Source organism: Phalangium opilio, unplaced genomic scaffold, assembly GCF_054372755.1.
Source record: "Phalangium opilio isolate 3A_F unplaced genomic scaffold, DU_Popi_V2 ptg000052l_1, whole genome shotgun sequence".
NCBI lineage: Eukaryota > Metazoa > Arthropoda > Arachnida > Opiliones > Phalangiidae > Phalangium > Phalangium opilio.
The window spans coordinates 714,459-775,406 of NW_028324171.1; the positions used below are offsets into that span (position 1 = coordinate 714,459).

General features: G+C 37.6%; 3 protein-coding genes, 3 long non-coding RNA genes and 1 other non-coding gene across 7 annotated transcripts; 3 read left to right on the forward strand and 4 right to left on the reverse strand.

The window, feature by feature from the left end:
* The first annotated feature begins 12,119 nt into the window (after positions 1-12,119).
* On the forward strand, positions 12,120-14,520 carry LOC149673375 (uncharacterized). The gene is made up of 2 exons (XR_016367060.1): positions 12,120-13,201; positions 13,262-14,520. It is a non-coding gene; the product is annotated as an uncharacterized LOC149673375 (long non-coding RNA).
* Positions 14,472-16,273, reverse strand: LOC149673376 (uncharacterized). The gene is made up of 2 exons (XR_016367061.1): positions 15,267-16,273; positions 14,472-15,154 (listed from the first exon to the last, which is right to left on the reverse strand). It is a non-coding gene; the product is annotated as an uncharacterized LOC149673376 (long non-coding RNA).
* Positions 16,274-17,127: 854 nt separating this feature from the next.
* On the reverse strand, positions 17,128-18,911 carry LOC149673377 (uncharacterized). Its single transcript, XM_089840075.1, has 7 exons — positions 18,908-18,911; positions 18,720-18,836; positions 18,450-18,666; positions 18,076-18,387; positions 17,778-18,006; positions 17,566-17,678; positions 17,128-17,524 (listed from the first exon to the last, which is right to left on the reverse strand). The coding sequence occupies exons 1-7, from the start codon at positions 18,909-18,911 to the stop codon at positions 17,128-17,130; spliced, it is 1,389 nt and encodes a 462-aa protein (XP_089696201.1).
* Positions 18,912-38,862: 19,951 nt separating this feature from the next.
* LOC149673378 (uncharacterized) lies at positions 38,863-39,716 on the forward strand. Its single transcript, XR_016367083.1, has 3 exons — positions 38,863-38,961; positions 39,017-39,485; positions 39,539-39,716. It is a non-coding gene; the product is annotated as an uncharacterized LOC149673378 (long non-coding RNA).
* Positions 39,717-48,178: 8,462 nt separating this feature from the next.
* LOC149673379 (uncharacterized) lies at positions 48,179-49,477 on the forward strand. The gene has a single exon (XM_089840076.1). The coding sequence runs from the start codon at positions 48,179-48,181 to the stop codon at positions 49,475-49,477; it is 1,299 nt and encodes a 432-aa protein (XP_089696202.1).
* Positions 49,478-50,713: 1,236 nt separating this feature from the next.
* Positions 50,714-51,271, reverse strand: LOC149673380 (deoxyuridine 5'-triphosphate nucleotidohydrolase-like). Its single transcript, XM_089840077.1, has 3 exons — positions 51,091-51,271; positions 50,840-51,021; positions 50,714-50,767 (listed from the first exon to the last, which is right to left on the reverse strand). Exons 1-3 carry the CDS (start codon positions 51,269-51,271, stop codon positions 50,714-50,716), a joined length of 417 nt encoding a protein of 138 aa, XP_089696203.1.
* Positions 51,272-53,559: 2,288 nt separating this feature from the next.
* On the reverse strand, positions 53,560-53,632 carry TRNAV-CAC (transfer RNA valine (anticodon CAC)). The gene has a single exon. It is a non-coding gene; the product is annotated as a tRNA-Val (tRNA).
* Positions 53,633-60,948: the final 7,316 nt, after the last annotated feature.

Here is a 60,948-nt window from a genome sequence, read left to right on the forward strand (position 1 = left end):
GCTGACATGAGGCCGAGGCCACCATCTTTAGCCGAAGCAAAAAACAAAGCCACGGGTGAGTAGTGCGGGAGGGCCAAGGTACGCCTCACGAAAGACTTCGTCAAACGATCAAACGCCGTCAGTGACCCGACAGTGAAGTGGCTCATGGTCAACAGATGTATAAATCGTGGCAGTAGGTAAAACCGCAACATGTGTAGCTTTTGGCTGGGTTTCAGGCCAGAGCGACCAAGGGCATCCAGACCCCTTTGGTATTGCGAGAAGTCGGCAAATCCCACGCCATGTGGGGTGATGACAAGGCCCAGATAAGTCAGTAAATGGTCGAACGTCACCGTAGGGATCATCGCGTTCGTTATGGAATAAATGGGGTCCATGACCAATATAAGCTTCTTCCGTTTGCCATCCTTGCGCCATATTAGAGATCGGGACTTGGACGCATTGAGATGCAGCGATCGACTGGCAAAAAATGAGGTCGTAATTTTCAGTAACTCCCGCATACCATTCTCTGAGCTTGCTATAAGCGTGGTGTCGTCCGCAAAACCCAGAGCATTGACTAGACTTCGCCCTATAGACGCACCAATACAGTCGGGAAGCATGTCGAAAAGCTCGTCCATGACGGCATTGAAGAGAATTGGAGACAAGGGGTCGTCCTGCTTGACACCCCGGGTGACAGGGATGTCGGCCACCCTTAAAGGACCGCAAGAAATCGTCGTTGAGCACGCCTCGTAGCTAATGAGGATGTATGTTATCATGCGCGTTTCGAGGCCCAGGCGTTGAAGAGCTCGTCTTAGGGAGTTATGGGATACCCCAACGTATGCTTTCGCCACATCTAGGGAGACAAGAGACAGACCCCTATTTTTTTCCGACAGTCCTTCACGACATGGTCGAAAATAGCCGTATTCGCACGAAGACCGTCGACAGGCAGAAAACATTGTTACGCTGGATTTAGAGGTAGAGCGTCCATGAGACGTTTCGAGAGGATTAGATTGAATAGCCTCTGTACTACGCTGGAGACGGTTATCGGGCGCCAATTGGTTGCTAAAGATAGATCGCCTTTCTTCGGAATAAGGGTTGTTCGCGAAACCCTAAAGACGGTCGGAATTACTCCCAAAAACAGCTCAACGTTAAAGAGTAAACATAACAACTCTGGGTCAAAACGACGCAGGTCCGATAGTAGAAGGCCGTCGGGACCTGGGGCGCTGTCTTTAGGGCCACGGGAACAGGACGCCAGCTCAGCGATCGTAATAGGGTAGAAGGTAGGAGTCTTTATAAATTTCTTGGTAAATTTCGACGAGTCAGGCGGTGAGGGCGGTGAGAATAAGCCCCAAAATACATCGCGAATATCCGACTCAGTTGGTGTAGCGGACAGTTCTGGTTGGGCGTCGAAGATTTCAGACGCTAAACGCTTTTTATCGCGACGAAAGAGAGTCTGATGAAGTTTATACTTCGCACGCTTAGCGAAGTGACTTTTCTGACGTTTGCCAGCACGTGCTCTCGGTGAAGGGCGGTTCGTAGCCCTCTTGTTCTTGCGCGGAATGCCTGTTATGATTTGGTCCACAATGTCAAGAGCAGCTCCATCCATCTCCGACGCCAGACCAACTAGAGATTGAATTTGCTGTTCATTTGCAAATTTTTCCGCGACCATTCTAAAATAATACTTGAAGGCCAAATCAGGTTCCGGAACCGCCGGGATGAAGGTTGGCGCCAAGGGATTCAGGTCGTGTGATGCAGCTATGGGCGAGAAGATGGAGGAATCACGGTCAGACACGGCTGTAGTTTCGAGAGACCGCGCCGGTGAAGGGGAGCGCGAATTTGAAGTTGACGTAGACCTACGACCGGGGACGTTGATCGGTGTGAGTCGTTGACTGGCATGTGCGTCGAATAAAGAATTTACTAGTTCTTTATAAACAAGTTGTTTGCGTTTGCTTTTTATAGCTGCGTGGGTAAGATATGGGAACCGTGCATGTAGAACTGTATTAATGCAACGGGAACCGAAAAGTTCGACTTCGGCTCTACCCAACAATAATGTTTGCTCCTCACTCCAACGGTTCGAGGGTCGGACCACATTGTCGCGAAAGTAGATGGTAGGATGGGCACGACAAATGTGCACTTGTAAACCAGCGAATGTTTTGCAGGTCTTCGTTGTCGGGCAATGAGGGCAGACAGCGATTGTGGTGGGCGCAGGAGGTTGTGGCAAGCTAGGCCCTGGTAAGCTCTTGCACCGCGATGAATGGGCGGCGACTGCGTGGATGGACCGGAACACACGCGAGCAAAATTGGCAAAGATATGAAACATCGGCGGAACCATGTGTATTTAGATGAGAACGCCAAGTCAGATGATTATGCTTACATAATATTTTTCCAGTCCATGAAAGGAGAGCTACCTACTAAAAGCAACCACATGAGACAAAAGTTGTTCCTTTTCCTTTGGTAAACGACATTATTTTATTAGTCCGAGAAAAATAAATTACTCTTAATCATATGTTATCGAGTATCAGTCTTCTCGACAAATTGCAACCGTTGAAAAAACTTTTTTTTGGTGCAAACTTGAAAATTTCTCAAGCCACTAATATTTAAACCAATGTCCGTCAAGGTGCTTACAAGTTAAGGAACATCGATACGAAATCCCTTCAAAATAATTAATTTCATGATAAAATGTTTTCGGAAAATGGAATTGTTCTTGAAAAAGCGGAGATATGCAATTTTTTGAATAAATTTAGAGGGAATAGATCGATTAAGAGTAAAATCAGTTGATTGAATTAAATAGTGATTGAGGATTAAACTACTAAAAATTCTTAATGAAAAATTTCAGTAACTGAACTTCAGTCAATTGATAAACCTCACTCATATCGTTGGTTTTTTCGGTCTTTGTCCAAACAAAGACGTTTTTGTATAATATCTGTCACTTCAGTCTTAAGGCGGTAGTCAACTATTAACAGGCTGAAAAGGGTCATTTCCCGTCCCTATTATCTAAGGAACCAAAAATGCTATTAGTTAGCGGTTTTGAATAAAATATAAATCGAAATCATCTTTGGTTTGTGATACATTATTGATAATGATGGCTCCAGATATTAGTGAGTATTAATTAAAATTAATAGCCTTTTCTAAATCGTAAAATTATTAACTATTTAATTTCGTAGAACTGTTTACTTCATAAATAAGTGTGTTGAGAAAGTAGGAAAGTAGTAAAAATAGTAGTATTTTTCCTTGATCAAAAAGCTAGATCAAGGACGTAGAAAATACTATGGACAGCTACATTTTGAATACTCATTAGGCATATTTCAGAAGAAACGTAATCACGTTTTCGTATGATTTTACTGTTTTAACAATATCTGATTATTAAACCTAATGTTCTCAACGATATTGCCAAAAAAATTTATTTTGGACTATTAATTATCTCAAAATAACGAAACATATGTCACCAAAGGGAACTTCCCCACATCTTGGCCTCTCAACCAGGTGTCTATAGTCGCCCTATTGTGAGGCCACTCCTAGTCTCGTCTGTCTCTACACGGAAATCAGTCTGACGCCTAGTTGAGCGGCCAGTGTAATCTGTCCATGGTTCCATTTTGCTTGTTTTTTCTTTAATGGCCTCTCAAAAAGGCCACTACTGACGCCTAATTGAGCAGCCCGTGTAATAGTACATGGTTCCATTTTGCTTGTTTATTCTCTCAAGTAGGCCACTACTGACGCCTAGTTGAGCGGTCCGTGTAATAGTACATGTTTCCATTTTGCTTCTTTATTCTCTACTGGCCTCTCAAGTAGGCCACTACTGACGCCTAGTTGAGCGGCCCGTGTAATAGTGCATGGTTCCATTTTGCTTGTTTATTCTCTACTGGCCTCTCAAGTAGGCCACTACTGACGCCTAGTTGAGCGGCCCGTGTAATAGTGCATGGTTCCATTTTGCTTGTTTATTCTCTACTGGCCTCTCAAGTAGGCCACTACTGACGCCTAGTTGAGCGGCCCGTGTAATAGTGCATGGTTCCATTTTGCTTGTTTATTCTCTACTGGCCTCTCAAGTAGGCCACTACTGACGCCTAGTTGAGCGGTCAGTGTAATAGTCCATGGTTCCATTTTGCTTGTTTATTCTCTACTGGCCTCTCAAGTAGGCCACTACTGACGCCTAGTTGAGCGGCCAGTGTAATAGTCCATGGTTCCATTTTGCTTGTTTGATCTCTACTGGCCTCTATGGTTAGTCAGCAATATTTTGGAAAAAACGGCAATTTATGGTTAGTCAGCAATATTTTGGAAAAAACGGCAATTTATGGTTAGTCAGCAATATTTTGGAAAAGGCGGAAACTTATGGTTAGTCAGCAATATTTTGGAAAAGGCGGTAATTTATGGTTAGTCGGCAATTCATAGTATTTTCTTCATCATAGGTTTCGCTTTTCCTCGTAGGGGGAATACAGTAACTACTATTTTTACTACTATCCTACTAAAACGTTTTCCACTGTGGAAAACGGCCTCTAAAATAGGAATGACCCCATTTTTTTTTAGAAAATTTGTGGCAATAAACAAGATAATTAGCAATAATCAGGGGTAAAAACAAATCCAATTTAGTAAAATTTTGGAAAAGGGGAAATAAAGTCAGTTGATGAAACTTGATAATTCCAAAAACAGATGAACATTTAGCCGCTCATAACAACCTAGCCTCACATAAGCTTAACCCTGTATCTAAACCTAACATGATCTATCACATCATAAATCAAATCAAATGGGTCTTAGGTTGCCTATTTATACCCTTGATGATCTATAAATATTCTTAATTATTATAATAATTTGCCCTAAAATGTTAAACTTACAGTTTTGGAGACTTGGGTACCACAAAAATCCGAAATTGCGTTCTAACATATGAATACTGAGAATAGCCAAAATAAAATTAACATATAATTCAAAAATAATGAAGCCCTGTATACCTCATATGGAAGTGTTGAATTAACTGCGCTTACGTAAACACCACTGTCTTAACTGCCAAAGCGAAAACACATTAAACTTTTTGTCATCTTTCCAGTAGTATTTTAACGTGTAAAACCTAGGGTTAGGAACTTAGGATATGTTTCTAGCATGAAACGAAGCAGACTATATCATAAGTAACATAAGTATGACATTACGTTAAATTTCTTAGTCCGTGTGTGTTTCGGTGTACAGTATATTGTCCGTACGACCCAGCTTGTTTGTTTTCCTAATAGAGACCCTAGTGGCAAAAAGTTCCAAAATCTTGCGCGGCGGTGCGACCGCGTTTTCGGAGTTAGAAAACCGTGAATCGGCTAGCACTCTAGCAGACAGCTTTTAAATCTCTGCCGGTAAAGTTCGGGCCTTTGCTACTCTCTAAGGTGTAGTAAATAATGAATCCCCTGGAACCGGAAGACTTAGAAGTTCGGGATATATATGAAAATCTATCGTCACAGTCAATTATGAAAGTATTTATTAGTCCGAGCATACGCGATTTGCATGATAATATTTACAAAAATACCAAATTAGTCGAAAAACTTATTACCAAGCTTAGAAGCCAATTCTATGAAATTCATAATCAAAACAAACAAAAGAGCCCGAAGGATTCAAGACTTAAAACTGCTGCAGTTCAATACCAGTTTATAAAGTCGTTTAGACAGAGATATGGAGAGTTTCTTAATCTTGTAGGCCAGTTTGAAAACATAAATGACAATGATTTCTTGTTGCTTCTACAAAAGTATGCTGAAGAGGTCTTTAACAGCTTCTGTCGTAAACAACGAAATGAAGTAGAAGCGGCACATACCAATGAAAATACACTTATTAATAGTGAACAGATAAGGGAATCACATTGCTTAAAAGTCAAACATATAAGGACGTTACCATAAGATGACTTATGATATTATTACTATGAATAGCAGGATGAAGAATGTCATGAGCGTTCCATTTTGACCATTGGAGGTGGGTGCATGGGAGAAGTGTGGAGAAAAAGTAAGCGGCATACCGTCTTCCAGAAAGAGATATCCCACTTTTCTAACGACCAAAGGCAAAGGCAAAATCCCTATATGACTCTGTTTTGAAATTGCGCCGGACACCTGAAGAGAAGTTAGAGATCCAATATGCAGGAATAAAACTAAGAGATGAAGGTGGACTTTTCATTCCTAAAGAAACTCTTAATCAATATTTCTTATATTTGAACAAAGTATGCCGTAGTATTTTACAAAAAAATGGAATTAAGAAATTTGGACATAAGATCTTACAAGCAGTCTCAGATGAGATTACAAAGAATTCTGAAAAAAAAAACGTGAAATCTTCTTACAATGTGTCAGTGAAGTTATAACAGACAACCAAGCCTCTACGATACTTAAAGAACTGCAGAGGAAATTCATGCATGCCCTAACTAATGAGTTTGTTAACTTTGTTACTGCTCGCGACGAAAAGGAAAAAGAAGACAAAAACCTTCAGTCTAAAGGTTGTAGTGCGCCCTAAGAGACAAACTTTATGTATTGGCCAAGAAAGGTAAAGATAAGAGCGAAAAAAACGTTCCCAGAACACCCTGCTTGAAAAATGTTCCTAGAAAGAAAAAGCTATCGAAGTCCATCATGGCTTCAGTGATATCAGTTATTGACGATGTTGTTTCTAATTATAAATTAAATGACGATACCTCAGAAATTTACCTACCGCAAATTATTTCTAGTCCATATGTACCAGAAACAGGTGGTTTGGTGGAAACCACACAAATGGGCGAAGAGCAAAAAGGAACGACAAACTGTGATATCAATAATTTTGTTCAGATGAAGAACCTACGACAATCACCCACTAAAGTCTGTAAGCCTGATGTCTCAACCACTCCAATTAAGGAAAGAATAAAAACCAAAGAGACACGTCATTCAAATGAAATTACTCCCACGAGGAATGTGCCAAAGATTAAGAAATTAACCCAAAAAAACTCTGTGATAATTTTGATATTGCCCCGAAACTCCACCAAAGAACGACGAAAGAAAAATATGTGATAGAGATGATTGTGTGCCTTTAAAAAATTTACAAGTGTCAACATCGAAAGAAGCTAATCAGTCTGTTCCACCTATGTCAAATTGTTATAAGAAAGTGAAAATTTGTGATAATTCAGTCATTGAACCCCATTTACAAAATTAATTATGGTAAAATTTGTTTTATTAAAGTGTTATTGGGACTGGAAGCAATAAAATTTGTGATTTTTACTATTTGGTTTTAAGTGGTTTTTTTTCGGTCCAAACTTATTTTGAAATGCTTGCCACAAGCCAGTTAACCCTGTGGTAACTTTTTTGACACCTCTTGCTTAAAACTCTTAAAGTCAAAAGGATCGATAGGCCCCGCTTTCGCGGTCCGTATTCATACTGAAAATCAAGATCAAGCCAGCATTTGCCCTTTTGCTCTACGCGAGGTTCCTGTCCTCGCTGAGCTCGCCTTAGGACACCTGCCTTACCTTTTGACAGATGTACCGCCCCAGTCAAACTCCCCGCCTGACACTGTCCTCTTAGCGGATCGCGCCGAGCCACGAGAGCCCGGCGCTTAGTGCTAGAAAGGTGAACCTTACGGTTCGCTCTCCGCTTCACCGAGTAAGTAAAGAAACGATGAAATTAGTGGTATTTCACCGGCGGCCGGGAGCGACCTCCCACTTATGCTACACCTCTCATGTCTCTTCACAGAGTCAGACTAGGGTCAAGCTCAAAAGGGTCTTCTTTCCCCGCATTTTTTGCCAAGCCCGTTCCCTTGGCTGTGTGGGAATCTCGTTAATCCATGCGCGTCACTAATTAGATGACGAGGCATTTGGCTATTTCAACAATGGCTCACCGTCTTTCGACTCACCTCAATGTTTATTCTCCCTAAGAAGGTAGGGATCACATTAGCCAGATTATTTTAATTTAGATAGACACAAATAGCACTCGTGGAATGGGGCATAAAAAAAGGGAATTTTGAAAAACATTTTCTTGGGACACCAGATCGTATAATTTTGAAGTTTTAATTAGAAGCCGCCACTTTAACCTACTACTACACGGCTTGCCCCGGTTTCCTCGCTAGGCGTTTGAGAAACCGAGGTCATACGATTGAAAAATCGCCAACATCGGAGCGAACCCTGCACCGCACCCACGCTCAAATAGCGGAGTTGGGCCTTCGAGACGCTCAAGTTTGTCCGAGGCTTTACACCACAAGCCCCGGCAGGTAAGCGTGATGGATTCAAAGCGAACTTCGGTCACACCTACCGCCTCCCTCAACAACATTTGTAGCTCATCCTCGCTGGCATACTTGGCCGTTTTAGCGGCGACAGCAGCCTGCATGTTGCCATGGTCCGATATCACCTGAACGTCCAGACAGCGGACTGTTTCTCCATCAGGCGAGCGAATGACGAGGTCCGGGATACACACCTTACCAGATGCCAGTCGGTAGTGAGGTTCTTTGAGAACCGTGTGTCCTTTTCCATCAAGCCACTCAGCTGCCTGATTTACGATCCAATCATGTCTTTTAATCCGGGCTCCATGCGAACGGTGTCAACATTGGAGGATGTGCGGTAAAGTCACTTTCGCTGGGGCTCCGTCCGGAAGGTGGCAACCAGCACGGCAGACCGTGGACTTACTTCGGCCCCTATCAGTGCGAGCCCTCGTGGGGAGACAATTAATACGGAGACGAATAGCCTCAACGTACTCACTGCCGGACAGGTTTCCTTCACCAAAATGAATCCAAGCATTCGAACCCGGTTGATTGGCGCTTTGGCGGAGTCCTCCTCCATCCACCGACGAGTGCAGCCTAGTAGCCCAGCGTATGCGAATCGCTTCCCTCGTCTCATAATAAATTTGGAGAAGTTGGACGTCTTCGTGAGCTCCACCACCATTGCGTCACGAGACTCTTTGAATTTACTTAGCCTAGATAGGGTTAGGCTCGGTACTTTCCATCTAAAGGAGGGCACGCCAAGACCCCCGTCCTTTAGTGAAGCATGGATATACGCGTTCGGCGTATCTGCGGGGAGCCGCAGCTAATCCCGAACGGCTTGACGAACATGCGTGTCACCCCTATTCAGTTGGCCTATGGTCGGTCGACCTAGTACCAACTGGTGCATATACCTGGGTAACAAATGATACACCAGGATATACAACCTTTGATAGGGCTTGAGTGGTGCCCTCCGAAGAAGGCAGAGTCCAGGTCTTAAGTCAAAGTCTCTACAAGATTTTATCCCGGATGCCGGGAACTGGATTCCGAGATAAGCCCAAGCGTCATTAACTTTTATGGTTGGTAATGGAACACCCCCGATGTTAAAGGGGGTGGCGTCACTTACGATCTTAATCTTCTTCTCCCGACCCGAAGGAACGAGAGACAGAGTGTGACTTTTGGAGACGTTCACGGTTAAACCCATCTCGGCAAAAGAAGTAGACATGACGTCCAACAACTTTTGTAGCCCCACCCGAGAGGATGCCAACTGATTCAAGCCATCAGCAAAAGCGGCGGCATTAAGAGGCTCAGCCGTCTTGCTGACACGGTACCCAATGTGCTTGGGGAACCGTTCCAAAACAATATCCATTACATAATTGAAGAGTGAAGGGGATAGAGGGTCCCCTTGCCGAACTCCTCTCGTAAGAGGAAACGGCTCGGAAAATTTTCCCGCAGTCTGAAACATCGTAGTGGAGTACGTGTAAATATGGTCGAGGTAAGCCAGAAAGCGGGGCGGAAGCCCCACGCGCCTAGCCGCCAGGAGAATCGCCCCATGCGAGACAGAATCAAAGGCCTTCGCTAAATCCAACGTTGCTACGTGAAGCTCTTTCGTATGTAAGAACGAGGTTCTGATAACCTCATGCAGCAGGAGTACATTTTCCGCGCAGCCGTCTACTGCAATGAAACCCTTCTGCCTCTCATTGATGCTAATCGAGCTTCGCAGTCGGTTAGCTAACACCCGATGAAACCATCGTGCAAACACGGACGAAACCGTGATGGGACGAAATTTCGAGACGTCCTCGATATCATCCGTCTTTGGGATGAAAATGGTTCTATTTTGCAATAGAACTGGTGGTAACTGGGCCACAAAAAGGAAAAGATTAAACAACTTTTGAACGATGCGAAGCGGTGTACCCAGCATCAAACGAACAGAAACCCATCCGGACCGGCGGCCGACGCAGGCGCGGGCTTGGCACCTGAAAGTTTCTCAACTGAGAACGGATCCCAGAGGTGGAAGACAGGAGGCCGAAAATCCACATATGCCAGACACGGAGGAGACTCACTCGAAAATACTGGGCCCTAATATTTGGAAAACTCCTCAACTGGGGGTTCTTGCGCTGTGACTCCAAAAAATCACCCAATACAAGATTGGCGCATCGTGTGGCATCGCTCTTAAACAATTGCTGAACCCGAGCAAATTGTTGCCGTTTAAATTGTTTCTTAGAAACCTTAGCGGCCTCTCTTTGCTTTTTGCGGCTGTCTCTAGCCGATTTCATTGGCTGTGGTGGTTTGCGGTTGGTGGGAGCAACCGTCTTTGAAGAGGAAACGACTTTGGTATTACAAAACACGGATATATATCAATCCTTTAGATCGGTGATGATATCGTGACCAGCAACGGCACCTTCAATGATGGAATCCAGTCTCGTTTCTTTGTGTGTTAACCCTGATTTCTCTTTAAGAAGGCTTTCCAGGGCCAACTTAAGATAATCGGGTCTAACAACGGCTCACCTGCGGGGCCCGGCATTTCCTCCCTGGAATTCATCGCACCGTCTAGAGCTGGGTTTAATGGGCTGGGTGAGGGTGTCGCAATGTCAATAAAGCCCTGTGAGTCAGCCGGGTTTACCAATGTTAAGGAAGCATCGGGGGTTCCCACGTCCCCAACGACCGAAGCCGTCGTGGTCACCCTTGACATATCAGTGTTATTGTCTAAAGTATGGCTGAGAGGAAAAGTTTCAACATCAGGAGGTAGGAAATTTTGAGACCCCGATTGCGAGAACAGGTGAACGAATTCCGTCACCCTAAATTTGAGGGCAGGGTTTCACCGACGGCCCGCCAAGGATTCTAATGTTCTCTCTGGGAATTTTTCCAATAAAGCCTTATTAATAAACCGAGTGCCCGCCAATTGCAACTCGGCCTCCTGAGAGGCAAGCATGGACAATTCCTCTTCAGACCATCTTTTATGGGGACGCTCGGTATAAATACCCTCATTATATTCTACCAAATGAGCGGAGCGTCTATGCAGGCCAAGGCCACTCTTTGATCTAAAAGCTCTGAGACAGGTGTCACATCGATAGTGGGATTCAGTAATCCTGCTTGGAGTAGGTAAAATCGCAGCAATGGTATGGTCAGGGGACTCAGCTAATCGCACTGAGCCCTCTTTTTTACTTTGATTTGAGTTATACATTTCCCAATTTTACTATCCCGACAAGTTAAAACCCCGCCGGTATAGGGCCGGGTACGGGCTCCCTGGACCTAGTCCGGGTTCGTGCTTGGTCTGCTAAGTCAGGACAACTCTCTTCCCCTAGGGATAACCCGCCCCTTGGGTACGTGCACTTCGCACCCCATGAGAGTTCTAGAGGGACATTCTTTACAGCGCCTCCCACAGTCGGTCCTTCCTGGCCGGAAAAGTATTTTCTGTGCCTCCGGTGTGGTTACACACTTCCGTAATACGTTGGCGTTACCCGGCCCATACCTGTGACCAACTGGATAGGCCACGGAGGTGTATCTACCACTTATTCTAGGAGAGCGGTCGCTCTCTTAGATAAGACTTGATACTGCCTCTAATGGTTTCTTTGATTGGCCGTAACCTTTTTCGTATTGTGTTTGCTGCTTTGAAATTTCGCCAAAGAACTAAAATTCGGGCCCTAATTTTGAGGTTAAAATTTCAAAAAGATCCATCTAATAGTTAATTCTATAAAGAATTGTAAGTGAAGTTTCAATGGAAATTTATGGGAAAATGGCAGATTACGGAAGGTAATGGTCAGTATCAAAGTACTGATGTAAACTGAGCCAGATTTTATCATTGCAATAAAATTCAAATAAAGGTGGAAAGAATTAAAGGTTCGCTTTCATTTTTAAATTTTCTTTATTTTAAACGTGTAACCAAAAATACAGTTGGTAAAATTATTTTAAATCATATTTTTTTTTAATTTTTGTACAATTTAAAAAAAATCTTCTTTTCCCCAACCTACGTAAAAAAATCTCAACATTCTTTTTTAGTTTTGCCGCTCTTTAGAGCTGGAAAACTATTGTTCCGCCCTCTGTTGGCTGGACGGCTGGCTGGATTTGGTGTAACCGCATAATAAGATTCTTCATAAATAAACTTTTTAAATTTCAAATTTCCCGCGAATTTTCGACTCGAAATTCATCCGTAGTTCACCTTACACCTCATAGGTGGCGTAACGTATTTAATTTCAATTGAAATTATTTTTCCCGTCGGTGCCGGGGTTTGAACCTGCCATGTCCTAATCCATACGAGACGTCAGTGAAGACGGCCGAGCGAGCGCGTTACCACGAAGCCACGCTTGCTTAGTACAAAACCCGAGTTAAGTTAGACTGTAGAGTAGAGAGAGGTAGAAGTTTGTGGATCCCCACCCACCCTCCCCTTCCCGACGCGCGGCAACCAGCTGCGGCTGGATTTTGTAAGTGGGAGAGGAGAGAGAGTAGAGAGAATGACTGCCTAGCGCCCGCCAATAACTTTTAGCAATGCGATTTAAATCAATGAAACATACTCATTTAAAGTTAAATAATTATAATTAGCTAATATGATTATTATATTTAAAAAAAATTATATTATTTAAGTAATAAATTTAACGATAGTTGTTGAGAGATTCAATAGAGGGCAACATGAGATGTCATAAATAGACTGCGAAGTTTGCGAACTCCGTCTAGTCTGCCTATTGCAAGGTGGATGATCGATGATTAGTTTAATCAGGTGTTTAAATGTAACTTGATTCCGGCGATACCATTAATGACAAACGCAATCAACATACTCATGGTTTAATTAAAGTTAATTAAATTGAATTGCTCAAAGATAATTATAAAATTAAATCAACAACTCAACTATCTGCTCAACGATAATTTGGCTAGTTTTTGTCAGATTTAAACGTAATTAAACAATGGTTAAATACTGCAGCGTGTATGGGTGTATAAATAATGAGAGGTGTCCGCTTTCACCAATTTCCGCGCGACGTTAAATTGTCGAAACAATGGGATATAGCTTTAAAAATGGGTAAACCACACACCAAGTCCATGGTTGTCTGCTCCCTTCATTCCGAAATATGAACATTCAGGTATGTTTTAAGCGTATAATATTAATTTAAAACCAATTATAATTAGAGTTATTATTGTAGATAAGTTAAGTTACCCTCCCAGACTTGGACCTTTGGCTGTTCCTTCCAAAAAACTCCCGTTAAGGAAACATGATCAACAACAATAGTTCAAGGCTAATGGGAGATTGGAAAGACTGAAAAAAAAAGGAATCAGCTCTCACAATCTCCAACTTTGCATGCAAGTGAAACAGCTGAAATAAATGGACCAGCAGACGCAGAAATTCTAGCTGAAAGATTGGGGATTGATGCTGTTCAACAAACTACCGAGGAAACTACGACCGACAAATGCACCACTCCAAACCCCAATGATAAATCAGGGTTGCCACGGGTCAGGGAATTTGAAAATGGGCCAAAAAGGTCAGGGAAAAGTCAGGGAATTTGAAAAATTTCAGCAAAGTCAGGGAAAAGTCAGGGAATTTTATTTTAGTAGGTAAAATTTCTGGGGATAAGTCTTTATTGAAAGAGTAATGAAAGTTTCTTCTCATCCTCTCTTAACACAGAGTGAACTCTAGAGCAATCCTAAAAAATGTCTAGAATTGTTTTTGTAAAGTTAATGCTCTCTAAAGAAATCTCTCAGACTGTTATTTATATCCTAGATAAAATTTTTCTTAATCATTTAGGTGAAAATGGTTCTTAATCTTTTTGGTGTGAAAAATACATTGGAAAACTTAAATGTAGAGACTTTATTTAATTATAAGCACCACTTAAAACGTGCTGTAAACATTTACACTTTCGGCCGAAAAGGTCAGGGAAAATCTCAGAAAAAGGTCAGGGAAAACCTGGAAAAGTCAGGGAATTTGGTTTTGAATATTCCGTGGCAACCCTGTAAATGCATTATGGTCAACACCTTGGAAAATCATACATGTTATGTTAATGCTTCTAATGGAATATTGAATGCCCCCTCTATAATTTCATTAACAGGATTAAAGAGTACTGGTCTATTTGATGCAATCATTAAAAATATTAACAGTAAATTCATACCCCTTTTCATGGACAAATAAGGTAGAGAGGAAGCATGGGCCAAGAATGGGGGAAACTACGAGTCTCGAGATAGGGTATTTTTGACACTCATGAAACTAAAACTTGGCATTTCATTCACCGCTCTATCAGCTTTGTTTGGAATAAGTAAAGTTCAGACCTCAAATCATTTTAAATTAACTCTTACGCAGTTCCCAAGCTTGCTAAAACCCGTGAAAAAAAATGCAAATGAATAATGCACCCAAGACTCGTGAAATTTTGTAAAACAATTTTATTTAATAAATTTGTAAGATTCTATCACATTTTAAGGAACTTAAAAATATCACTTCAGCCTTATTTGCTCCATTATTTTTCCATTTCAAATAATTTGGAATGTAGTAATTAAAATAAGCAAAAAAACCTTTTGAAATAAGTAATTTGTAATCTTGGTTAATTGATTGTTAATAAATTTTTGGTCTTTAGGCACATATAACAAAACAATCATCTTCCAGTTTGAATAAATTACATAATGACAACTTTGAAGTCCTAAAAGGGCCAAACTAAGTTGCACTTGCCCATAATACATTTGTTTGGGTTTCAAAGAAAATGTTCTGTCCTTCTTGATTACGTAAGGAGTTTTCTTGAGGACTGTTTCTAAGTTTCCTTTTTCACCAATGACTGGACACTTCATTTCGACCAAATTATCGTTGACTAGACCGTCAGGGGAACACCCCAAGAATCGATAAGAAGGGTTGACTTCAAACCAATCTTCGTTACTTTTAAATTAGACTCTTTTTTAAAGCAACAAGAGTTTTTTTCGTTTATAATTCCATACTGTGTGAATTCATTTCCCTTAAAGTTTGACTGAAGAGCTTTTCGAATTTTTTCAGTAGGATCTTTTGGAAAATATGTGTAATACTCGTAGCAATTTTCACAAGAGAGAGAGAGCAACAGGTACTAAACAAAACAAAACAGTATGACCAATTTTATACTCGTGTTATGACCAAGGCTTAAGAGTTTACATAACTAATCTGGTTAATATTAGGGTGATTAGGTTTTCAACACTTACCATTTTTGAAAATATTCTCTTCTGAAAATTGTGGTTCATTCATTGCAAAAAATTTCGAGTACTAATTTTCATTAGGCACTTAATTATAAGTTTAAACGTCACATACACTGCCGTTGATGCTACAGGTCTCAGGCCTGCCATTTTTGTTTCACCTAGATCAAGCTTCGCGTTTTCTCCGGACGATGGCACTAGTGAAACTTTTCGTTCTAGGCGCGGAATCTGAGAAAAATTTCCTCACTAAGTTTTTACTTTCGCGAGTTTTAGAGGTTCGGAAAAGTATTGGTCCGACCCTGCCTGGCAGGCTGGGCGTACCTTCTACCACATTTTTATTTATAAATTATTTCCTTACTAAGTTTTTAGTTTCGCGCGTTTTAGAGGTTCGGAAAAGTATTGGTCCGACCCTGGCTGGCAGGCTGGGCGTCCCGTCAACCCCATTTTTAGTTCTAAAATTGTTTTATACTAAATTAAAATATATAAAATTGTTTTTAAATTAACTTTTTTGGCACAAATATTATGAGATTTTTGTAAGTTTTTTCGGTTCCAGCTTCTCTGATTAATTAACGCTTAGTACATCATAAACAAAAAGGATCTTTATCTCCACCATCCGTTTCCGTGTCCCGTCTAGCGTTGTTCTTTAGGGCTTATGCAAATTACTTCATTTCTATTGCTTCAAGTTTCAAGAGAACATGACTCGGGGCTAATTCTAAGCGCTTGTTGCATATTGCATATTGCATAAGCGTGCAATCAATGAATAATTTTAGTACCCAAACGCATCAATTATCCCACAAATATTAGGTTTGCAACAAAAATATCAAGAAAATTGTTCCATTTCATAGGACAGAAGTTGGTTATTTACTTGTTTCATAATCTATAACCCAAAATCAAGCTAGATTATTTTTGTTCATAATTGGAATGATATTTGATAATTAAAAGAAAAAATAACCGTAAAGTATATAGGCCGGGGTCACCTTACAATAAATTTAGCTAGCCAAGGCAAAACGTTAATATGGCCGGGGCCATCTTGTTCATTCAAAGAGGGGACAAGTTCAAGGGGTTACGTAGTAATTTAAAAACGAACGTGTTTTTACCTGAAATAAAGTTTTAAAGTTAATAACTATCGTATTAAATATAAAAACAACGAAATTGATGTAACCTGATAAACTGGGTCCGTAAATAGCGTAGTTGCTAGGATGACGAAACTTCAGATAGCACGAGTTCATTTTTAACAATGGATGGAATGATGTTCCGTGTCCGATATTTATACATGATTATTACTTTTTCTTTATTAAATCGATTTCGCTAATCCACGAGTTGAAGGATTCGTCATACGAATACCATTTAACGTAATGTTCTTTAGTACCATCGGATTTTTTACGCGTTTTTAAAATTTTTTCAATACGGAAAACGCAATCATTCAAATCTTTCCCCACGATTTGCATTTCCGGTTGAAGGAAAGTGCCCTCGATCAACCGGGAATTCAGATCTTCAATCTTATAGGTCCTTGGTTGTGTATTTAAAACCGCAAGCACTCTAAATAGTTCATCACTCCATCTTGGCTTGAATTTTTTATTAAACACGCCTAAGTTTTCACCTTTCTTGGTCTATTCACTCTCTTTACTGTCTTTCTCAAATGTTTATTCGCATTCCAAAACCTTTCCCCCGTCTAACTACCCTCCTACCTGATAGAAGTTTCCGCGAAACCTTAGACGGGACTATTATAATTCTCTTACGTAACATCATGGATCCAAATTCTGAATGAGTATGGTTTATTCATACACTTGTTATTAATAGGAAAATAACGCAACTAGGAATAATAGACATCTTAGTAATATTTTTTATTATCACACATTACAAAATAGAGTTATTTTTCCGCTATATCCTTATTCCCGTAAGGTAATGAAGTAACACCATCTTCCAAAATATACCGTTTATCATCAAAACACGATAACGCGGCTTTCTGAACTTTCAAGGTATAAAGTTCATGATTCTCAGACTGGAATCGATACATGGTCTCTGACGTACGTTTCCTTTTGAAAAGACAATTTTTATAGTCCTCGTGTCTTATTTTGTTTTTCACAACAGTTTTACAAATCCCTTTCAACGTTTTTTTTTCTTCCGTTTCACTCAACAAAAGACTATAAATTTTACTACGGAACCCTACGTATTCGTGAATGGGCTTCCCTGAAGTTTCATCTTTGAACTTCCCCAACGCCTTTTTATTGACCTCATTGTAGAGAAAATGGTTCTTAGGATAATTGCTAAAGTCAAATTTATCACCGGTCTTTCTAAATCTTTATACACGTTTTCCGTTCGAACTTCAATACAGAATGAATCAGTGTCGGTAAATAACAATTTCACACGATCATTATATACTTGCTTTAAGAAATTGAAGTAAAAATCGAACATGAGATGCTTTGATAATTCAAGAACAGAAAACCCTATGTAAATTGGTCTATTTAAAGTAATTTTTTTGGGGCGCATGGAAACACCCACAAAATCTTTGTTAAATACCGTCACACTTTTAAACGAGGGTTGACTAACTTTCTTTAACAATGTTTTTTTCGTGTGAGCTAAATGAAATACTATTCTTTTCCTTAAATTTTCCATTGATTTACCAAATAACGAATTGACAATTAGCTTGAACAATGATTGTGTAAATTCGTCGGGCGCTAGCTTCCGCTGTTCGGTATTGAATTCAATAAACGGTCTAAGCCAACGCTCTTGTCTGAATTCTAACGCTCTATGTATTTTTGTTAAGACCATACCTTGTTGTAAGTAAAGTTTTAGATTTCTATAATGGAGAACATACTTCGTTTTAGACATTTGGTTGGGAATTAATTTTGGGTTTGATTCTTTAGGAGGTATGTTAAATTCTGCTAACACATCTTGACAATATGGTGAAAGGTGGGAAACCTGAACGCTCAACCTTTCAGGAGCCAAAGGGAAATCCGATGTAAAAGCATGAATTTCCGGGGGGTAAAGTTGGTCGCATTCGATGATGTATCCTAGATTATTATCATCAGGTATTTTGGGGATTTTTGTCATTAAACTATTTATTTCCGATTCGGGGACCCACTTAAAACCGTCAATTGGTAAATAATCGCTTAAACTTGTTCCATATCTGAAATGATAGACTAACATTAACCCCTTGTAATTATTTTTTAAAATCGACAAGTAACTCACAGGTTATTACAATCCAGATAGAGAACGTAACTCGTTGGTTTATCATTAACATATGTTTGAGGAATAAGCGGGTTATTGGCAGCGGCGTATCGGTGTGTTATCATAGAAACTCCTCCACGGATTTCCGATTCTAGGGAGAGATACAGGTCGATGTCTAATAATAACTCTAGTTTCAACCCAGTTTTGAAAAGCATCGCTTGCCAGGCGTAACCTGGTACTGTTGAAAATATTACTTTCTAGTATTTAAGAACTACATTACCAACACCTTACGTGTGAACGAATGTAGAACATCGAGGTTGTAAAATTGAAAACATTTGTCTCTAAACTCGTTAAAAACATCACATAATTGAACACAGTCGGTAAGCACGTATAGATCATGGAGGTCACCTAGATATTTAAATGAATCCTTTAAAAACTTCAGCCTTTAGATTTTCTTGTTAGAAATAAAAAGCTATTACCCATATTTTTCAATTGGAATGTATTCCAAATTAATTTCACGTGTTCATAATCCTCTTCATCAATACTTTTATCCGATAGAGTACTGAAAAACGCTCCTTTATCCGGAAGCGCTGTCTCATCGAAAACCTTCAAGGAAGTTACGTATTCGTATGGATACGGTAATTTTTTAATAGCAATTTCGCTTTGTCCTCTTCAAATAGGTTATTAAGAACCTTAAATTTTTCCGCCCCTTCTTTACCCAAATTCATCACGAGATTGGATAATGAAGTGTTTAGAAATCTAAAAACAATTACTATAATCACTTTTACCGGAGTAAAATAATGAAATATCTTACCTAAATGAGTCAATAAATCGGATATTACTAAACGTAAACGAAATGTAACGTTCCGTGTTTGAGGGGATGCAGGGCAGTTTTTCATTTTTGAAAGATCCAGCCTTTTGAAGAATTAAATGTAAATCATAGCTGAAAAAATAGTGTTATGTTTTTAATCCTATTTTAGAATTTCATATTCAAACTATTACTTGGAGAGATTATGGAAAATACATGGTAGATATTTAGGGGGTTTGATTTTCAAATTACACGACGAATGCGCCGCTCCACGAAACTGACCAGTTAAATGACAATGATCACGTACTGGTCGGTCATCATCATCATCATCATCGGCGAAATTCTTCTTACAAACCCTACAGTGACTTGAAAATTGAAACTCTTTCTCCTGTTTATCCGTCATAATTAGTGGAATATTTATAGAGAGCATGTAACTATTAATTTCAGCCTCTATTAGCATTCGTTTGAGAAAAACACTAACAGCGTCCAATCCTCTGTTTAAAGGGGGCTTCAATTAGAACCGGTTAAAAGTAATTGGAAATTAAAAAATGTACCTGTAAACAAACGGTTTTGATGTTGTACCATCGCTATTCATAACGATGTATGCAAAACCGCAAGTGATATGTTGATTAATTTTATGCGTGTGCGAAACTTTGTTATCTTGTTCGGGGCCTGCAATCGGAGATAGAATAGATTCGAAATCGGCAACAACGTATCTCGGTATTTTTTCCCTCATTTCATAATTCTTAAAAGTAAATTCTTGTTCTTCCGGCATTTCTATTAATGTCGGCGCGTGTTTTTTACAATCGTCAATGTGTTTATCCCTTAATGTTTGTTTGGAAAATCTGTGTAGACATCTCCGACAATAAAATGTCGTGGCTTTCTTTATAGTTAAATTAGAAAGTCTCGATAAACTTTTAATAAGACTGAAGTGTTTCTTTCTTCCTTTAGAAATTAGCAAGAGGTCTATTTTACGCCGTTCTTCACATTCGTATTCACTGATGAACAAAGGGTAGACAAACTTTTCGAATCCGAAAATATTGATACTTAAATTGTTACGCTTTTCGAAGGAAATTAGCTCACTCGGTGACACTTTGAATGGACTTTTAATATTTCCCATGTCTATTTCATTCAAGTATCTCGTGTAGTTACTAACTCTTTCACTGTTGAATTCAACAGGATGTAATTTAGCTAGAATAGAGTATTCGAAACATCTCTCATCCTTATTTCGAATATTTATCAACGCTTCAACGCTTTTTTTGATTTCAAAAACGGTGGTAGCTTGAAATATGACGCTGGTCTTAGCGGATGATATGATACGATATTTACTTGTAAAAACAGAATTTTGTTCAAAACCCAGTTGCTACCACCTTTCTGGAATTGTTCCAAAGAGTTCATAATTTTCTGAACACTTCGCTCTATTTGTTCATAAATCTCATCCTCGCTTAAAGTTGTATTTGTAAAACCGCGAAAGAAGGGAAACTCTAAGACTTCCTGCGTTGAATTAACTAATTGTCGACAAAACTGAACATTAACCACAAGGTACCATTTAATACCTCGTCTTTTAGTCAAATGTTTCTTCAAATACACATATATCGCTTCTCTATGTCTACTAGTAAACGTTAAAATATCAACTTCATTTCCATTCGCCTCTATCAGTGTTGTTACTAGAGAGTTACGTAAAATCGGAACTTCATACGACTCTAAGTCATTAACTCCTGATTGATTTAAATTCCTTTCACTCGATGTGTTAGTACGTGAAGTACTAGGTTGATTCAAATTACCACGTGAAGTACTCGGTTGATTAGTTTTGCTAGATGGGTCCGCATCATCCTTCCCTCGATCGGAGTAATTCTTTCTCAGTTGTTTTAATCGTTTATGAATGGTTAAATGTTTTTCTAATCTGTAACAGCGGGAAAATGTCGCGCCACAAACTTTACAAGTCAATTTGTTTCTTTGATGAACTTCGCGTATATGACTATTTAACGTTTTCTTATAACTAAACTCCCGATTACAATCCTGACAGATGAAATTCATGATGATGACTGAAACTTAAAGTGCGGGTCTTTTCTCGAGTAGGATGGTATTTATACATAATCGTGAGGTAAATTTTCTTATGTCTTATATTCGCAGAGGGGTTTTTTCTTTTTAAATCACATCCCCTCTTCCTCTAATACTTTAAAAAATAATCCACATTTTAGTTTTTATAGGTCAGGAAATCGAACTGTCCAGACACAATATATTCACACCACCCCCTGATCTTTACGTCGTTAAAAACATTATTTTTAAATCACATCCCCTCCTCCTCTAATACTTAAATAACCCACATTTTAGTTTTTATAGGTCAGGAAATCAAACGTGCCCGGAGGGGTTTTTTCTTTTAGGTCAGGAAATCAAACGTGTCCTTTTTACCCCCCCCCCCCCGATCTTTACGTCATAAAAAAAACGGGGACGCCATAGAAAATACATAGTATGGGTTCCATATGGGAAATAACATGGTGGTACTCTGGAAAACTCCATAGGTTTAACATGGTGGTTCTTGAGTTAGAACCCCCCTTTTCTCACTACTTGTTTCAAACTTGAAAATATACACTACTTGTAGTATTTATGTCGAAATAATCTTTATCTTCGTTATATTAGTTATGTAAAGGGGCGGGGGTTGAAAGAAAACTTTACAATTGACTGGCAATTATATGTTCATTTAAATATAAGGTTTTGAGGGTCTATTTTTAAAATTTTGTCACGCAACTCTTAACTTTAAGTTTGGAAACAGTGCTGCTAGAACATGGCAATTATTGTTTTGCGCTTGGGTTACCAAAGGGACAATGAAAAGGTTATTAATTTTTGGAAAAAAAGAATATTCCAGAAGGCTTTGCAAATTGTACCACTGTTGGATTTACGCAATGCAACCTGCCACGCAGACTACCCCAGCTGGTGAGAAACACAAAGAAATATTGCAAAACTTACTGGAATATAAATTGGAAAAATAGTTTAGTTGTTTTAATTACAAGGGTAATGTCTATATATATTGGTAAAACAATTTGGGAAATAATTTTCACACTTTATAAAAACAAATTATACAACAATGGTAAGATATTAGTTATAGGATAAATTAATAAGTTCATATGGCTTTTTTTAAGCCTAACTAATAAATAGTTTAAAAATCAATTTTTGTAAGTGGCATCGGATTGGGACGGGTAAACATTATTGATAAGTTATAGAAAGAAAAGGTTATATTAATAGATAATATTTAAACAAAATCTTTGCTAATCTTTAATATTGTAACAGGATAATATTAGATTAGAATAATTTAATTTAATGGCTTTAAATTGTTAATATAACAAAGTTATGGGCGTCTTAATTTAAAAAAAAATAGCGCGCTTAAAAGAGAAAAAAATGGAAGATGCGAAACTGATATTTAGAAAACTCTTTGAATATATTAATTTTAATAAGTATTTATTTAAAATTTGGATAAGAGTGTCTTAATCTCAGTTCAAAAATTCTGTTCAATGTTAACTAATAGGATGAGTTTGTCTCAATAGTTTCACCAGCTTATTAAAGAATTATATTTAATCACATAACATTACCAACAGGGGTTACGTTTTTAGCGTGTTTTTTACACAAACCACCATTGGGGCAAGACTAATACAGAGCACTAAAAACCCTTCACTAGAAAATTCTAAAATTAATGCAAGAATCATCGCCTTTTTTCGTAACAATAGCAAGGCCCTACAATCCTCCCTCCTCTCCCTTTCACGGTGATTATAGTAGGCAACATCAAAATTACTCCAGAACCATCGTTAACCTTAAACTTGCTCTAGGACTAACAATCTTACCCAGTCATAAATTACTTTAAAGGGAATATGAAAGTATTAGTATATCTTTGACAGATATGATGCTCCTTTCTGGTACGAATATTGAAATTTTGGACTTTACTCGGTGTAAATTTGATATGGATTCTTCAAGCACGTTAGATTCCCTTTAATGTGTCTGGACTCTTTCCAAGAGCAGAACAGTGACGTCAGTCAAGTTACTGACGAATCTTTCCCTTTTTCTGATCATTGTATCACTGACCTCGTACCAGCCGTTGTCTTTTCTCACAAAGTTCATATAATGTCCCTCGGCCAAAGATTCACCTTTATGAATAATCACCCCTTTAGTTTTAAAAAGCATCTTACTCATAGTGACATTTTGATTTTCAAAACTTGATATTTTGGTAGAAATCTTAATTGGTCGACCATCTTTGTAATCGCCACGGAGATGACACAAAAATACGTACTTCCCGCTGGATATCAATACATCACGCTCTTGTATTTTTGGGTTGTTACAAAATACGCATGGCACCTCTGTTAATCTCATCCTTTTTTCTAGAGATTTCCAATCAATTTTATCTCGGTTTTCTAGTGGAAGATTGAAAATGTTGCTTTCAACAATATTCTCCGAATTTTGTTCAACTTGACATTTGGGGCATTTGGTAACGTTTCGCGACTTTGACCAAAAAAGATCTTTCAGAGCCTTAGAGTAATCGGCTTCCATTTCTTGGCTTAGTGTCGTCAAAAGGACCATCAAAAATTCACTGGCGTCTTATTGATCGTTTTGCGTAAAATGATTTCCGACAGCCATTCTCAGTCCCAACCCTTTACGACTGAAACTTCCTTGAGAACTCTCGATGTCGTTTATCGTGTTATGGAGGCAACGTAAAACTGATTTTTCAACGAATGATCCATTGTAAGATTTAACCAATTCTCTTAATTCTGGCACTAATAAGAGTAGTTGCAAAACGCTATTAGAATAGCATGTTACTTGGTCATCGTTAGCTAAACCCTTCAAGGGCAAACTATCCAAACTCTGTTGAGCTTTCCTTTTCTTCTTCGGTGTTTCTGCACATCTCTCTTCCTCGCCTTCTAAAAGGCTTTTAGATAGTGTAGGCGCACTTCTTTTGCCACCTCGACTTTCTTTCGACTCCGTTATTTCCAAAAGAGGCAGATCTGGCCTATATTTTTTGCGAAGCCTGTTATACTCCATAATGGCTCGTCCATCCGCCTTAATTTAATTCGGATCAAATTGTAATAGATGGAGTCCGGCCAAGGACGTCACTCTCGATAAAGCCACATACGCCATGCCCGTTACGAATAAATTCGGACCCAAATCAATAATGGCGCATTTTAAACTCATGTCTTGGCTTTTGTGTATCGTAATAGCGTACGCCAGGATGACGGGAAACTGTGAGCGTTTAACGTAAATGTTTGCCATGAGCAAAAATTTGACGCAAATTTCCTCAACTAAAAAGTCAGTGTTAGCGTCGTCGTTATTCGGTTCGCGATCTACTCTTAGAAAAATCCCAGTAGCGTTTCCATGTTCGTCCTTCTTGAACCCAGTTACGAAACCCATCGTAAAATTTACAACGCCTTTTTCAAAACTGATATTCCTTCTGACCATTATTCGGCAGCCAATGCAAAGAACTAACTCGCTCTCCAAACCGCCTGTTTTGGACGGTTCGTTTTCTAGCCTTTGCAGTCTCCTGAGAATGTTTTTATTCATTTTTCTGCCATAGTCAGCGAGTCTATCCTGGCAAGGAATGACTTCAACTTTCTGGCCGTTTTTTCGCAGCATATCAAAGTTGAATTTTACGCACATGGCTAATTTAGGCATCAAACAAATTGGGTGAAACCCTTCATTGGACAGCTTAATGAAAAGCTCCATAGCCACCTCGATGTTATTTCCTCCAGCAACCAATCTAGTTCCTAAGGTTGCAACATCAGCTTCGGAAATATTTCCAATTCTAACTCTGCTTAGAATGTCGCCGTAACTTTGGTCGTTGGCTTGTCTAACATTTTGCGTTAGTTCATCGTATTTAAAAAACTTCCAAAGATCACTTCCTCCGATGCAATTGAATCTAAGTCTGGCTTCTTCGGAAGTGATTTTGATAAACGCGGGATTTCCTTGAACCGGTGGCAATTGGAAAAAGTCTCCCAAAACAAGGATAGAGACCACACCACCAAATGGTTGGTTCATTTCCCAAAATTCGTTCAGCCTCAAGTGAACGTGAGTCAGTAAAACCGACGAGACCATAGAAATTTCATCATTAATTAACAGTTTTAAATTACCCAAAGTTTCTTTCATAATGCTTATATTCTCAGAACTCAGGGAATGGTATTCGGCGATACGCCCATGATCTACCGGCAACATTAGTAATCTGTGTAACGTTACGCCATTAACATTCAACGCTGCCAAACCCGTTGGCGCGGCAATGGCCACGCTAGCAGGATTTTCAAAGCGTCGCCTTACAGCGCTGGCGAGAGTGTCGATAAGAAACGATTTGCCAGTTCCACCAGGTCCCGACACAAAAAGGCACTTGTTTCTAGATTTTTCTCCCTCTAGGGAGAAGTGATTCATGATCTGAATATAAATTCTCTTTTGATCCGAGTTTAGTGACGCCACATTGTCAAAATCAGTCTCGAAATTCATTTTCATGGCAGCTTCCACATCAGCCATCGCGTGTTCGGTTTCGATAACAATTTCTTTACCTTGCAGCGCATTTTCATCGTCCTCCCTTTCTGCCTCCGAAATTATGGTTTCTGGCTCTTTCGCCTTTTTAGAAGCCTTCCGTTTCTTTTCAACTTCTTTGGAAACCGAGAGTTTCTCATGGTATTCTCTCATGTCTTTTAACACCGAAAGCGAGTTTTCGAAAGCATCGGCGTATGTTTCAAAATCGCCCAATAGCTCAGTTTCAGCACGCCACGGTTTGAAGAGGATCAATAGAGCGTGACAATACTGTTCTTTCTCCTCTATCGGGTCGTGAATAAAGTGCTCTATTACGAAGGGCTTAATTCTCTTTCTCATGAAACCCAGATTGTTTTTCAAATGGATTACATTCGCATTTTTCTCGACACCCTCAGAGCGCATCGCATAATCGTAAAACTGACCAATTTCCCGCAAACTAAGATTTTCCAAGCTGTCAGGACGATTCGGATATTTGTCGTCGACGAACCCTTTTAGGCAGTGTCCGTGCTTTCGGGGTCAGTTTCCCTCAAACGCGCGAGTTCCTTGGAACCTTTCAAAACTCTCGATCGGTTTTCTTTTAAGTTAGTGTTAATAAATTTAGTGCTGTCGGACTTGTCGTAAAGGTCTTGGCCCAGCATCATATCGAGAGCTTCATAAATTCCTATTTGCTTGCACGTCAAAGATTTCAATCTATAGGCAAATAATTTTTTGGACAAACTTTCGTTGCCTAACTCGGCAAAAGTTTGGTCCATGTCAGCCCGGTCTCCCCTTGTCACGTAAGCCGTGACATAGTTTGCCACTATTTCCGATTTGTCAGCGACAAATTGCAAATCCATGTTGGCTTTGGAAGCCAAAAGTAGCGTGGGATTGTAATCATTGATTTAAACTTCGTGCTGTTTTCTCGGCAAGTCGTACAGTCGTTTCTGCACTTTTTTCATTTTACGGTGACGAGTAACTGATCTAACAGAATTCATAGTTGCAATGTTTGTTACGTTTCAAGGGAAACCGTAACGACACACTTTCAATTCTTTTTTAGAATTTTTCACCTTCTTATAACAACTGGAGGTGCATTTGTGAGTTTGGAATTTTTTTACCAGCCGGTGTAGTTCCGGACTTACCGATGCTCTTGGCATCGAACACGTGACGTGTTTTTGCACGTAATCCAAAATAGTCTCGGTCGAAGAAGTTCGAATCATTGGAGCGTCCTTGGCCCACAAAAGCATATGGTAGTGAGGTAAACCCCGAGATTGGTATTCAACCCTCCAAAAATGATGTTCTATCATGCCAAGAACTGGATTTTGCTTACACAAGACAAAGTTGTTTAACAGCGACCGCACTTTGTTGTGAAAGTGCAAATTGACGCTAAGTGGGTCTAAATTCAACAATTCAGCCACCGTCATCGACTCTACTCGTGGAACGTCTGAATTCACTTTTCTCAAGTGATCGTGCAGTTCCATATCATCGTACTCGGCCGGATTAAAAGTTAGAAGCCAGGTGGGAGGACCAAATTCCCGAATCATCGCTAAAACGTATCTAAGAACTTTATACCAGTAGTCTTTAGTTCCTCGAATATGACCCAAGAAAGTAGCTAAACTACTCTCAAGTTCTTTATCGCCAGATTCAACTCGATTGAGCAAATTTTCAACCCCAATTGGCATGGGTTTTTTAACACGAAGAACGTAGTTCAAACTGCTAGAAATCGCTTTCATTTCGCATTCTTGATAAGAATGGAACAAATAGGCGTAATCTCGTCTAAATATTGGACTTTTGTTCAAAAGACGTGATAAACGATACTCGGTTTCCGTTATTTTCCCAAATGGTCTATCATCGTGCTTGCCAAAGCGACCCCGAGGGAACAAATGAACGAAGCTCATGTATTCCAGTTTTTTGTCCCAAGTGCTTACCGGCTCCGCCTCGACGCGCTTCCAAATCAGACTCAAAAATTTTATTCATAGATTTTTCATTAGCATCGGCAACTGTGTTTATGAAAGCTAGTACTTTTGCAATGGCTCGAGTTCGAACATTACAAATGTCACTGCATTCCCAGTATACAGTTTTGTTTTGGGTTTCAATAACCCCCCTTCATTGATCACAAAATTTGCTTTCGGATTCTTCTCTTCAGTTTCAACAATTTTGAAAAGATTCGTAACAATTCCCGACTCATTAACTTGTAAAACTCGTTCTACGTTACTAGTCTCGTTATTGTTTTTTATGTCAACGAAATTTCCCATTTCGTCAACAAACAATTCTTTAGTCGAACTCGTAACACGGTCTCTCAGAACTTTTCGTACACGACCATTAGAATCGAATTTAAAAATTTGGCGTAATGTGACTCATCGCCAGTTTTCAATATTTTACCATTATTTCCAATCGGATAATAGGAAGTTTCATGAAAATAGGCCTCTTTCATGCTACTGTGAAGCCTTTTCCCACCCACAACTTCTGACAAATTGCCAGGATCAATGGACCCAATTTGTTTGATTTTCTCAACAAAATCCTTAAATTCACTAACAACCCCCGTTAGTTGGGCGTGGTAAGCCGAATATAATTGCCTTTTCAAATGCAATATTCTACCACCTAGCACTTGGCATTTTAGCTTGTGAGAGATGGACTTCGTGCGTCTATTTTTGGTCTCGGTGTCAAAAGACATTGACGCCGCCAATCTTTCAGTGAGACGTTTGACTAAAAACCTTTTATAGCTTTCGGCTATAATTTTTTTGTTTTTCGTTTTGAAAATTCCCGCATTGAGGAGCTTTTTCGCAAAACCAAATTTATCTACTTTAGTTGCTTATGTTTGGGTTTTAATTTTTTTGAACGCAAACCCACATTAGTGGTGCGATCTGGTGCCATAGCCCTTTTACCACATTTTTGTGTACATAGCGTTGATTTACTTTTTCTAAGAAAATTATCTTTGTGTATCAAATAGTACTTCTTGTTACTAAGTTGTTTAGCTTGCTTTTTTTGCGAAGCTTTCCTTTGGACAAGTAATTTTAACTTAGCTTCAGCTATTTTCTTTTGGTTTAGTTCACGCCATTTTTTTTCCTAAGTCTCTCCTGAGAAACCATTTCAAAATTTCTTAATGGACTCAAAATAGCAAATTCTTTTCAATTTTTGTAAATTTTCAAACAGTACAAGTAGTACTATATTTGACACAGATTGCAATAGGTCACAAAGATACCTTAATTCCTCACTGGAACTTGCAATTTGGATACACAAAGAAATACAATTAATGGGAGCCCAAAGAACCCAATTAATGAGAACACAAAGAACCCAATTAATGAGAGCACAGAGAACCCAATTAATGAGAGCACAGAGAACCCAATTAATGAGAGCAGAGAACCCAATTAATGAGAGCACAGAGAACCCAATTGCCAAACACAAAGAATTGGCTAAATAATAGGAACACAGAGAACCTATTGGGCGCACAGAAACAACCCAGTGTCAAAAAAAACCTCTGACAGAATTGCAAATCGTAAAAAAAAATATACAATTAAAATGAATGAAGGTAAATACCTCTGACAGAATTGCAAATCGTAAAAAAAAATACAATTAAAATGAATGAAAATAAATTAATTACAAGGGATAGTGAAGCCTTTTAAGGCTAAGAGTGAAAAAGACAATTTCACAATCTGAAACGAAAACAAAAGTTATTGTTACAGTAGGAACATAAAAAAAATTGTTTATATATATATATATAAATGGCGTGAACTAAACCAAAAGAAAATAGCTGAAGCTAAGTTAAAATTACTTGTCCAAAGGAAAGCTTCGCAAAAAAAGCAAGCTAAACAACTTAGTAACAAGAAGTACTATTTGAAAAACAAAGATAATTTTCTTAGAAAAAGTAAATCAACGCTATGTACACAAAAATGTGGTAAAAGGGCTATGGCACCAGGTCGCACCACTAATGTGGGTTTGCGTTCAAAAAAATTAAAACCCAAACATAAAGCAACTAAAGTAGATAAATTTGGTTTTGCGAAAAAGCTCCTCAATGCGGGGATTTTCAAAACGAAAAACAAAAAAATTATAGCCGAAAGCTATAAAAGGTTTTTAGTCAAACGTCTCACTGAAAGATTGGCGGCGTCAATGTCTTTTGACACCGAGACCAAAAATAGACGCACGAAGTCCATATCTCACAAGCTAAAAAGCCAAGTGCTAGGTGGTAGAATATTGCATTTGAAAAGGCAATTATATTCGGCTTACCACGCCCAACTAACGGGGGTTGTTAGTGAATTTAAGGATTTTGTTGAGAAAATCAAACAAATTGGGTCCATTGACCCTGGCAATTTGTCAGAAGTTGTGGGTGGGAAAAGGCTTCACAGTAGCATGAAAGAGGCCTATTTTCATGAAACTTCCTATTATCCGATTGGAAATAATGGTAAAATATTGAAAACTGGAGATGAGTCACATTACGCCAAATTTTTAAATTCGATTCTAATGGTCGTGTACGAAAAGTTCTGAGAGACCGTGTTACGAGTTCGACTAAAGAATTGTTTGTTGACGAAATGGGAAATTTCGTTGACATAAAAAACAATAACGAGACTAGAAACGTAGAACGAGTTTTACAAGTTAATGAGTCGGGAATTGTTACGAATCTTCTCAAAATTGTTGAAACTGAAGAGAAGAATCCGAAAGCAAATTTTGTGATCAATGAAGGGGGGGTTATTGAAACCCAAAACAAAACTGTATACTGGGAATGCAGTGACATTTGTAATGTTCGAACTCGAGCCATTGCAAAAGTACTAGCTTTCATAAACACAGTTGCCGATGCTAATGAAAAATCTATGAATAAAATTTTTGAGTCTGATTTGGAAGCGCGTCGAGGCGGAGCCGGTAAGCACTTGGGACAAAAAACTGGAATACATGAGCTTCGTTCATTTGTTCCCTCGGGGTCGCTTTGGCAAGCACGATGATAGACCATTTGGGAAAATAACGGAAACCGAGTATCGTTTATCCCGTCTTTTGAACAAAAGTCCAATTTTTAGACGAGATTACGCCTATTTGTTCCATTCTTATCAAGAATGCGAAATGAAAGCGATTTCTAGCAGTTTGAACTACGTTCTTCGTGTTAAAAAACCCATGCCAATTGGGGTTGAAAATTTGCTCAATCGAGTTGAATCTGGCGATAAAGAACTTGAGAGTAATTTAGCTACTTTCTTGGGTCATATTCGAGGAACTAAAGACTACTGGTATAAAGTTCTTAGATACGTTTTAGCGATGATTCGGGAATTTGGTCCTCCCACCTGGCTTCTAACTTTTAATCCGGCCGAGTACGATGATATGGAACTGCACGATCACTTGAGAAAAGTGAATTCAGACGTTCCACGAGTAGAGTCGATGACGGTGGCTGAATTGTTGAATTTAGACCCACTTAGCGTCAATTTGCACTTTCACAACAAAGTGCGGTCGCTGTTAAACAACTTTGTCTTGTGTAAGCAAAATCCAGTTCTTGGCATGATAGAACATCATTTTTGGAGGTTTGAATACCAATCTCGGGGTTTACCTCACTACCATATGCTTTTGTGGGCCAAGGACGCTCCAATGATTGGAACTTCTTCGACCGAGACTATTTTGGATTACGTGCAAAAACACGTCACGTGTTCGATGCCAAGAGCATCGGTAAGTCCGGAACTACACCGGCTGGTAAAAAAATTCCAAACTCACAAATGCACCTCCAGTTGTTATAAGAAGGTGAAAAATTCTAAAAAAGAATTGAAAGTGTGTCGTTACGGTTTCCCTTGAAACGTAACAAACATTGCAACTATGAATTCTGTTAGATCAGTTACTCGTCACCGTAAAATGAAAAAAGTGCAGAAACGACTGTACGACTTGCCGAGAAAACAGCACGAAGTTTTAATCAATGATTACAATCCCACGCTACTTTTGGCTTCCAAAGCCAACATGGATTTGCAATTTGTCGCTGAAAAATCGGAAATAGTGGCAAACTATGTCACGGCTTACGTGACAAGGGGAGACCGGGCTGACATGGACCAAACTTTTGCCGAGTTAGGCAACGAAAGTTTGTCCAAAAAATTATTTGCCTATAGATTGAAATCTTTGACGTGCAAGCAAATAGGAATTTATGAAGCTCTCGATATGATGCTGGGCCAAGACCTTTACGACAAGTCCGACAGCACTAAATTGATTAACACTAACTTAAAAGAAAACCGATCGAGAGTTTTGAAAGGTTCCAAGGAACTCGCGCGTTTGAGGGAAACTGACCCCGAAAGCACGGACACTGCCAAAAAGGGTTCGTCGACAACAAATATCCGAATCGTCCTGACAGCTTGGAAAATATTAGTTTGCGGGAATTTGGTCAGTTTTACGATTATGCGATGCGCTCTGAGGGTGTCGAGAAAAATGCGAATGTAATCCATTTGAAAAACAATCTGGGTTTCATGAGAAAGAGAATTAAGCCCTTCGTAATAGGGCACTTTATTCACGACCCGATAGAGGAGAAAGAACAGTATTGTCACGCTCTATTGATCCTCTTCAAACCGTGGCGTGCTGAAACTGAGCTATTGGGCGATTTTGAAACATACGCCGATGCTTTCGAAAACTCGCTTTCGGTGTTAAAAGACATGAGAGAATACCATGAGAAACTCTCGGTTTCCAAAGAAGTTGAAAAGAAACGGAAGGCTTCTAAAAAGGCGAAAGAGCCAGAAACCATAATTTCGGAGGCAGAAAGGGAGGACGATGAAAATGCGCTGCAAGGTAAAGAAATTGTTATCGAAACCGAACAAGCGATGGCTGATGTGGAAGCTGCCATGGAAATGAATTTCGAGACTGATTTTGACAATGTGGCGTCACTAAACTCGGATCAAAAGAGAATTTATATTCAGATCATGAATCACTTCTCCCTAGAGGGAGAAAAATCTAGAAACAAGTGCCTTTTTGTGTCGGGACCTGGTGGAACTGGCAAATCGTTTCTTATCGACACTCTCGCCAGCGCTGTAAGGCGACGCTTTGAAAATCCTGCTAGCGTGGCCATTGCCGCGCCAACGGGTTTGGCAGCGTTGAATGTTAATGGCGTAACGTTACACAGATTACTAATGTTGCCGGTAGATCATGGGCGTATCGCCGAATACCATTCCCTGAGTTCTGAGAATATAAGCATTATGAAAGAAACTTTGGGTAATTTAAAACTGTTAATTAATGATGAAATTTCTATGGTCTCGTCGGTTTTACTGACTCACGTTCACTTGAGGCTGAACGAATTTTGGGAAATGAACCAACCATTTGGTGGTGTGGTCTCTATCCTTGTTTTGGGAGACTTTTTCCAATTGCCACCGGTTCAAGGAAATCCCGCGTTTATCAAAATCACTTCCGAAGAAGCCAGACTTAGATTCAATTGCATCGGAGGAAGTGATCTTTGGAAGTTTTTTAAATACGATGAACTAACGCAAAATGTTAGACAAGCCAACGACCAAAGTTACGGCGACATTCTAAGCAGAGTTAGAATTGGAAATATTTCCGAAGCTGATGTTGCAACCTTAGGAACTAGATTGGTTGCTGGAGGAAATAACATCGAGGTGGCTATGGAGCTTTTCATTAAGCTGTCCAGTGAAGGGTTTCACCCAATTTGTTTGATGCCTAAATTAGCCATGTGCGTAAAATTCAACTTTGATATGCTGCGAAAAAACGGCCAGAAAGTTGAAGTCATTCCTTGCCAGGATAGACTCGCTGACTATGGCAGAAAAATGAATAAAAACATTCTCAGGAGACTGCAAAGGCTAGAAAACGAACCGTCCAAAACAGGCGGTTTGGAGAGCGAGTTAGTTCTTTGCATTGGCTGCCGAATAATGGTCAGAAGGAATATCAGTTTTGAAAAAGGCGTTGTAAATTTTACGATGGGTTTCGTAACTGGGTTCAAGAAGGACGAACATGGAAACGCTACTGGGATTTTTCTAAGAGTAGATCGCGAACCGAATAACGACGACGCTAACACTGACTTTTTAGTTGAGGAAATTTGCGTCAAATTTTTGCTCATGGCAAACATTTACGTTAAACGCTCACAGTTTCCCGTCATCCTGGCGTACGCTATTACGATACACAAAAGCCAAGGCATGAGTTTAAAATGCGCCATTATTGATTTGGGTCCGAATTTATTCGTAACGGGCATGGCGTATGTGGCTTTATCGAGAGTGACGTCCTTGGCCGGACTCCATCTATTACAGTTTGATCCGAATTAAATTAAGGCGGATGGACGAGCCATTATGGAGTATAACAGGCTTCGCAAAAAATATAGGCCAGATCTGCCTCTTTTGGAAATAACGGAGTCGAAAGAAAGTCGAGGTGGCAAAAGAAGTGCGCCTACACTATCTAAAAGCCTTTTAGAAGGCGAGGAAGAGAGATGTGCAGAAACACCGAAGAAGAAAAGGAAAGCTCAACAGAGTTTGGATAGTTTGCCCTTGAAGGGTTTAGCTAACGATGACCAAGTAACATGCTATTCTAATAGCGTTTTGCAACTACTCTTATTAGTGCCAGAATTAATAGAATTGGTTAAATCTTACAATGGATCATTCGTTGAAAAATCAGTTTTACGTTGCCTCCATAACACGATAAACGACATCGAGAGTTCTCAAGGAAGTTTCAGTCGTAAAGGGTTGGGACTGAGAATGGCTGTCGGAAATCATTTTACGCAAAACGATCAACAAGATGCCAGTGAATTTTTGATGGTCCTTTTGACGAAACTAAGCCAAGAAATGGAAGCCGATTACTCTAAGGCTCTGAAAGATCTTTTTTGGTCAAAGTCGCGAAACGTTACCAAATGCCCCAAATGTCAAGTTGAACAAAATTCGGAGAATATTGTTGAAAGCAACATTTTCAATCTTCCACTAGAAAACCGAGATAAAATTGATTGGAAATCTCTAGAAAAAAGGATGAGATTAACAGAGGTGCCATGCGTATTTTGTAACAACCCAAAAATACAAGAGCGTGATGTATTGATATCCAGCGGGAAGTACGTATTTTTGTGTCATCTCCGTGGCGATTACAAAGATGGTCGACCAATTAAGATTTCTACCAAAATATCAAGTTTTGAAAATCAAAATGTCACTATGAGTAAGATGCTTTTTAAAACTAAAGGGGTGATTATTCATAAAGGTGAATCTTTGGCCGAGGGACATTATATGAACTTTGTGAGAAAAGACAACGGCTGGTACGAGGTCAGTGATACAATGATCAGAAAAAGGGAAAGATTCGTCAGTAACTTGACTGACGTCACTGTTCTGCTCTTGGAAAGAGTCCAGACACATTAAAGGGAATCTAACGTGCTTGAAGAATCCATATCAAATTTACACCGAGTAAAGTCCAAAATTTCAATATTCGTACCAGAAAGGAGCATCATATCTGTCAAAGATATACTAATACTTTCATATTCCCTTTAAAGTAATTTATGACTGGGTAAGATTGTTAGTCCTAGAGCAAGTTTAAGGTTAACGATGGTTCTGGAGTAATTTTGATGTTGCCTACTATAATCACCGTGAAAGGGAGAGGAGGGAGGATTGTAGGGCCTTGCTATTGTTACGAAAAAAGGCGATGATTCTTGCATTAATTTTAGAATTTTCTAGTGAAGGGTTTTTAGTGCTCTGTATTAGTCTTGCCCCAATGGTGGTTTGTGTAAAAAACACGCTAAAAACGTAACCTCTGTTGGTAATGCTATGTGATTAAATATAATTCTTTAATAAGCTGGTGAAACTATTGAGACAAACTCATCCTATTAGTTAACATTGAACAGAATTTTTGAACTGAGATTAAGACACTCTTATCCAAATTTTAAATAAATACTTATTAAAATTAATATATTCAAAGAGTTTTCTAAATATCAGTTTCGCATCTTCCATTTTTTTCTCTTTTAAGCGCGCTATTTTTTTTTAAATTAAGACGCCCATAACTTTGTTATATTAACAATTTATGGCCATTAAATTAAATTATTCTAATCTAATATTATCCTGTTACAATATTAAAGATTAGCAAAGATTTTGTTTAAATATTATCTATTAATATAACCTTTTCTTTCTATAACTTATCAATAATGTTTACCCGTCCCAATCCGATGCCACTTACAAAAATTGATTTTTAAACTATTTATTAGTTAGGCTTAAAAAAAGCCATATGAACTTATTAATTTGTCCTATAACTAATATCTTACCATTGTTGTATAATTTGTTTTTATAAAGTGTGAAAATTATTTCCCAAATTGTTTTACCAATATATATAGACATTACCCTTGTAATTAAAACAACTAAACTATTTTTCCAATTTATATTCCAGTAAGTTTTGCAATATTTCTTTGTGTTTCTCACCAGCTGGGGTAGTCTGCGTGGCAGGTTGCATTGCGTAAATCCAACAGGGGTACAATTTGCAAAGCCTTCTGGAATATTCTTTTTTTCCAAAAATTAATAACCTTTTCATTGTCCCTTTGGTAACCCAAGCGCAAAACAATAATTGCCATGTTCTAGCAGCACTGTTTCCAAACTTAAAGTTAAGAGTTGCGTGACAAAATTTTAAAAATAGACCCTCAAAACCTTATATTTAAATGAACATATAATTGCCAGTCAATTGTAAAGTTTTCTTTCAACCCCCGCCCCTTTACATAACTAATATAACGAAGATAAAGATTATTTCGACATAAATACTACAAGTAGTGTATATTTTCAAGTTTGAAAGAAGTAGTGAGAAAAGGGGGGTTCTAACTCAAGAACCACCATGTTAAACCTATGGAGTTTTCCAGAGTACCACCATGTTATTTCCCATATGGAACCCATACTATGTATTTTCTATGGCGTCCCCGTTTTTTTTATGACGTAAAGATCGGGGGGGGGGTAAAAAGGACACGTTTGATTTCCTGACCTAAAAGAAAAAACCCCTCCGGGCACGTTTGATTTCCTGACCTATAAAAACTAAAATGTGGGTTATTTAAGTATTAGAGGAGGAGGGGATGTGATTTAAAAATAATGTTTTTAACGACGTAAAGATCAGGGGGTGGTGTGAATATATTGTGTCTGGACAGTTCGATTTCCTGACCTATAAAAACTAAAATGTGGATTATTTTTTAAAGTATTAGAGGAAGAGGGGATGTGATTTAAAAAGAAAAAACCCCTCTGCGAATATAAGACATAAGAAAATTTACCTCACGATTATGTATAAATACCATCCTACTCGAGAAAAGACCCGCACTTTAAGTTTCAGTCATCATCATGAATTTCATCTGTCAGGATTGTAATCGGGAGTTTAGTTATAAGAAAACGTTAAATAGTCATATACGCGAAGTTCATCAAAGAAACAAATTGACTTGTAAAGTTTGTGGCGCGACATTTTCCCGCTGTTACAGATTAGAAAAACATTTAACCATTCATAAACGATTAAAACAACTGAGAAAGAATTACTCCGATCGAGGGAAGGATGATGCGGACCCATCTAGCAAATCTAATCAACCGAGTCCTTCACGTGGTAATTTGAATCAACCTAGTACTTCACGTACTTACACATCGAGTGAAAGGAATTTAAATCAATCAGGAGTTAATGACTTAGAGTCGAATGAAGTTCCGATTTTACGTAACTCTCTAGTAACAACACTGATAGAGGCGAATGGAAATGAAGTTGATATTTTAACGTTTACTAGTAGACATAGAGAAGCGATATATGTGTATTTGAAGAAACATTTGACTAAAAGACGAGGTATTAAATGGTACCTTGTGGTTAATGTTCAGTTTTGTCGACAATTAGTTAATTCAACGCAGGAAGTCTTAGAGTTTCCCTTCTTTCGCGGTTTTACAAATACAACTTTAAGCGAGGATGAGATTTATGAACAAATAGAGCGAAGTGTTCAGAAAATTATGAACTCTTTGGAACAATTCCAGAAAGGTGGTAGCAACTGGGTTTTGAACAAAATTCTGTTTTTACAAGTAAATTTCGTATCATATCATCCGCTAAGACCAGCGTCATATTTCAAGCTACCACCGTTTTTGAAATCAAAAAAAGCGTTGACAAATATTCGAAATAAGGATGAGAGATGTTTCGAATACTCTATTCTAGCTAAATTACATCCTGTTGAATTCAACAGTGAAAGAGTTAGTAACTACACGAGATACTTGAATGAAATAGACATGGGAAATATTAAAAGTCCATTCAAAGTGTCACCGAGTGAGCTAATTTCCTTCGAAAAGCGTAACAATTTAAGTATCAATATTTTCGGATTCGAAAAGTTTGTCTACCCTTTGTTCATCAGTGAATACGAATGTGAAGAACGGCGTAAAATAGACCTGTTGCTAATTTCTAAAGGAAGAAAGAAACACTTCAGTCTTATTAAAAGTTTATCGAGACTTTCTAATTTAACTAAAAAGAAAGCCACGACATTTTATTGTCGGAGATGTCTACACAGATTTTCCAAACAAACATTAAGGGATAAACACATTGACGATTGTAAAAAACACGCGCCGACATTAATAGAAATGCCGGAAGAACAAGAATTTACTTTTAAGAATTATGAAATGAGGGAAAAAATACCGAGATACGTTGTTGCCGATTTCGAATCTATTCTATCTCCGATTGCAGGCCCCGAACAAGATAACAAAGTTTCGCACACGCATAAAATTAATCAACATATCACTTGCGGTTTTGCATACATCGTTATGAATAGCGATGGTACAACATCAAAACCGTTTGTTTACAGGTACATTTTTAAATTTTCAATTACTTTTAACCGGTTCTAATTGAAGCCCCCTTTAAACAGAGGATTGGACGCTGTTAGTGTTTTTCTCAAACGAATGCTAATAGAGGCTGAAATTAATAGTTACATGCTCTCTATAAATATTCCACTAATTATGACGGATAAACAGGAGAAAGAGTTTCAATTTTCAAGTCACTGTAGGGTTTGTAAGAAGAATTTCGCCGATGATGATGATGATGATGACCGACCAGTACGTGATCATTGTCATTTAACTGGTCAGTTTCGTGGAGCGGCGCATTCGTCGTGTAATTTGAAAATCAAACCCCCTAAATATCTACCATGTATTTTCCATAATCTCTCCAAGTAATAGTTTGAATATGAAATTCTAAAATAGGATTAAAAACATAACACTATTTTTTCAGCTATGATTTACATTTAATTCTTCAAAAGGCTGGATCTTTCAAAAATGAAAAACTGCCCTGCATCCCCTCAAACACGGAACGTTACATTTCGTTTACGTTTAGTAATATCCGATTTATTGACTCATTTAGGTAAGATATTTCATTATTTTACTCCGGTAAAAGTGATTATAGTAATTGTTTTTAGATTTCTAAACACTTCATTATCCAATCTCGTGATGAATTTGGGTAAAGAAGGGGCGGAAAAATTTAAGGTTCTTAATAACCTATTTGAAGAGGACAAAGCGAAATTGCTATTAAAAAAATTACCGTATCCATACGAATACGTAACTTCCTTGAAGGTTTTCGATGAGACAGCGCTTCCGGATAAAGGAGCGTTTTTCAGTACTCTATCGGATAAAAGTATTGATGAAGAGGATTATGAACACGTGAAATTAATTTGGATTACATTCCAATTGAAAAATATGGGTAATAGCTTTTTATTTCTAACAAGAAAATCTAAAGGCTGAAGTTTTTAAAGGATTCATTTAAATATCTAGGTGACCTCCATGATCTATACGTGCTTACCGACTGTGTTCAATTATGTGATGTTTTTAACGAGTTTAGAGACAAATGTTTTCAATTTTACAACCTCGATGTTCTACATTCGTTCACACGTAAGGTGTTGGTAATGTAGTTCTTAAATACTAGAAAGTAATATTTTCAACAGTACCAGGTTACGCCTGGCAAGCGATGCTTTTCAAAACTGGGGTGAAACTAGAGTTATTATTAGACATCGACCAGTATCTCTTCCTAGAATCGGAAATCCGTGGAGGAGTTTCTATGATAACACACCGATACGCCGCTGCCAATAACCCGCTTATTCCTCAAACATATGTTAATGATAAACCAACGAGTTACGTTCTCTATCTGGATTGTAATAACCTGTGAGTTACTTGTTGATTTTAAAAAATAATTACAAGGGGTTAATGTTAGTCTATCATTTCAGATATGGAACAAGTTTAAGCGATTATTTACCAATTGACGGTTTTAAGTGGGTCCCCGTATCGGAATTAAATAGTTTAATGACAAAAATCCCCAAAATACCTGATGATAATAATCTAGGATACATCATCGAATGCGACCTTCTTTACCCCCCGGAAATTCATGCTTTTACATCGGATTTCCCTTTGGCTCCTGAAAGGTTGAGCGTTCAGGTTTCCCAACTTTCACCATATTGTCAAGATGTGTTAGCAGAATTTAACATACCTCCTAAAGAATCAAACCCAAAATTAATTCCCAACCAAATGTCTAAAACGAAGTATGTTCTCCATTATAGAAATCTAAAACTTTACTTACAACAAGGTATGGTCTTAACAAAAATACATAGAGCGTTAGAATTCAGACAAGAGCGTTGGCTTAGACCGTTTATTGAATTCAATACCGAACAGCGGAAGCTAGCGCCCGACGAATTTTCACAATCATTGTTCAAGCTAATTGACAATTCGTTATTTGGTAAATCAATGGAAAATTTAAGGAAAAGAATAGTATTTCATTTAGCTCACACGAAAAAAACATTGTTAAAGAAAGTTAGTCAACCCTCGTTTAAAAGTGTGACGGTATTTAACAAAGATTTTGTGGGTGTTTCCATGCGCCCCAAAAAAATTACTTTAAATAGACCAATTTACATAGGGTTTTCTGTTCTTGAATTATCAAAACATCTCATGTTCGATTTTTACTTCAATTTCTTAAAGCAAGTATATAATGATCGTGTGAAATTGTTATTTACCGACACTGATTCATTCTGTATTGAAGTTCGAACGGAAAACGTGTATAAAGATTTAGAAAGACCGGTGATAAATTTGACTTTAGCAATTATCCTAAGAACCATTTTCTCTACAATGAGGTCAATAAAAAGGCGTTGGGGAAGTTCAAAGATGAAACTTCAGGGAAGCCCGTTCACGAATACGTAGGGCTCCGTAGTAAAATTTATAGTCTTTTGTTGAGTGAAACGGAAGAAAAAAAAACGTTGAAAGGGATTTGTAAAACTGTTGTGAAAAACAAAATAAGACACGAGGACTATAAAAATTGTCTTTTCAAAAGGAAACGTACGTCAGAGACCATGTATCGATTCCAGTCTGAGAATCATGAACTTTATACCTTGAAAGTTCAGAAAGCCGCGTTATCGTGTTTTGATGATAAACGGTATATTTTGGAAGATGGTGTTACTTCATTACCTTACGGGAATAAGGATATAGCGGAAAAATAACTCTATTTTGTAATGTGTGATAATAAAAAATATTACTAAGATGTCTATTATTCCTAGTTGCGTTATTTTCCTATTAATAACAAGTGTATGAATAAACCATACTCATTCAGAATTTGGATCCATGATGTTACGTAAGAGAATTATAATAGTCCCGTCTAAGGTTTCGCGGAAACTTCTATCAGGTAGGAGGGTAGTTAGACGGGGGAAAGGTTTTGGAATGCGAATAAACATTTGAGAAAGACAGTAAAGAGAGTGAATAGACCAAGAAAGGTGAAAACTTAGGCGTGTTTAATAAAAAATTCAAGCCAAGATGGAGTGATGAACTATTTAGAGTGCTTGCGGTTTTAAATACACAACCAAGGACCTATAAGATTGAAGATCTGAATTCCCGGTTGATCGAGGGCACTTTCCTTCAACCGGAAATGCAAATCGTGGGGAAAGATTTGAATGATTGCGTTTTCCGTATTGAAAAATTTTAAAAACGCGTAAAAAATCCGATGGTACTAAAGAACATTACGTTAAATGGTATTCGTATGACGAATCCTTCAACTCGTGGATTAGCGAAATCGATTAAATAAAGAAAAAGTAATAATCATGTATAAATATCGGACACGGAACATCATTCCATCCATTGTTAAAAATGAACTCGTGCTATCTGAAGTTTCGTCATCCTAGCAACTACGCTATTTACGGACCCAGTTTATCAGGTTACATCAATTTCGTTGTTTTTATATTTAATACGATAGTTATTAACTTTAAAACTTTATTTCAGGTAAAAGCACGTTCGTTTTTAAATTACTACGTAATCACGAGTTTTGCATAACTCCGAAAATACAGAGAATTATTTATATGTACGGTTCGTATCAAACCGAGTTTGAAAAGTTACTAAAGGAACTTCCAATTTTGGAATTTGTTAAGGGAATCCCCGATGATCTTGAAAATTTACTAGACTGTAATGTAAATAACTTGATTATTATCGATGACCTTCTAAACGAATTGAAAGACAATAAAACTGTCAGAAATTTATTCATTAAAAATGCGCACCATAAAAACGCCAGCTGCATATTATTAAGTCAAAATATGTACAAACAAGGTTGTGTATGGATTTTATTTGTATATATTTTATTACCGTACTTTGAATATGTCTAATTTTTTAAAGGTTCCGTAATGAGAGATATCAGCCTGAACACGCATTATTTAATTTTGAAGCGAATGATGCGTGATAAGAATCAGATTGCTACGCTTTCGAGACAAGTCTTTCCCAAAAAACCAAATAAATTATTGTTAGCGTACGAGGATGCGACTAGTTTATCACCGTACGCGTATCTAATTCTGGATCTCAGGGTGGAGTGCCCCGACGATTTGAGGTTAAGAGGACACGGAATTTTGGAAGATCTACCGATGATATTTTATAAATAGCTATATTTAACAATTAATTTCATCATTATGTCGAGAACTTCGAGGAGATTTAGTAGTCTAAACGGCCTTCCTCTAAGAGGGGTAAATTGTGTAAACGATCCGCAACTTAAATTCATATGCCAACTATCAAGCAACTTAAAAAAAAAGGAAATGTTATCATAGATAATAAAACAAGGAGAAAATTAGTCAAGTACAGGAATTTGATACGTAAACTAGCTGATAAAAATATTTCGTTAAAAAGAAAGAAGTCTCTTCTGAAATTGAAACAACACGGAGGTTTTTTTCCATTAATCTCGACGCTTCTACCGAGCATTATCAGTGGCATTTCAACATTACTCGGACAATGAATACTCTTCAAAAATTAATTCTCGTCCCATATGATCAAATTCGATCAAATCAAGATCTAATTAACAATGAAATGACGGACCTTGACCGGGAAATGTTCGCGGTAATTCGAACAAAAGGTCTTACATCGAGAGAAAAAACTCGACGGTATCAAGAATTGCTTCAAAAGTATCAGTTTTCTAAAAAACACATTGTTCCGAAAACGGTTAGCGTTAGCAATCTACCATCAACCCCACCGAATATACAATCGTCACCTATAATTATTCATTCTAACCCTTCCACCTATACACCTCCTCCAACTCCTCCTCCTCCCCTTCAAACCCAAACATTTCAAACTAACGCAGTTCAAACCCCCGCAGCTTCGACTTTTACTCCCACTAACGCAAAACCAATCGTAAAAAAATCACGAAAATATAACGTCTCAGGTAAATTGAATAGAAATACCGGTCAAGAATCGATTATAACTAGAAGCCAGACGGAGTTATTGGAAAAGAAGAAGAAACCCCCGTCTATGGTTAATAAGAAAACAGGAAAAAAAGTTGTAATAACTTCGCCTCCAATTTTAATTGATTGGGACGGTGAAGATTTTTAAATATAAAATGTTGTAAAAAAAATAGAGACTTTTCATTGCTTTTTAATATTTAATTTTCATTTATTTATTTATTCCCATTTTTTTCAATTTTTATTTTTACGATTATATATATATATATATATTTTTTAATTTTAATTTTTTTTGTTACATTTCGCTGCTGCTGCTCCGATTTTCAAAATAGTCTTTAAAAATAAGCGACTTGGCCCGTTCGTGTGGCAGAATGAATGTCTCCAACTTCCTCACCTAGTGAAGAAATAAAGGAAACATGGAATAATGATGTAATTAAGCGAGAGAGAGAGAGAGAGAAAACATACCTTTATGATGCTATTTTCACCTCCAATTCTTCTATCGAGCCGGTCCAGGTTCGGGTGGTACGAGACGGAGACATCAACGGATGATATCTCCGGTCTAAGGTCAAACTTGATGACAAAGCCAACGTGTATGGAGCGCACCAAGATCTTAAACAAATGAATAAAAACGTCGTTGTGATATTTAATTTTTAATATAAAAATGAATCAAGTTGTTAAATTTTTACCTCTAAATCCCTGAAGGTGAATTCAGGGAGGTCGTCTCTCATGGGGATTGGGCCTAAGGTGGCCGTGTACCGTAAGATCGCCTTGATTTCTTCACCAACAAAAATTGGAGTCACAGTCATTTTCTATCTCTGGAAATATTATTCGAGAATGATGGTTCTAGAAGGAAGGACCGATACTTTTATACCCACTGGAACGAATAAATTAGTATAGTATAATACATATACAATCTGAAAGAATTCAAACTCACCTAACTAGTTTCATACGTGGTCAAATAGGATATTTAAAAATACCATAAACTCATAATCGATGTTTTCTACGATAAATCACGTAGGACTTATTTCCGTAAAATATCCGATATACATTAAAAACCGAAGAAATGACTATCCACTATTAATTCACCCGCAACGCTTAATCCGATACCTATAATCCTTATTGATGTATTTTAACGTTTTTATCACTAGCTAATCCCACCTCGAACTAGTTTCGTATGTGGGTCAAATAGGATATTTAGTTTCTATGGTAGATCATGTAGGACTTGTCTTCATACAATATCTGATATACATTAAAAACCAAAGAAATAACTATCCATTATTAATTCACCCACAACGATTAATCCGAAAACACGTCCTCGCAAGTAGTTTTGACGTTTATTAAAATGAAAAAAGTACGTTTCGACAATATATCCGTAATATATTATATTGAACGTGAAAATAGAATAAACTTTTTCTTATACAATGTCGTAAGATTTAAGCATCTTATTTCCGTCATGAATTCGAAATTGGGTCCGATTTAAAAAAAAAAGTTTGAGAGTCCAGGAAATCGGAACTAAAATCACATAAGAGGAAAGGTTGAGGTTAGAAGCTTTCATTCTTCTTCAATTAGTCAACGCGTGAACAACGCTAAAAATGGCTCAAGAATCACTATTTTGGTAATTGGATGTTTTTCATTTTACCGAATATTCTGTTATATTTATATAGCTTTATATAATGTTAATGATTTGCTTCCAATTACAGCCTGGATCTTATACAATGTTGTAAGATTTAAGCAGCTTATTTCCACCACGAATTCGAAGTTGGGTCCGATTTTTTTTTAAAAAAAAAAAAAGGTTTGAGAGTCCAGTAAATCGAAACTAAAATCACATAAGAGGAAAGGTTGCAGTTGGAAGCTTTCAAGTCTTCTACAATTATCCAACGCGCGAACAACGCTAAAAATGGCTCAAGACTCTCTAATATGGTAATTGGATGTTTTTTCATTTTACCGAATAATCTGTTATATTTATATAGCTTTTTATAGTGTTAATGATTTGACGTCCAATTACAGCCCCGATTTTTACAACATGGACGTAGCCGATCCTGTGTTTCATGACAATAAAAGTGGCTTTGACATATTGTTTAAAGCACCATTAGGATCAACATATAGAAAGAAAGATGGAACTTTGGTCAAATACGCTACTATTTCCAGACAAAACAACAATGGGAATATGTTCTTAAACATACGCTCTTTCCGTTATTCGTCCGAAATCGGAAGATGGTTACCAACACATGATGGTGTAGTTTTGACCGACACACACATCGCGAAATTTAATGAAGCGAAAGAAAATATCAGACTTTCTAAATCATTTATAGGTCATAACAATTTACTTTTGACACCCGCTCAATGAATTTACCCACTGTCGGACCATAATAACGATGGAGCGTGGTTAACTGTTTTAAACGCGGGTGTTGAACATAATGTCGCTATAACACGCCAGAAAAAAATCGTGTAGTATAACCGGGATAATGATGACCACTGACGAATGGAATTATTAAAAATATTTAATTCCAACTATACATTTCATATTTTTCCCACCTAAATTGACGGGGGACTTTGAAGCCCAACAAACGTTGGCGTATCTACTCATAAGGGAAATAAATAAAATAGCGGAGACTTCGTGTGTTGGTTGTCAAAACTCATACGAAAACCAACTGGGCCATCAGTGTGTTACCCTAGATTGGAGTGATAGGGTTTCTTCGTTCTATGATCAGGCCGTCAAAAATTTACAGATGAGCGAAGTATTAAATTATATTAACTTTTACCGAAGAGTTTTAAGATGCGCTCCCGGAAACGCTCAAGAAACCACCGATGTAGTTAATAGTTTGTTAACGTTAGAAGACTTTAAAACCGATCTTTCGAATCAAAAAAATAAACAAGTTAAAATTTCTTCCCGTTTCTTCACTAGTTATGAAACTGAAATTAAATATTAGATGTCATTTTATATTTTTAATTACGTTGTGTACTTTGTTTTTGGGAGTTTCCATCTGTTTAATAGCTTTTTTAAATTTAAGTTTACTATTTTCAGAAATAATCTGTTTTGTCTGTGTATACCAATATAAATGTCTTTTTTAACCATGATTTCTCATCTGGAGAAATGTTGGTGTGTCTGTTTTATATCAATAAACATATTTAACATTATATATATATGACGACTCTTTTTATTTATTCTGATCATAAGATGATAAGACTCTCATCATAATGGACGCGTTTTATATTCATTGTATATCAACCGCGTCTTTGGATGTTTTCAATGACAATTGTAGTAGTAAGTTTAAGATTTTATTACCAAAAGAAATACATTTACACGGGAACTACGAATGTGGGTTGAAAGAGTTGATAATGCCTTTGCAATATGAAAATGTCCCGGATGACTGTACCCATTTTCACTTAGTTTCATCTGAAAAAGTTATTGAAAATTCCTCAACACACGTCATGGACTGGGAAAAATTTAGGAAAGGTAAACGGTCCGCTGGGGGGTATGAATTATACAGACTTTTGGAGGAATGGCTTCACAATCTCGGCTACAGTAATTCCGATGGACGATTCAATTTTAGACTTTTTGAAAGTAAAAGATTTAATACAGATTCGAATTCTAAAGAGATTAAAACTTTAATGAAAATGTACGCTGAAATTGAAGTTTCAAAAGGGGTTTTGGTTAAATTTAGTCCTGAATTGGCTAAATTATTACGGTTTAAGGGTAAAGAGGATAATGAGGGTTGGGTCGTATTTCGGGGGATAGTTAGGTCTGATGAATTACCGCATGTTGAGGACATGGAACCGGGGGTAATTATAGACTCTGAAACGTCATTAATTTGCGAAACGCAGAAAATTTCCCACATAGACGAATCTCTCGAACTCAATATCACACCCGGCTACTATGTTAGTATAGAAGAGATTTATAACTCCATGATCCAGGTAATTCCCCGTGAATTTAGAAATAAAGTAACAATATCTAAATCATATGATGGGAAAACACGGATAGCTACTAGCGAACCCGTCTCTATAAAATTCCCCGAATCACACCCTAATTTGGCGTTCATTTTAGGTTTCAGTTCGGATCAGATTAACGTGAAACTCGAAGGTCTAATTCGATCAAACCAGGTACATGATGTACGATCCGGTATTCAAAATTTCCTAATTTACTCATCTCTAGTCGAAGAAAGCCTGTACGCTTCAACAATGGCTCCAATTTTGCGAACCGTCCCCGTCCCGCGAAATCTCGAAAGAGAGGAGGTGTTAGTGAAAAGTTACGATTTCCCCGATTATTATCCCTTAAAATGTAATTCTTTCGAAGCTATAGAAATCAATATTAGAACTAGTTACGGTGACTTCCTAAAATTCTTAAAGGGCAAAACCATTCTCAAACTCCACATAAGAAAAAAACCTTCCTCTTGAATACAAAAAGGCTTGTCTTTCCATAAACTTATTTAATTCGTGAATGACTCATAGTGTGTTCGGTACATAAAAATCGTAATGGATTCTAGCGACAATCCTTATATAATATACTTTTCACGATACCATAATAATAATAACAACCAGACTGGAGGGGATTTGCCATATTTTAGTTCCGTACCATATTATCAACACGGTGGCTCGTTCGGTTCGGTTTTTCGATCACTATTTTCATTTTTAAAACCCATATACAAACCTATTGGTCGAGTTTTAAAAAATGAGGCGCTACGTGCTACTTCGAATGTGTTAGGAGATTTGGCTGGGGGCGCTAACTTCAAAGAAGCCGCTGTTAAACGATTGAAAGAATCGGGGATGAATGTTATAAATAATCTTCAATCGGGGAAGGGCGTATATAAAAGAAAAAAAAAACGTCGTAGCACCACATCTAATCCTAAGAGAAAAAGAACCAGACGTCTTCCAGACTACTTGGATTAGAAAACAAAAATGGCCAATAATACCACGTTACTAATGAGCTCGCTCGATTTTTTTTCCGAACCGGCTACAAATAATTGTTTGGACGCGAGTGAATGCGTTTTAATAAAACCATTGAGTAATTCATTTACCGCCGGAGTTCCGTTAGAATTCTTCGTCCATGGTTCAGCCGATCATTATCTAAAATTAGATGATACTTTATTATCAGTAAACTTTAAGGTAGTTAAAGCCGACGGCGATAACCTTCCTAACGACGCTAAAGTGGTCACTGTTAACAATTGTCTATCCGCTTTATTTTCTAATTTAGATGTAGCCTTGAATGAGGTCAGTTTGAGTAGCGGTCTACCGACGTATAGTTATAAAGGGTATATAACAGATCATCTCAATCTCAATAGAGAAACCAAACGAACTCAAATTTCGACTAGATTATATACGCATGAAAATGAAGGTTTAGATATTGATAACCTTTTTAACTCTACCACCTCAAACGGTTTAAAAAGGAGAATGCAAGCTATATCTCAGTCGAAAATTGTAACTGTTTTCGGCCCAATTTATCATGAACTGTTCAATATGAATAAAGCCCTATTAAATGGGGTTTCGCTTCGATTAAAATTTAATCGAAACCCCGATAAGTTTGTTTTAATGACACCCTCGACCAATAACGATCAATATAAAATCGAAATTGTGGATAGTTGTCTATATGTTAAAAAATGGAAATTAAACCCCGATTTGGTTCTCGGTCACATGTTAACGTTAGAACATAGACCGGCTGTCTATAACCTAAACCGCAGTGAGGTCAAATTTTTCACTCTACCTCAGGGGACTATCGAAACGTACAGAGACATGGTGTTTAATGGTACCCTACCCAACAGATTAATTGGTGCTATGTGTAAGTCCACTAATTTTAATATACACACATCGCCTTACACATTCGAACATTTCGGTCTCACTCACTTAGAGTGTATAATAGATACTCGTCGGTATCCTTCCCCCGCATTTACCCCGAACTTCGCTGAGAAAAGATATCATAGAGAATATCTCATCTTATTCACGGGATCCAATAATTATAATATTAATTCTGGATCGAATATAACATATGACGAATACGTTAGTGGAAATTCATTTTTCGTCATCCCTCTAACCGCCGATGAACTAGGGGGTTTAGAACATTTAGAGCCGATTAAGACGGGATCTTTACAGTTACTTTTAAAATTTAAAGCGGCTTTAACTGACAATATAACAGTCATTTTATTTTCCGAATTCGAATCAACATTGAAAATATCCAGGGACAGAGGTATTACGTATAATTAGACAACCCCTCATAACCGAGGAAAGAAAATGGATACCCTACAGTTAGAATCTATTCTTTCCAAAATTTGCGGTAGAAAATTTTATGGGGTTTTCCCTTCCAATTTCATCGCTAAAAAAGGAAAGGTGATTACTATATAGTTTTTAACAATCAAACGAGTGATCAGCCTGGACAACATTGGATTAGCTTAGGTGTCAAAGCTAATAAAAAAGGGGGAAAAGCGATTTTTTTCGATAGTTTTGGGTTAGGACCCGAATCGTACAATTTGAAAATACATCATCTAGCGCGTCAGTTTCAAATACAAAATAAACAAATTCAAGACTTTAGATCTTCAACATGCGGACTATACTCAATTGATTTCATTCATAAAATGCACAAAGGGTGGAGTCTGAAACGGATTATTAAATCCTATACAACATATCCTGTTTTAAACGATATTCTAGTTTGTTAATACTAAAAAGTTTTAAATGTTTAAAAAAAAATACCGTAAAGCCTCGTTGATTACTAGATTTTGTTATAAGAACCATCTACTCTATCGCTTCGAATTCATTCGGGAAAAATGCATTACATCGTTACATACACACGTTTTGAGGGGAGAAATGAATTCCAGTACATGGTAATCTATTGTCTTCAAATGCCATGTATGTTTACCATATACTTTGAACATGAAACGAGTGAGAAAGGAAAAATTGCTCGAATAACGAAACAAAGACCTCCATTTGATGAGAAGATGATTCGGACGAGGGATTTTGAGTACGGATACCAGGAAGAAATAATTGGAAACATTATTCACCCCGCAAGTACCATCATTCTCGAAAATATCAGAGATGGAGAAATTTTCAGTCGTTTGGGTCATGGACTTAATGCAACCATAGCTGAAACCCTCAAAATGCCCAGCCCGTCACAACTTCTGGAGGAAGGGGCGAAATTGCACGTGGATAATTACTTACTTTGGGTGATGCGACAAATTAATGATATTAAAACCCCGGACAGCTTTTACCACGAACATTTATCTTTAGTTTTAAAGTAAAAACAAATTTGTAATTCATATTCCAAAATAAACAAATTTGATTGAAATATTTTTGTCTTTATTTAACACATTACAAGTTTTGCCGATAATTAATATTAAGTGGTACATAAAGTTTTTTTTACCACTAACACCCCCCCCCCCGATCTTTACATCATAAAAAAAATGTAGGACGCTTTTTTTATTCGATTCTCGTATGAATTTAAATTCGTTATTTTCCAGTTGAGCCGAAACCGTTCATCCCTCTGGCAGTCATTTCGAGAGACTTGAGGGAAGAAAATAAGGTTATACCCCAATATAAAGTTGTTTTCAAAACGCGTAGTTTTACCTCACATACTAACAAAACAGGGGACACAATAACTTCACAAATGAGTTGAGCAATACGATCTCCCTTCTCGACGATAAACATCTCGTTTAAATGATTAAATAAGATAACTCCAACGTTACCAGTATAATCTCGATCTATAACTCCACCACCGATGGAAATTGAGTTTTTCAACGCTAAACCCGAACGTCCGGCTGAAAAATTTAATTAACTTTAAAAATACACCCCTTTTTAGGATGATGGTTCGGGAATTAAAACCATACCAATGCGGGCGTAGCAATTTGAAGGAGCACGTATTTGAAGATCTGTTTCTATCAACATAGTTGATTGAGCAGGAATTTCATAATTTCGAGGAGAATACAAATCAAGTCCGGCTGAATTTGCAGACCCTCTAGTTGGAATAATCGCTTCTTGAGAGAGCTTAACAACTTCCAACGTATTCATTTCAACGTTTGTAGCGTAAATACAAATTTTCTCATTTTCTCGAGTAGGATGGTATTTATACATAATCGTCAGATAAGTTTTCTTATGTCTTATATTCGCAGAGGGGTTTTTTCTTTTTAAATCACATCCCCTCTTCCTCTAGTACTTTAAAAAATAATCCACATTTTAGTTTTTATAGGTCAGGAAATCGAACTGTCCAGACACAATATATTCACACCACCCCCTGATCTTTCTTGAGTTAGAACCCCCCTTTTCTCACTACTGAAACACACAATTTAAAGACTAATTTCGTACAAGTACATGCTAAGCTTCAACAGAAAGATAATTCATCATAGCTATTACCAGTATAATAAAAGACTAAACCTACACAGCTCAAAAATATGATGATCATCATCATTATAAAAAAACCCGCAACAAGACTTCGATAGACAAATCAAGAAATATATTCAACTTCTCCACCGAAATAACAGACACTTTAGAATGGCGTGTTCAAAGAGCGAGAGCGTTTTTGGATTAAGAACAGCAAAGATATTCAACGAAATAACCTTTCCATTGGCTTGAGTCAGTGTAAAGAACATCAAGCTGTATCAAGGCCAAATAATACATGTCACCACTTTAGTTTCCCTATAAAATTACGTTACGGCTTGGCAAGCCGTCCTACAAGTTCATCAACACCATAGAAGTTCATAACAGCTATGGATTCGCAAAAAAACCTTTTTCGGGCAAAAGTTGCCTCAACGTGGTTAAAATTTAGAACAGCAATGGTTTGTTTTGTTACTAAAATTATGTACTTGACTATGTTGGGAGTTGGGCGCACTCCTGTAAGCCAAGCTTCTGGGCGACAAAGTTTTGAGGGAATAAGGGACTTGTCAGCATGCTTACCCTACAGGAACTAACTACCCCGCGTCCGCGGGTGGTGAAATACCCCAAATCCCCCCTCCTTCACCACTCTTCATTAATTAAACCTCAAGTACTTCACTCGTTACTCTAAAATACCAACTGATTAACCTTGGACTTCAATTTTCGTCAAAACGCCTTAAAGGTAATATACCATGATGGTATATATTGTATAAAAACGTCTTGGTTTGGACCAAGGCCGAAAAAACAAACGATATGTGTGAGGTTTATCAATTGACTGAAGTTTCAGATATTGAAATTTTTTTCTAGTTATTTTTATCCACTCAATCCTTAATCAATATTTAATTCAATCAACTGATTTTACTGTTAATCGATCTAGTCCCTCTAAATTAATTGAAAAAATTACATATCTACGCTTTTTCAAGAACAATTACATTTTCCGAAAACATTTTATCATGAAATTAATTGTTCTTGAAAAAGCGTAGATATGTAATTTTTTCAATTAATTTAGAGGGACTAGATCGATTAACAGTAAAATCAGTTGATTGAATTATATATTGATTAAGGATTGAGTGGATAAAAATAACTAGAAAAAATTTCAATATCTGAAACTTCAGTCATTTGATAAACCTCACACATATCGTTTGTTTTTTCGGCCTTGGTCCAAACCAAAACGTTTTTATATAATATCTGTCACTTCAGTCTTAATGTAATTAAATTTTGAATAATTATGTTTGCTTTACCGTCATACATTTGCACTCTAAAATATAATGGTGCATTCAAACACCATATATGCTGTTTTTTCCAGTGCCAAAAAAGACATCATTTAGGGTGTACTTTAACCCCATTTCTATGATCAATTCACGCCATTTACTAATATTATTTGGAAGTATTAAGGAAATATTAGGCATTTAAGCACCATTTACAGTGGCTTTTAACATCTTTTTTGACAATCTGTTGAACTTCTAATTTTACTTAGTTTAATGGTTTTAATAGTAGTTAAACAGTATGCTACCTATGTCACATTATTAAACCTAGTGAAGTGAAATAATTGTTAAATATTTATTATAACCACTACACCACAGAAAAGTGGTAAGTCTAAGTTTTCCAAGAGATCTAACTAATTATTATGACCAATCACGATGGTTAAAACATGTATCTACCTGGGCTCGAACCTGGGACTTTCCGAGTGTGAAGCGGACGTGATAACCACTACACCATAGATACGTGGTAATACTGAGTTTTCCAAGAGCTCTAGCTAATTCAAGCGCCCAATCACGATGGTCAAAACATGTATCTACCAGGGCATGAACGTGGGATCTTCCGCGTGTGAAGCGGACGTGATAACCACTGCACCATAGATACGTGGTAGCACTGAGTTTTCCAAGAGATCTAGCTAATTATTATGTCCAATCACGATGGTCAATACATGTATCTACCAGGGCTCGAACCTGGGACCTTCCGCGTGTGAAGCGGACGTGATAACCACCACACTACAGATACGTAATAACACTGAGTTTTCCAAGAGATCTAGCTAATTATTATGTCCAATCACGATGGTCAAAGCCGTACTTCTGTAATTAACTTAAATTAACATACTTAGACTTAATTGTTTTGATCAAACTGGCTGATAGCACACCCTGAATACTTAGTTGTTAATTTAAGATAATTCCGAAAAGTATCTTCGCTGTAGTTTTTAAGTTATCGGTGGGGAAAAATCACGAAAAATCCATGATAATCTCCATAGGAAATTAGCAAAAGCGGGTGAATATTACTTTAACGTTACAAAACGGTATCAAGTCATATCTACAAGGGCCTACCGGCCCTGTAGAAATACATTGTTTAACGGACGTTTGCCCAACAAAACAAGGTCGAGGGAACCAGTAAAAAAATGCTGCTTATTAATGAAGTTAAGCAGTAATGCCATCTGAGTTCAATAGTAATAAATATAGAAAAAAAAACTAAAATCAACTGGATTGGAGATGTCGCTATCAAATACAAGGCACCTCATTAACTCTCTGAACTGAACTGCAGATTCTACATCAACAAAACAAAATCAAGCGCGATGGAACCAGTAAAAAACTACAATTAATGACATTAACTACTAACGCCATCTGAGTTCAATAGTAATAAATAAATAAAAAACCTAAAATCAACTGGATTGGAGATGTCACTAACGAAATACAAGGCACCTCATTAACTCTCTGAACTAAACTGCAGATTCTACAATAGCAAATCACTACCCTTTTAAAAAGCATCTTTAAGTATATTAGGAGTAATTTAACAAACTCCCGTTCCCTTTTTTTTATACCTTAATAAAACATAATATTAAAACACATGCTTTCTATTTATCTGGCAATTATATAGTCTCAATTTGACAATCCTAGGATTAAATGTTTGTAAATATTTTTTCATCATTGAATTGTTCCCTTGAGAGATTATCAAATTTATTATAGGCATTCATACGATAATGTTGAACTCTCACACTTTTTAAATCCAACCTTCACGTATGACTATCTTTGAACATTTTTTTAATCCCTCTCACGCATTCATTGTGAAACTTACATTTTAGATTCATTTAAAATTAATTATAGTTACTCTTAGCTTTTCCCTGTTAAGGTCTATTTTTTGGCAGCAGGACGCAATCGCTAATTATCCTCAAAAGCCTTTCTGGTGTCAAAAAACAATTTTCTTTGGAAAAACCTTTTAAAATATGCAACTTTTACCTTTAAACGTAAAAAACAATATATTTATTCACTGGAATAAATTTATAATGAATACCATAATTAAATAACAACTAGGGAAATTAAGCCCAAATTACATGCTGTAAAGAAACGTGGCAAGTATCAAACCAAAGGTTTATTTAAATAAATCTTTTGCGCCTTCCAATATCATAATCATGCGTGTTTAAAAACTTGAAAATAGTCAAACAAAAACATTCTTAATGCAATTTGAAAGTAATTATTAAACAGCCATTACTTAAAAACATTCCTATTTGTATTTTAACTATTATTTGAAAAAATATTATTAACCCTAAATTTTGTCATCAATAAATTACCGTAACTGTCATTTAACTTTATTTATTATAGGTAAAATAGTTTACAGCGCATAAATTTACCATTAATTTCATGAGTACAAGTAAATAATAATTTAATCCTGTTATTTCCTATATTTAATGATAAATCAAAGCATACTTCCATTGCCTGAACTCCTAGCATGCTGGCAAATCATTTTAACACCAACTTCAATTTCCCAAAGGCTGAATCCAATTAGAATTGTACTTAAGGGCGGAGCTAATAACATTAAAACTAAATGTGTGCCTGTTATTGTATTTCTTATAATTATCGAATTGACATCTTTCCCAAAATATTGCAAAATTGGATTTGTTTTCACCCCGAAATATTGCTAAAGTATTGCTAGTTTACTAATTTAATGCCATTTTCGACAAAAAATACTATCTTAGTTCTTTAAACTAGGTTAAAGTTAGAGCGCCACAAAAGATGGGATATTCTATATGTTTCATTTCCTGTCAAGGTTAAAAGAAATTTTCCATTTTGAATAAGATCTTGTTCAAACAATGACATTGGAAATGGGGCTCAAAAATTTGTAATAGAGCATCTGGTCTATGTCCACCTGAAATAGAGAGCTTTCAGTTGGAGGGGGAGCCGAGTCTCGTGACGTAATTTACGCTGCCATATTGGTGGGTTTAAAGCAGGGATGAAGCTGAGACCACCCAATATGGCTACCAGAACCGCGGTAAGACTTGGGAGGGTGTGACGTACAACTATCCCATCTGAAAGCTCTCTATAGTGTGATACTACAATCTTTGTCAGCTCAGGTCATACAATTTAGACTAAAAATATTGATGTGAAGTTCCCATAGCTCTGATCTCTCAACAATTTTCTATTGAATGATGAACTACTTCCTATAGGGAGCTAACAACTGGCTAGGGGGAAGAGATAGTCTGATGTCCCGCAGACCTTATCTGCTTGGCATTTATTGCGCGTAGCATACTGTTTCCAACCGTTAGGGGGGATGAAACTCCGGTAAGAGATAGAAGGGTGTGACGTTTTAGGGTCAAAACTGTTTGCTCCCTATTCTACGGCATGCAGAAATAAGCGTTGAAATAATCAATATAAAATCACCAACGTGTCTACACAAAATTAATAAAAATTAAGACCGAAGTCATAGATATTAATCAAAACGTCTTGGATTTAACCAAGACCTAAAAAGTATCGATAAGAAGAGAGTTAAGCAAGTGAAGGCCCAGATATTAAAAAGTTTTTTTTTAAATTAAGACTTACATGCTTAAGATGCTGTTCGGGCAGTGGGACAAAGGACGATCTCCTCGTAGAGCTTAACATGGCGGGTGGGTAAAAAAGGAGAGGGCGTCGGACAGCCCCTTTAAGAAACTAATGTTCCATCACCCTATTCCATTGAATAAACTTAATTTACTGGTAGTCAATTTATTCCCTCTCAATAATTTGAAAAATTTACTTATCTCGGGTTTTTGAGCACAATTCCATTCCCCGTTTACATTTTATAACTACATTTATCATTTTTAGGGGATTTCGTCATGAAAAATACCATATAACTACACGTAACAATGACAAAACGATTTAGTCGTAGTCTGCTTTAGCCTCTGCTATGCCCGATACGAGAAAGGAGGATGCACAGTTGTATACATCGTCCTGGACTCCTGGCTAGAAGTACGCCTTGTGCCACTCTCATGCCTTCTTTCGCTGGCCTCGTCACCAAGGCAATAGCCCACTCAATTACGCGTTAAGCTGCTCCAAAATTCCGTGTGAATAGTACTTTTTAAGGTATTCGTCACCAAATAGTAATTGTTTTTGAGAACATTCCTCGGCTTGAAATAGGACAACTACGAAATAATTCGACCAAATTTTATTTTATAAATATTTCCTACCATTTCAATTTCTATAAAAGTATTCTACCAAATGAATACAGAGTGCTACCAGAAGTCTCTGCGGCTGCTAGAAATACTACATTTATATAGGAAGATTCGCAGCGACAAGTATATAAATCCAGGGCTATCCCTGATAAATCCCATATTCCTTTAAAAACCGTTAATACATTCATTAACCTTGTTTCTGAAGATATACAGACCAAGGATGATGGGGGTGGATACGAATTCTGAGAGAAATACGCGCCGTAACTTCGGAAACGATTGGGTCTGGTGGGACGCTAAAAATGGGGGAGGAATACTCGGGACGAAAGGCAGGTGGGCTAATTCAATATTATACACTATTTAGCGCCTTCGTGTCGGTCTAATTTTGCATACATAAGTCAAAGTTATTTTAAACTGTTTTGATCATAGATAAAATTTGCAATTGAAACATTGAATTTTACATAGAGTTTATATTGAATAATTATTGCTTCATAATTGTTTTCTAAAATAATAGTGTACGTATGTGACACTGCAATAGGGATACGCCGGTAGGGATTTATTTGAACGCGCTAGACGCATGTGCTTGAGTTCTTACTTCCGCTTTCAAAGAGTATTGAAAGGATTGTAAGATTAAACTGTTGATCATTCTTATGCGCGAAAGAAGAAAAGATATAATAATCAAAGTAAGTTTTTTCAAACATAGTAAAATCATGTTTGTTTCACCACTGTGCGTAGTAGTTTTTAGCTTAACACTAATTGTGTTAGTACGTTTTGCGCAAAGATCTGATTGACAGGAAGTAGTCCTTAGGATCCAATTTCAGATTGATTAAAGGATGCAAATATGAGGAAGACGTGTGTTTTTAAAACCTGTAAGAGCTGCTCATTTAAAGACCGAACTCTGAATTTTATACCTTTCACGAAGCTTGCTCGAACATTTGAAAAATGTCTGTGGTGGCTTGAAATTGTTAATCGAAAAGATCTGAACATTAATAATATTAACCGGTACCGCTATGTATGCCGGAAACACTTTAAAAATGGGAGCGGAAGTAAGAACTCAAGCACATGCGTCTAGCGCGTTCAAATAAATCCTTACTGGCGATTCCCTATTGCAGCGTTACCTACGTACACTATTATTTTACCAACAATTTTGAAACAATAATTATTCAATATTAACTCTATACAAAATTTAGTGTTTCAATTGCAAATTTTACTTATGATCAAAACAGTTTAAAATAACTTTGACATATATATATATATATATATATATATATATATGCAAAATTAGGCCGACGCGATGGCGCTAAAAAGCGTATATTTCTGAAGTAGCCCACCTGCCTTTCGTCCCGAGTATTCCTCCCCCACTTTTAGCGTCCCACCAGACCAAACCGTTTCCGAAGATGCGGCGCGTATTTCTCTCAGAATTCGTATCCACCCCCATCATCCTTGTACAGACTAAGTAGCAGAGTCGAGTCACAGCCTCCTAGATCACGCGACTAGGTGAACGCAGGCTATATTGCAAAATAGCAAAGTCAGAATTTTCAGGCTACGACCGCGCTGAGTCCAGCTGTCCCTCTCACACCCTTAGCGCTCTTAAGTTGACAATTACAAGTTTACAACAAAGAAAATCAAAAAAAGTTTCGAATAGTAAGCACCCCCTACTGCTTGCGAACCATAGAAACGATAGAGACGCCATGGGCCTGGCATAGAACCTTGTGACCGTTGTCTGTCGTACCGCTGCTATAGACCCTTTCTACTTAAAAAAGAGAGATCCCCCTCGGGATATACAGGGGGTTGACCCCTCGACGTCTCTACTCTTTTTATGATCTTTCCATCGAGCGAGATGGAAGGCAAAGTATTTTCCCCGTGTTTTTCCCTCTTACATATATTCAGTTTAACCAAGACAAAATCATAACGTCCCTATTGAATCTGCCACCATTGTTGAAATTTGCACAAAAACAAAAGGTTTCACTATAAAGCGTACTCTCCTAAAAGTGATAAATGTAGTTATAAAATGTAAACGGGGAATGGAATTGTGCTCGGAAATCCGAGATAAGTAAATTTTTCAAATTATTGAGAGGGAATAAATTGACTACCAGTAAATTAAGTTTATTCAATGGAATAGGGTGATGGAAAATTAGTTTCTTAAAGGGGCTGTCCGACGCCCTCTCCACTTTTACCCACCCGCCATGTTAAGCTCTACGAGGAAGATCGTCCTTTGTTCCACTGTCCGAACAGCATCTTGAGCATGTAAGTCTTAATTTAAAAAAAAACTTTTAATATCTGGGCCTTCAGTCACTTGCTTAACTCTTAGGTCTTGGTTAAATCCGAGCCGTTTTGATTAATTTCTCTTGTCTTTTCCTGTTTTTTTAATTATACATCTATATCTATATAAATCAAAGTCCTGACTGACTGATAATCATCGACCATCCCAAACCGCTGGTCCCAGAAGGCTGAAAATTTGGAGGAACGTTACTCGTAAGTAGTAGGCGTACTAAGAAATATTTTTCCAATCCTCCGCCATCTTAATAAATGGTGCTCAGAAATGTAACAAATCTTCTCTTTGTAAGAAAGTCCGCGAGTTTCAACCGATTTCACAAATATGTAGTATACTGGATTCCTTTAACCTATAGACGGGCTGAATGGTCTTTCGGGATCGATTTGTTGCCATCATTTTAAATGGCGACCAGATATTTAAAAACCCTTCTTTTTAGAATAATGTCTGCGTGTAAAGTAACAAAAAATGTCCCGACGAGCTGATGGGCGACGCCGAGTGCCTTCGCTCCTAGCATGCTACAAAAATATTAATCGAATCAGTAAAATGTACCCATACTTGATAGAAGTTCTTACTACACTCAAGCGATGCCGCGGGTAACAGCTAGTCTCCTATAATTTCCTGAAAATCAATTGTAAATTTCCTATTTTCCTATAACTATTACAAGGTTATTTGTGGTCACCCTGAGTGCTCAAACATATTTCGTAGATAACATAGACTTGTGAAAACACATGTCATATAATTGTGCACAAACAGATCCCTTAGAATTGAGCACAAACTGACGTCATAAACCTGCGCACAAAATGATGTCATAGACTTGCGCACACACTGATGTCCAAGACTTACGCACAAACAGATGTCATAAACTTGTGCAAAAAGAGCTGTTATATACCTGTACACAAAAAGATTCCATGGACCTCTGCACAAAAACATTCCATACCCCTATGCTCAAAAATATGCTCAAGAATATCTCGTACACCATTGCACAAAAATACTGCATACCCATTTGCACAAAAATACTGCATACCCATTTGCACAAAAATATCCCGTATCCATTTGCAGAAAAATTTCCTTTAGACCTGTGCACAAACAGATGCAATGGCCTTTGCAAAAACAGATTCCTTAGGCCTCTGCACAAACCGATTCAGTAAGCCTGTGCACAAAAATATTCCGTAGGCCTGTGCACAAAAATATTCCGTAGACCTGTGCACAAAAATATTCCGTAGACCTGTGCACAAAAATATTCCCTAGACCTGTGCACAACAGATGTCATAGACTTGCACAAAAATGCATCATAGACTTGCGCGAAAAGAGATGTCATGGATATGTGCATATCAGATTCCATGGACTAGTGCGCAAACAGAAGTCTTAGACTTGTTTACAAACAGAAGTCATAGACCTGTTTACATAAAGATTCCTTAGACCTGTTTACATAAAGATTCTATAGACCTGTTTCCATAAAGATTCCATACCCATTTGCGCAAAACAATTCCATACCCATTTGCACGAAACGATTCCATACCCATTTGCATAACACGGTTCCATAGATCTGTGCCCAAAGAGATTCCGTGAAACTGTGCACAAAAAGATTCCCTAGACCTGTGCTCAAAAAATATGCCGTAGGCCTATGCACAAATA

Excerpts from the sequence above, each read along its gene's own strand:
- LOC149673377 (XM_089840075.1), bottom strand. Across the intron at positions 18,667-18,719 it reads TGTTCTACATTCGTTCACAC|TACCAGGTTACGCCTGGCAA; the intron begins GTAAGGTGTTGG and ends TATTTTCAACAG. Across the intron at positions 17,525-17,565 it reads GAAGTTCGAACGGAAAACGT|CAATTATCCTAAGAACCATT; the intron begins GTATAAAGATTT and ends ATTTGACTTTAG.
- LOC149673379 (XM_089840076.1), top strand. The coding sequence starts at position 48,179 with ATGGCCAATAATACCACGTTACTAATGAGCTCGCTCGATTTTTTTTCC.
- LOC149673380 (XM_089840077.1), bottom strand. The coding sequence starts at position 51,271 with ATGAATACGTTGGAAGTTGTTAAGCTCTCTCAAGAAGCGATTATTCCA. Across the intron at positions 51,022-51,090 it reads AAATTGCTACGCCCGCATTG|CCGGACGTTCGGGTTTAGCG; the intron begins GTATGGTTTTAA and ends TAAATTTTTCAG. Across the intron at positions 50,768-50,839 it reads TTGTGTCCCCTGTTTTGTTA|TCTCTCGAAATGACTGCCAG; the intron begins GTATGTGAGGTA and ends TCTTCCCTCAAG.